Genomic DNA, 72089 nt, shown 5'->3' with positions numbered 1-72089 from the left:
AAAAGAGAACTGGGCGCTAATTAGCTGAAGCATCGTTGGATGTGACGCCAGTGGAGAGAAAGGAAAAATGTATTTTTCTTCTTTTAACGGCCATATTTGTCATATGAATATGTGAGCGGAGGGCGTGGCCTATGCGAAGGAGCGCGGGGGCTGGGAGGTCTGGTGTTGGCTTAGCAGTTAGGATGCCGGTTTGGGATCCTAGGATCCTGGGTTCGAATCCCGGTCGATCGCTGAATGAACACCAGGGGGGTTGACTCAGACTGTCATCCTTCCGAGGTCGGCAAATTGAGTACCAGCTTGCTGGGATGAATTATCCCGGTGTGTACCCCGGTTTAGAATAGGTACACCGTATCCCTGCGCATCGTAAGAGGCGACTAAGGGTTGGCGCCAGGAAGGGCATCCGGCCATAAAAACATTGCCTCAAACAGGGAACCATGATTGTCATGGGGCCCGCAAGGATAACCCCTGCTCAGGTGGGGAAAATGGCCTTAAAACGCTCATTCATATTTCATTCATAACGGCCATATTTGTCATATGAATATGTGAGCGGAGGGCGTGGCCTATGCGAAGGAGCGCGGGGGCTGGGAGGCCGGATGAGAGATGAGAGAGATGAGGATGAGGCCAAGTGACGTGGCTTGCTGTGCTGTTCATTAAAACTGGTCATCTCCTAAGTTGAGACTTGGATTCATCTTATTACATGGTGGCAGCGAAAGGCGAACCTACAAACCCGATTGGAACCCCATCTAGGGATTCGTAGCTAAGCTCACAATGGCGGACGCACCCATGATGCCGCGCATGTATTGGACCAGCGCCAACCTCGGTGAAGCCTTCGAGCTATTCAGAAAGCGTACCCAGCTGTACTTTTCTGTGAAGGATGTAGCAGGTGACAAACAAGTCAACCACATTCCCCTGCTATCAGGTGAGGAAGGCCTGCGACGCTACAGTTCGTAGGGCCTTGAGAACGCCGACGGCACAAGGCCTAACACTGACGCCAGCGATTGTTTGGCAGCATTTTGAAGCTGAGCTGAAACCCCAGGCAAATTACTGTGTGGCTCGTTTCTGCTTACAGCGATTTAAGCAGGACGAAGATGAAACTATGGACAATTTCATCTCCAGATGTCGCCAGCAAGCGAGCAAATGCAAGTTCAAGACCCCCGAGGCGGACGAGCGCATAATAGAACAGCTCATTGCGGGGACGTGGTATCAGGAGCTACAGAAAGAGCTCCTCGCGAAGAATGACTCTCTCACGCTGGACCAAGCCCTGGAAATAAGTCGGGCACATGAGGCCTCTGTCACTCACATGCAGCAGTTTACCCAGACCCAACAGGCAACCAATTTTGTCCACACCATTGGGTAACACCCAAAAGAGTGCCGTTTCTGTGGAAGACAGCATCCACCCCAGCCCCGACACCGATGCCCAGCATGAGGCTCAACCTGTGAGGCATGCGGAAAGCAAAACCACTGGAAGGCCGTCTGTCTCTCAAGAGCGAGGCAAGAACAAGGCCGGCAGACAACCCGCCCAGACACCAGATGGCACAAATCCTTCGCCCGAAAGCCCATCCACACCCTGGGGAGAGATGAAGACCCCGACGGGGACTGCGACATGTTGAGCTTCACCACCATCAAAATCCACAGCCAGGCCATGGATTCCCAGCGAGAGATTTTCACAGACTTGGCCATTTCACTACCTGACCGAGCTGGTGTTCACTCCCTGAGAGTCAAGGTCGATACTGGGGCAGAGGGCAATACCTTGCCCCTTCCGATATACAGACAAATGTATCCCCAAAATGTTGACTCCTCTGGGCTGCCGCTACCTGGTCGTATTCAGGAGAAACCCCAGACAATACTAACGGCCTACAATGGCTCGCAAATTCGGCAATTTGGCACCCTAGTCGTCCCCTGCAAGAAAAGTAATACCCAGTGGGTCGATGCAGAGTTCTTCGTAGTCAAGGCCGCTGGCCCCGCAATCCTCGGCCTGCCCACCTGTAGGGACCTTGAACTCCTCACCCTGCACTGCTCGGTGAAGGAGAACTGCACAGGTGACAAGCCAGTTAACACGTTGGGCGACCTGCTGAGCACGTATCTGGACCAATTTGACAACATTGGAAACTTCCCAGGCCAGTATCACATCGTGGTAGACCCCAATGTGCCCCCTGTAATACACACACCACGTCGATGCCCCATCCAGATGATAGACGAAGTAAGGTCAGAACTGGACATAATGCTGAGACAGGGCATCATACGGAAGGTCGACGAGCCTACAGACTGGGTCAGTAGCCTCACCTACGTGCGGAAAGCAAACGGCAAACTTAGGCTCTGCCTGGACCCGAAGGACTTGAACCGTGCCATCAAGAGGTGCCACCACCGTACTCCCACTCTTGAAGACCTGACGCACAAGTTTGCAGGCTCAATGGTTTTCTCCAAGCTGGATGCCAAAAATGAGTACTGGTCAATCAAGCTCGATCCCCCCTCCCAGTTGCTCACGACCTTCAACTCGCCATATGGCCTTTAATGCTTCCAGCGAATGCCGTTTGGACTGGTGACGTCCCAGGACGTGTTCCAAGCCAAGATGGACCAACTTCTTGAGCAACGCCCAGGTGTCATCGGCATTGCTGATGATGTTGCCGTTTTTTTTTTGTTGTTGTTTTTTTTTGTATACTGAATCGAGGCTCGTGAAAGAGCTAACATTTACTTCACAAACAAATCGACCAGACAAACAAAATACACACAAAGAGGGAGCGGAAGACAAGCTGGGGAGAAAAGGGGAAGCACACAAACACAACATCCGAGAGCAGGGAGATGTGTGGAAGGGAGAGGGCCCGGGGTGAGGAGGCATGGGAAGGGGGGGGGGGAGGGGGGGAGGGAGAAGTATAAAGCACAAGGACACCAAGGACTTCCAGGACAGAAGTTGGTATTTCAAAAAGTGGAATTGGGGTGAAATTAGCGGGGGTAGAAAAGATCAAGGTTTTGGATGGGGGAAGATAAGAGATGGTGGTGAACAGCTGTTTTAAAGACTTGGAGGGTGGAGTGGGATTGAAGAGAGTGAGGGAGTTTGTTCCAGAGGCGGGAGAAAAGAGGAATGAAGGAGTGAAGGTGAGCAGAGAGTCTTGATTTTGGCAGTTTAACCAAAAGAGGGTTGCAGGCAGATCTTGTGCGACCTGTAGGAATATTTGCGGGACAGAGCCCAGAGAGAGCTGGGGGGGAAAGGCCAGAGAGGAGTCGGTAGAAAACGGAAAGACCACCAACCTGCCTGCGGTGGGTGAGTGAGAGGCCCTTGGAGTTAGCTTCATCGCGGGAGATTCCAATGATTCTGAATGCTTTGGTTTCAACAGCGCGAAGGCGAGCTAGGTGTGAGGCAGGAGCACCAGCCCAGAGGGGAGAGCAGTATTCCATTGAGCTGCGGATGAAAGCCTTGTATGTGGTGAGGAGCTCAGGTGTGCCAAGGAAGGACTTCGCACGACGGAGGATGCCCAGTCGGCGACTGGCTTTGGAGGCCAGATTTGAAATGTGGTTTTTCCAGGAAAGATCATGGCAGATAGGGAGACCCAAAAGCTTGAGTGACAGAACTTCTTGGAGAGGATTATTCAGAAAGTGGATGGGAGGGTTGTCCAGTCGGTCTTTTCGGAGAGACATCGTAAGAGTGTGTGATTTGTCAGGATTGAAAGACATGTTCCACTTGTTTGCCCAGTCTGTGATTTTGTCAAGGTCTGCAGAGAGTGAGGAGGCTGCAGACTGCCGATCTGAGGGATGAAGAATGGAGCGACAGAGAGTAGAGTCGTCAGCAAAGAGATAGAGAGGATTTTCAAGAGAGTCAGAGAGATCATTGATGAAGACCAGAAAAAGCACAGGGCCCAGAACACTGCCTTGGGGAACTCCAGCCTGAACAGGAAGAGGAGATGAGAGAAACCCATTCAGGGCCATACGTTGACTACGACTAGAGAGGAATTCCGCCAGCCATGCATGGAGATTTCCATGGATACCAAAAGAGGAGAGTTTGGTGAGCAGAGCGGGGTGCCAGACCGTATCGAAGGCACGTGATATGTCAAGGGAGACTGCTCTAATTTCCTGTTTGGCATTGAGGACCTCCATCCATTGTTGAGAAAGCAGAAGCAGCATGTCCAGAGTGGAGTGTCCAGGTCTGAAACCAAATTGATGATCACAGATCAAGCCATTGGAGAAGAGGAAAGATTTCATATCTGAAGCAATGATGGATTCCATGACTTTGCTGATAATTGGGAGAAGGCTGATTGGTCTGTGTTGCTGGGATCTGTTTTTGCACCTTTTTTGTGCAAAGCGGTGATGTTGGCAGATTTCCAAGCAGATGGAAGACGACCTTGAGCAAAAGAGAGGGTGAAGAGAACAGAGAGAGGGAGTGAAAGAGCGGAAGAACATGATTTTAGGACCCGTGGGCTGATGCCGTCAGGTCCAGTTGCAGAATCAGAGTCGAGGGTTGACAGAAACTTTTCCACCTTGTCAGGAGGAAAGGACACAGAGTCCAGGAGCAGCTGGGTACGACTGGGTACGGTGGGTACAGAGAGGGATGAGTTTGGGACACAAGATTTAGAGGCAAACACAGAGTTGAGGCATTCAGCTTTTTCATGTGCGGAGTCAGCCGTGTGGCCATTTAAGGTGAGGGAGGGGATGGAGGGGGAACAAACACCAGAAACAGATTTTACCAGACGCCACCAGGATTTGGAAGAGGGAGACAGATAAGAGAGTTCGGTCCTGAGGACGGAGAGATATTGTTTCCTGGCTCTCCTGAGGGTGGACACACACTTGTTTCGGGCTTTGTGAAAGGAAATGAGATTTCCTTCCATTGGATTTGCTTTCCAGGAGACGAAAGCAAGTTGTTTCTGGGCAATATCCTCACCACAAGATTCTGTGTACCATGGACGGGAGGAAGGGTATGACAACTGAAGACGAGAAGGGATAAATCTGTGCATGAGAGAGAGCAATTTACTTTGGAAGAATTCCCAGGATGAGTTGATGTCAGAGGCAGTAGAGTCAGATGTCAGAGGCAGTTTATGGCAAACGGAGCAAGAACATGACTGAAACCTTCACCACCTCTTGAAAACAGCTGCCAGATTCGGCCTGCAGTTCAACAGCGACAAGTGCAGCATCAAAAAGCCACAGATTCATTTTTTGGTCTCATCTTTGACCAACAAGGTGCCCACCCAGACCCAGGAAAAGTGGACGCAATCCAGAGCTTACCGGACCTGAAAAACCTCTGTGAACTTCGCAAGGCACTTGGTATCATTACGTACATGGGCCCCTTTATACCAAAGCTGTCTGACCTATCAGCCCCCCATTCGGGAACTGGTGAAATCAGAGCAACTAGAATGGACAGCCAGCCACAGCCAGGCTTTCCAAAAGGTCAAGGACGCCATCTGCCAGGAGACCTGCCTAACCTACTTTGACCCACACAAATCCACAATACTACAGGTCGATGCCTCCACAAAAGGCCTTGGGGCTTGCCTAATGCAAGATAACAAGCCCATCGCCTTCGCGTTAAAGAGCCTTTCCGAGGTGGAGCAACGGTATGCCAACATTGAGCGTGAGATGCTAGCCGTCGTGTTCGGGTGCGAACGCTTCCACACTTACCTATACGGTCGGCCCTTCGTTGTCGAGAGTGACCACAAGCCCCTGGAAATGATCAGCTGGAAAAACCTCACTGCTGCCCCACCCCGACTGCAACAGATGCTACTGCGGCTTCAGGGGTATGACACACGCATCAAGTACAAAGCTGGCAAAGACATGCTCCTAGCCAATGGACTGTCTCGCCTGCTGGCACCAACGCAAGCGCCAACTATCCAGCTTGACGTGAAAGTGGAGCACCTCCAATTCAGCCATCAGAAAACGCAACAAGTGCAGCAAGCCACAGATGCAGATGCCCTCCTAACCACGCTCAGGAGAGTCATCATGACTGGATGGCCGGAAAGGCGCCAGGATCTGCCCAGTGAACTGAGGCCATACTGGAATTATCGCGATGAGCTGAGTGTTGAAGATGGTGTCATGTGGAAGGGGGGCCGGCTCCTTATCCCTGCCAGTTTACAACATGAAACCCTCAGGAAGCTACATGAGGGCCACCTCGGTATCCTCAAAACCCAGCTCAGGGCACGCAATTGCGTGTTCTGGCCCAAGGTGAACGAGGACATTGAAAACTGGATTGGCTCCTGCCTCATCTGCCAGACCCATCAGCGTCGGCAGTCCCAGGAACCAATGATCCCACACGAGATCCCGACCAGGCCATGGCAAACACTGGCTGCAGACTTATTCCACCTGGATGGACATGACTACCTCCTGCTCACGGTTGTGTACTCCAGGTTTCCCATTGTTCGAAAACTTCCAACAGGGGCAACCGGCAACGACGTAATTGGTATTCTGCGGCTGGTATTTTCAGAGCAGGGCATTCCAGAGATTCTCATGAGCGACAATGGAGGCCATTTTAGCATCCGCGTTTAAAAAAAATTTGCTGAGGACTGGAGCTTCAACCTACGTACTTCAAGCCCACACTACCCGCAATCAAACGGCTTCATAGAACGCCAAGTGCAAACCATAAAGAACACTCTACACAAAACAAAGCTCTCTGGTGCTGACCCACACATGGCCCTCCTCATTTTGAGGACCACGCCCATCGACGGCCACCTCGCATCACCTGCTGAGCTACTGAATCAGAGGAAAATTAAATCCAACCTGCCTAACAAGGTGCCAAACATAGCACCGAATCGGGACGTAACCCTAGAGGCACTTGAACGTCGGCAAGCATCCCAAAAAGAATACTTTGACTGCCGGGCTGGCCCCGATCTTGGGCCACTTCAACCGGGCCAACGAGTTCGGGTTCTCGAGGAGGCTGGGCGGTCCCACACTTGGGAACCAGCAATTGTGTCCACCACCCGCTCGGAGCCAAGGTCATACGAAGTCGTCACGGAAACAGGAAACATCCTGAGGCGGATTCGCCACCACATCCGACACGCTCAACAGACCCAGCCAAGGCGGCCGGAACCCGAGATGTTCCAGAATTCCCTCGACGATACCGAAGTTGACCGTGCCATTGCCAAGGGGCAACTGGGTGCTGACGAGGAGCCATCATCATCTCCACATACCCAAGCGCCTACCACACCACCAGCATCCCAAGCTCGCTCTGGTCGCACGGCCAGACGGCCTGTCAGGCTGGATATTTGATTCCTAGTGGTCTAGCTAATGTAAATATGTGGGTGGATAGCCATCCTGAACTGCATTGCAATTCACCCGGTAATACTGTGATTATCTTTTTTGTTTTGTTTCTCTCTCTCCTTATGTTTCCAGCCCATTTAATGCTCTGTATGAACTTGTCAATTTTTTTTTATTTTTGGAGAAAGGGGGATGTCATATGAATATGTGAGCTGAGGGGGTGGCCTATGCGAAGGAGGGCGGGGGCTGCGAGTCCGGATGTGAGATAAAAGGCCGAGTGACGTGCTGTGCTGTTCATTTAACTGGTCATCTCCTAAGTTGAGACTTGGATTCATCTTATTACAATATTAACCCGCCTTTTCTTATGGGGTCGGCCGGGAGAAGATTAGCCCGAGTTTTCACGAACCGACTGGCCAGGCCTGATATTCGACTATTTAGGGCAGGAATCTGGAATTTGGCAGTGGTGCCAGTGATGGCTCACCTCCTCTTTGTGTGAAAGACACAATAGGCTCTTCAATGCCCACCAACGAATGCTGGCAGACCCAGTTTGACGTAATTCCGAGGGGCGGCACACACATTGATGAATCACCGACCTGTGAAATACTGGGATGACAGTTTATAGCTGGGTCGTATTCAACCCAGACTAGACAGCTTAGAGGTGAGTGTGTGTACCGCTCGGCCATCCTGACATCCCCAACACTTGGAATTAGGAAGAAGGCATCCAGAGTGGACTGAGAATGGCTCTAATGATTGATGTACTCAAACCCAAACTCCGATATCAAGCTGACATAGGATGTGCAGACATAGAATGGTGGCAACACTCAAAGGTGGCAACATAGAAACTGCAGACATAGAATGGTGGCAACATAGAATGTGCAGACATAAAATGGTGGCAACATAGAAGGTGCAGACATAGAATGGTGGCAACATAGGATGTGCAGACATAGAATGGTGGCAACATAGAAAGTGCAGACATAGAATGGTGGCAACATAGGATGTGCAGACAGAGAATGGTGGCAACACTCAAAGGTGGCAACACAGAAAGTGCAGACATAGAATGGTGACAACACTCAGAGGTGGCAACATAGAATTTGCAGACATAGAATGGTGGCAACTTAGAATGTGCAGACATAAAATGGTGGCAACATAGAAGGTGCAGACATAAAATGGTGGCAACATAGAATGTACAGACATAAAATGGTGGCAACATAGAATGTACAGACATAAAATGGTGGCAACATAGAAAGTGCAGACAAAGAATGGTGGCAACATAGAAGGTGCAGACATAAAATGGTGGCAACATAGAATGTACAGACATAAAATGGTGGCAACATAGAATGTACAGACATAAAATGGTGGCAACATAGAATGTCCAGACAAAGAATGGTGGCAACATAGAATGTGCAGACATAGAATGGTGACAACACTCAAAGGTGGCAACATTGAAAGTGCAGACATAGAATGGTGGCAACACTCAGAGGTGGCAACATAGAATGTGCAGACATAGAATGTGCAGACATAAAATGGTGGCAACATAGAATGTGCAGACATAAAATGGTGGCAACATAGAAAGTGCAGACATATAATGGTGGCAACACTCAGAGGTGGCAATATAGAAAGTGCAGACATAGAATGGTGGCAACACTCAGAGGAGGCAACATAGGATGTGCAGACATAGAATGGTGGCAACACTCAAAGGTGGCAACATAGAATGTGTAGACATAAAATGGTGGCAACACTCAGAAGTGGCAACATAGAATGTGCAGACATGGAATGGTGACAACACTCCGAGGTGGCAACATAGAATGTGAAGACATAGAATGGTGACAACACTCAGAAGTGGCAACATATAATGTGCGTCTGCACATTATTGCGTGTTAGAATGGTGACAGAATTAGAGGTGGCAACATAGAATGTGCAGACATAGAATGTTGGCAATACTCAGAGGTGGCAACATAGAATGTGCAGACATAGAATGGTGGCAACACTCAGAGGTGGCAACATAGAAAGTGCAGACATAGAATGGTGGCAACACTCAGAGGTGGCAACATAGAATGTGCAGACTTAGAATGGTGGCAACACTCAGAGGTGGCAACCTGGATTTACACAACAACAACAACAACAACATGCATTTTAAAGGCCATTTTCCCTGCTAGAGCTGGGGTCAGCCTTGCGGTCCCCATGACAATCCTCTCCATTTTGCCCTATTTTCTGCATCTCTCCTTGTTAACCCCCTTGCCCGCATTTCTTCTTCCACCATCTTTAGCCAAGTCTTTCTTGGTCTTCCCCGTCCTCTACTTCCTTCTACATTCATTTCCATCACTCTTCTCAACCAGTGGTGGCAACATGGAATGTGCAGACAAAAATGGTGGCAACACTCAGAGGTGGCAACATAGAATGTGCAGCTGTGGGGAAATCAGCTGCACTTATTGCATCCGATGGGAATGGCTTTGCAGTATGGTTCGGGAACGATTCGCGTCCGATTCTCCCACTCATCTCCATTGGAAGATCTCCCACTAATCTCTGTCCAGTAATTTCGGGTACCAGCATTGGTAGCCCGAAGGCAGAAGGACAATTCACTTGTCTCCCAGCAGGTTCGAAAGTAATGTCAATTCCCAGTAGGGGGCGCCACCTTCTATACCACGTTTTCACACCACACTAATCTTCCCTGCCATGCACACCTAACAATTCCTCCACTCATTCCACATTTTCCCCATGTTCACACATCAATCAAATGAGACTTCCCAGCATTAGCTTCACAAGATAAATTAAAAAAGAAAGCAAATTGGCCTTCTTGGATCTGGAAGTTTATCGGAAACCTGATGGTTACCGAAAGACATCGGTAAACATAAAAACAACCCACACCAAGAGATTACTGGATTTTATCTCATGCATCCCAATCACCCACAAACGCAGTGCAGCACAAACCTTGGCATTCAGGCATGGATTGTGTCATCTTCCAAAGCTGATGCAATGAAATAAACAGGAAAGAGCAATCAGATTGCAAACCCTCGCCAGGATGTATTTTCAGTGGTTTTAAGGCTTTTGTGTTAAAACAAATATGGCGGCCGAACCACGTGACCGATGACGTCATCATTCTTTTTTCTCCACTAATTTATTCCTAGATTAAGCTCAAGAAATTTCATCTTGATCGGATGACGTTTTGTGCTTGTCAAATTATGACATCATAATGGAGGCACCTATGACATCATTAACATATTTTATTCCCCATGGAGAGCTTTTTACAATGAGCCATGTCTCAATTTTTTCTATTCAGCGCTTTCCGAGATATAGAGGTGCAATGTTTTTTGGTTTTTCCAAGATGGCGGCCGAATCACGTGACCCATGACGTCATCATTATTTTTTTCTTCACCAATTTATGCCGACATGGCGCTCAATAAATTTCATCTTGATAGGACGAAGTTTTCTACTTGTCGAATTATGACGTCATAATGGAGGCACCTATGACATCATCATTAACATATTTTATTCCCCATGTAGAGTTCTTTACAATGAGTCATGTCTCAATTTTTTCTATTCAGCGCTTTTGGAGATATGGAGGTGCAAAATTTGTCGATTTTTCCAAGATGGCGGCCGAACCACGTGACCGATGACGTCATAATTATCACAGAAAAATTATACAGGTGGAGTTGCACCTATGGCGAAAATTTCCTGTCAATCGGACCAACGGTTAATGAGAAAATCATATTTACTCTGTGCGAACAAACAAAGAAACAAACAAACGGACTCAAATGCAATGCCCTCTCCCCAGGCGGGGGTAATGATTAGTTAGAATGTTAGAGGAGTCCCGCTTAATATCAGGTATAGTAAAAGGAAACTCCTCAACCTAAAATAACCAAAGATGGCAAAACTGAAGGTGCCAGACCTGCCTGGACACTGTGTGCTCATGTACGAGCTGAGACATTCAGGAAGGAATGTTAAGATAGCATGCAGCTAGCTCACAGAATGTAAAACAGACGGCCATAGTGCACCGTTGCCTGCAATATGGGCACCAATTTGATTTGGATGGGACCGGTGTCCAAGACACGACATCCAACAAATGGCGCAGATTGATTCTGGAGGCGTGGGACGTCAAGAGCCAGGAGAGTAGTACATTCCAATTGTGGGGACAGTGGATAGACAAACACAAAACACTAATTTCATACAAATGGCAAAAACTGGATGATGCAAACTTCTGAACAAAGTGAGAAAAAAAAAATGCTTGATCCCCCACAAAACACTCACACAAGCAGGGCCGGATTAATCTTTTGTGGGCCTGGCGCTAAACAAATTTGTGGGCTCCCATGTGCAAAATAATCATTGCAAAAGACAGGAGATCGACACAGAAATAGTCTTTAACACGGCACACAACTGTATATAAGTTTTCTTTACAATATTTACAAGTGTAAGTTGCAGATGGAGGTGGCTGCCACGAGGGTACCAGCATTGGTAGCCGTAAGGCAGAAGGAAAATTCACAAATGTATATCATTGTATCTGGATAAAATCACAAACTACTCAAACAAGTGGAACATGTCTTTCAATCCTGACAAATCTCACACTCTTACTATGTCTCTCTGAAAAGACTGACTGGAGAACCCTCCCATCTACTTTCTGAACAATCCTCTCAAGGAAGTTCTGTCGCTCAAGCTTTTGGGTCTCACTATCTGCCATGATCTTTCCTGGGAAAACCACATTTCCAAGCTGGCCTCCAAAGCCAGTCGCCGACTGGGCATCCTCCGTCGTGCGAAGGCCTTCCTTGGCACACCTGAGCTCCTCACCACATATAAGGCTTTCATCCGCAGCTCAATGGAATCCTGCTCTCCCCTCTGGGCTGGTGCTCCTGCCTCACACCTAGCTCGTCTTCACGCTGTTGAAACCAAAGCTTTCAGAATCATTGGAATCTCCCGCGATGAAGCCAACTCCGAGGCACTTTCACTCTCTCACCGCAGGCAGGTTGGTGGTCTTTCTGTCGTCTACCGACTCCTCTCCGGCCTTGCACCCCCAGCTCTCTCTGTGCTCTGTCCCCCAAATATTCCTACAGGTCGCACAAGATCTGCCAGCAACCCTCTTCTGGTTAAACTGCCAAAATCAAGACTATCTGCTCACCAATCGGATGTCTCTGTGCCGTGGGCTTGTTCGAGACAACTATCGGGTCTACACAACAATAACATCAAAAACAACAACAACAGCAGGTTCTTCACTATCGTCAGCCCTAAGCTTTGCATGACGCTGCCGCTTTAACTGAAGGTTAGTTGTAGACCTTAAGGACATCGCAGATTCAATGTATTGCCCACTAAGTTATTCCGTTGTGCTGACACAAACTCAGATAGTAACTTCCAAAGTGTCACAGCTGTGCTTTCGTCTATTGTTTCAGACTTCAGACCGTTTCACACTTGTTTTGGTTGCTCTTGCATGGATACTATTCCAAAATGTTGTCATGAATGTAGTCTCCAACTGATCCATGGTTTCAACGAATGAGTTTGCTTCTGCCTGTGTGTCACTCTTCTGGAGTGTGGCTCCACCAATGGCCTTAGGCAAAGATTTGTAGCGTTTGTAACTGAACGACAAACTGCGAAGTGCATCAGCTCTAGCTGACTACCTTGTGTCACAAGACGCTTCGGGAGAAGTTTTCTCTTACTGTCCTCAGACGTCTCCTAATTTTGTAAATCTCGCAAGAGGCCCCAACGATATGTTGATCCTGACAAAACACGTACAATTCTTGGGCAAATCCAAAAATTGTAATTGCATCAGTGTCATGCACGGATGTACGGCTGCGTTCTCGTTGACTGCAATTACCCGAGCTTGCACACCAGAGTAAGTGCCAGACATGTTACTGGCGTTGTCGTATGTTTGACCTCTGCAGTCCTTTCGATTGATGTTTAGTTCGTCACTTAAGGTTGGATTGATAACCTTAAACAGGTGAAGACCTGTATGCGATGTAACTGGAACAAACTTCAAGAAGCGTTCTATGGGTGCACAGTAAATGTCAGCTGATCAGTATCGCTTATATCTGGTGTGAAATCGACACTGAATGAAAAGTACTTGGCCAATTTGAGCTCATCCACAATGTCCTGCTTTACCATGTCAGCCATGAGTTTGATGAACTTTTCACAGATTGTTGATGATAGTCAATACGATGTCCTGCCATGACCAGCATTCCCATACTTGTCGATGTGGCGAACCAGGAAGGGTCATACTCTGCTAAGAACTCTAAGCAACCAAGGTAATTGCCATCATGTAAACTGCCAAAGGTTTCACTACTCCCTGAGTGTCAGGCCTCGTGCAGTCAGAAATTTTATTGCCGAAACAACACGGTTTAACAATTCCGTCCAGTAATTTTGTTCTTTGATATGTTCTTCTGCTATGTGGTTATCTAGAGTTTGAGTTCTTGATAAACATCCTGGTCAGTCTGTTTCTGGTCAGGTCAGTCTTTTGGGACTGCCACTGGTAACATGTAACCCAGTGCTACCTGCCGCATGGTCGGCGACTGAACCGACACCCCTCAGTGGCTTTACTAGTGGGGATGGTGACTGTGACACCCTGCCACGACCAAAAACAACACCTGGCAAAGGGCGGATGAGCTCCAGTAGAGAGCCAACGGCCATCCAGTAAGAAGATGGTGTCTCCTAAAAAACACCCATCTAGGTTGGACCGGTTCAAGTCATAGCAAATACTTTAAAAATGGTATGTGCTGCTTCCTTGCATTAAAAGGATAGAGCACGGACAATCCCTATCGGTTGGCATCCATGGAGAGGAGGACATTCCTCTTGAGGAAATGCCCCGCTGAGTACAGTGAGAAAAGTGTCGCCATTGTTATGACGTTGCTGGTACCCAAAGTATCCCAGGAAGTGACGGCATTTCCCCCAAGCTCAGTGGCTGTGTTAAGTGTTCGTCTTGTCAGTATGTTCTTGTGCGAGTGTGTGAGTGTGTCAGCTCTATGCTGAGCCTTAGCCCATGTATTAAAAACAAACAACCTGTTGTATGTATTGTATATATTGTGAGAGCATGTCGGTGCTCAGTCGATCGTTCATGGTCACCAAGTATGCCAATCTGATCCCACCAATCACATTCCCTACCGGATAGTGTAGTTGTTCTATTTGGAGAAAACGACTTGCACATGAAGCAGAAAACGCAGCTAGTGGGTAGTGAATAAATCAGCAAGGGCCTTTCAATGGGTTTCACTATGCGGAGACACTTGTTTGAGGCTTGATCACAGAGGTTCATAAAATCAAAACGTTTCAATATTAATGCATACCCTCCAACATTTATTATTATTGTTATTCCAGACATTTAGATTAAAGTCAGCCCCTTCTCGAAATATTGTTCACTTTAAACCAACTGAATGTGCATGTAAAACAACAATGCATTAAAAAGTTTATTACTTTGTTCTGTCCGAAAGATGTCTTGATGACATTGCATATTTCCCATCACGACTTCAGGAGAAATTGGGGCCCACGTCCATTCAGTATTGCTGGGTGTAGTCCACAGGGCAGCATCACAAGAAGGTACTGCTGTACTTCCCTGGAGGCTATCTACATGTTGTTCTGTGTTCGGCCAAAGGATTTCATCAGAAACAGCACATTCAGCGTCAGAGCCACCGGTGTAGCCTGGAGCCACCGGAGTATCAATTACATGCTCATCAACGGGAGTCGAAGGGGCAGTTACTTCACCTGTACTTCAAGTCGAAGTATAAACACTGTAACTGAAGTAGCTTCTGATACGAGGCAGTTTTGCTCCATTTTCCTTCATATCTGCTTTAGGCCTGTGCTTCTGATCGCCGCTATTAATAGTGTGACGACGTCATGCACCAGGAAATGGTAGTAAGTGCACACAAGTACAACACGGGCCCTGCACACAACTAGGCCCTGCACACAAGCACAACACTCAACGGAACCTCCACCAATAACGCAGCCCACACGTCAAAGCCGGACCAAAAGACTTCACCATGTCTGTGCCGGGAAACATAAAAACAACAACAAACACACATTTACTCACCCTCATATATATATATATATATATATATATATATATATATATATATATATATATATATATACAGTGAAACCTTGACTTACGAGTTTAATTCGTTCTGTGACCGAGCTCGTAACTCAATTTGCTCGTTTCTCAAATTAAATTTCCCCATTAAAATGAATTGAAATGCTATTAATCCGTTCCAGCCCGCCAAAAACCACACCAATTTTTTTTTAAATATACAATATATATAAAAATATCTCGCGCTTTATATTTCACCTGTATGCAGCATACAAGTTGGCAGGATGGCCTGGACTGGAGGTACGCACACGTGACTCTAAACTGTCCAGCCTGGGTTTGAATCCCGACCCAGCTATAACCTGTCATGGGTGAATCACAGGCAGGGTGATTCATCAATGTGTGTACCGCTAAACTGGGCGCCCCGTTTGCGTCCCATTAGTTGTTGGATGTTAAGGATCTCACCGTGTCTTCCACAAAGAGAAGGCGAGCTATCGCCGGCACTCTGAACAAGTTGTGGCCTGGCATGCTCTTCTCCTCTGCCGTTATATACGTCCTCCTCAGCATCTTTTTCCAGAAGAGCCCTGTCTCGTCACAGTTGAAGATTTGCTGGGGGATGTATCGTTCGGCTTCTATCAGTTCGGCAAAAGTTATAATAAAATCTTTATTTTGATTTTATAATTTTTGTTATAAGTTATACACGCAATCGTCACAGTTGAAGCTGCCGCTTTGAAATAATCGTAACGCCCTTGGCTGGCGTTATAGCCTTTATCGACTCCTTCTGCTTCAAAATCGTACATATCGTAGAGGTACTACGATCGTACTGCCTCGCCAAGTCGACAACACGCACACCTCGCTCATGTTTTTCGACGATTGCGTGTTTTATATTCAAGCACATCATCCTCTTCTTCTTCTCAGTACTGCCCTTGGCACTCAATTTCTTAGGACCCATGGTTAAAACTAAGAAATTTTCCAAAATAACCAAAATGCGAAAACAAAGCAGCAGCTATATACGGCAGAGATGCTTGCACGGCAAGATAACCACGTGACCTGAACCCACCTGGTGGCGGGTGGCGTAGCTCCAAAATAACCAAAATGCGAAAACAAAGCAGCAGCGATATATGGCAGAGATGCTTGCACGGCAAGATAACCACGTGACCGGAACCCACCTGGTGGCGGGTGGCGTAAGCTCGTAACTCAGATCTCGGCTCGCATCTCAAAGCAATAAACCGCCTGAGCGACGGCTCGTATCTCGGAAAACTCGTAAGTTGGTGCACTCGTAAGTCAAGGTTTCACTGTATGTATATATATATATATATATATATATATATATATATATATATATATATATATATATATATATATATATATGTATATATATATATGTATATATATATATTATAAATATATATATATATATATATATATATATATATATATATATATATATATATATATATATATATATATATATTGTTACGGTCCGCGGATTAGATGTTATTTACCGAGCGGAGGCACCGCGGCCGAACAGTTTTTTTCCCGATTCACCCAGACGTTGGCCGTATCGCGCCACAGCTATTCAATGTGGGAAAACTCTAAAGCGACCGAATGCAAAGAGGAAGAAGAAGAAGACGTACAGAAGAGTAACGGGATTTATTATTTACACACACACAAGCAAAAAGAGCAGTCACGGTTATTTACAGGGGACATGAAAAAGCAGGTGACACAGTGAAAATTACTAGCTTATACGGACTTAATTGCCTACCCAGGACAGAACAAACAAAACAAACTCACGTACGCAAATGGGGAACTTGCAGGCAGGAATGGCTGGAAAGGAGAGGAAGGTCCGGAGCTGGCAGCACGATCGGCGCGTTCGGCAGCTGCCGTCCCTTCGTGGCCCTGCTCAAAACCGCCGTCCAGGCCCCAAACGGCTGTCGAGTGTTGCTGCTGCTGTGGACGCTGCCGCTGGCGAGCAAGGTGACGAATGGCAGGCTTTGTGCTTCCCTGGATGATCTCTGCTTTTGGACCTCACAACTCAGCTCTTGTCATAGCTCATCTCTCTTCTCAGCTCATCTCCTTGGACCTTTTTGCGACTCTCCTTGGGGAACGTCCCGCGGCGGGTTATATAGGCCCCGCCCCTCAATCTTCGCGAACCTCGTTGATGTTTCTCTCCACACCCTCTCCAAGTCCAACCCCTTGTTCGTGGTTGGTTGAGTGGGGCTGACTCACTCCTCCCCTCTATGACGAGGTGGGGACCCGCCTTTCTTCCCCAACCCTGCCTCGTGGTCAATGGCGGCTTTGGAGGGGATGTAATTGCCAAATTGAGGCTTGGCCATTACTAAAGGGGAAATGGAGGTTTTTGGGAATGAGAATGAAGGGAATCTATCTCTTTCACTTGGTGCAATGGAGTGTCATGTTAATGGAAGACAAGGCCTTACCCTAAAACACATAATAAAGATATAAGCTACTGAACAAGGGCCTTATAGTGTCCTGCAATGTGGTGTTTCATGGAATTAACTACCGGGACACCCTTTTTACCTTTACACAACTCTGGAGGCAGGAGGGGCCATATCCAACCAATGTTACACAACAATTTACCACAATACAATACACACAATCAAAAAAATGCAATCCTCATATCCGCAACACTGCACCCTCCTCCTCTTAGGCACGTCCCGGGCCTATAACTTTAATTTAGTATGACACGTAGGTGTAGTTCCCTCTACTTTTACCCTGACCCTTAGTGCGACAGTTTTAAAACATAGATAAATATGTCCCGCTGCTCCATTGCACCCTGCCTAACAGACTCACGCCCACAGTTAACCGAATTACGGAATGGTCTTCAAACTACACACTGACGGTGGGGAGCATTATTTACAATTGACGCTACTTTTATTTACAAAACTAACCCAGGACCTGTGATTGTTCTTTCTGGGGGGGGGGGGGGAGACAGTCTGCTCTGCATCGATGCATCATGAAAGCACCCATAACGCACCAATACACCCTCAAGCACCAATCGGTGCAGTCACCACAGTTCATCAATGTTCAATGAATAAAAATAAAATCAACAACCCCTAACCCTGCAGGTGGTCTCTTGCTCTTCGGCTCCCTCTGCTGGCTATTATTATTTCTTCCAGATGTTGTCATTTCCTTTCATTTTCTTACTGGCGGCCTATTTGAGCATAAAATGAAATGCACCCAACATGTCCATTTTTATTTATTTATGGCCCACAGGGGCCGACTAGTGTGGTTCACCTGTGGGGCATCGGTGCCCTGTGGCCAAGGTCCGCCAGCAAGATTTCGGGCCTTCATGGCCGGTTCCAGCAGAGGGGCCATGCCCCAACCCATGGGGTCCATAAGTGGTGCTCGGCCACAGACATGTGGTCCATAATGTGGTGCATCGATGCAGACAGCTGGTTCTGGGAGTTCCGGGCGCACAATGGCGGACTCACGCACGCTTCCCTCGGTGCCCAATGGCGCACAGGTCCTCATGTGGGAGACAAAAAGGGGGGACAAGACAGATGAGCGAGGGGTAAGGTCACAAGGGTACACATCAATAAGGCAATGCAAGGTGAAGTGCGTACGGAGAGCGAAGTGAGAAAAGCTCGTCCCTACCGTACGTCACCCCCCCTGTCACCTACACTACCCTTGCCCTTACCCCATATTTACAAAATCTACACATTTACAAATTCGTCGCTACTGTCACGTCTTCCCCATATTTCCCCAATACCAAATTCGTCTCCACAATCCCTCTACTTCAAAATTTGCCATCACCAATTCATCATCAATCCTCATAAGGAGGAAGAGATGGAACATCAAGCACAATGTCACACCCACGTCATGATGCGTCTCACAATTCCAAACATTTGCATCAATAAAAATAATAAAAACCACCTGGCATGGTGTGGAGTACCTGTCACCTCAGGTGAGTGGATGCAGATGGTGCAAGGAGATTTTCATCCTAACTACTTTCTAAATGACATGAACACACTTTACACTACCCGGGGTCTTTCCCTGCCAATCCATTGGCCAACTTACACTATGGGTTCTAAAAACCAATTCCCATTGACCAAACTGTGGTGCTTCTCAATTTGGGGTCTCACTCCCCCGATTCATCTCCTGGTGCCCTTGCACAATTTCTGGGCTGAGACGTGTAGCTCTCCCAGCAGGTCTACCCACCTGCACACCTCCACCACTGCAGTTGCCACCCGAGCTTACCTAGCTCCTCACCCTAACCTAACTAACTGGGGAAGGCCCCTCCTGGCTCTGTCACCCCTTGGTGCCCTCTGGCACTGGGCTACCCGGGTCCGTCCTCCGGATCCTCGGGCCCCATCCACAACTACCGGCTCCCAGACCCCACCTGCGGCCTCACCTGGCCGACATCCTCACAGTGGTGGAGTGCCCAAACCAACTACACACACTAACAGGCTACACGCCCAGCCATTTCCACGTCACTAATGCACCCATCCAAATACCATTCTTCCACCACACACCACAGATGCCAATATCCAACCACAATTTACCTGTACCCTCTACCTAACACTTACCTTACACTACCCTCCCCGGGTATTCGTGATGGGGGTCCATCCTTCCCCCAATCACACCTTCGCACCATCCACTCCACTCCATAGTTTCCACCATACTCACTCCACGACCATCCATTCCAATACTCCATATATTCCATACCATTTATTCCATACACCTGTTCTCCATTCACCTGTAGTTGCACACCTGTGCAATCATACCTGGTGCCACCTGCACCCTCCTTCCTTCCTGGACCATTTGGTCAACACAACACCCATCACCTTCACTCACTCATACACTGCTCCACACACCTGTTCAGTTGCACACCTGTGCAATCACACCTGTTCCTTACACACTTTTCACAATACACTTCTGAATACACTTCCAACACTCACACGGCATCATCTAAACTACCTGTTGCCCTGCTAACTTAGTGCTGCCCGTCTTCCCTTTAAACTAAGCACATACCACGTCATTATCATCCACACTAACCTACCTACGTCCCCACTACCAGTATCATTGTAACTACCTAACCTTAATGTTACCTAATGTCATCTTCGCTAGATCCCTACACACGATATATCCTAACCCTCCCAGGCTAGTTTTCACTGCCAACCCCATAAAACTAGTGCTCCTTTGCCCCCCTCTGTGAGGGATGGTGGATTGGGCATCCCTTCACATGGGGCATTTCCTATCAATTTGGCTCATCCAAATTCCAAGCAATCAAAAATTTTCCAATTACTGTACTGCCAATTCTACCCACTATTCTAAATTTCGTATCAAATCACTATCACTATCACCATCATCACAGTCCACTCACTAGTGCCTCTCGGTGCGCCAATTCACTTCCACAGCCCGGCTTCGTAAAGCCGAGCAATGAATGCGGGTTGTTTGGTGCCGGCGGTTGAGTGCGTCCGACACTCGGTGCAGGGACAGGGGCCTACCCGGGCCGAGATCCCACGCACCACCTCGGCACGGAGCCATCCCATGGCCCGATCTCGACCTGCCGGCACGTCTCAACAAAAAGGGGTCGCCATGATGACCCTTCCTATGGGGCTGCCCGTTCCGCCTAGCGGAGCACGGACGCGGCCGTTCCAAGCGCGGCCCAGCGTGGATCACGTACGGCGGTCCTTTCGAAACCACCGTGGTTCGGATCCCCGCTGGTCCTCGCGGCACGCGAAGCTGCCCGACGCGCACCGAGGGCCCGATTCGGCTAAATGTCGTTCTAACCGCTAATCCGGTTACCGTCGATGCCTCACCTGCATGCTTACACCCCGCAGCCCGTTCCTTGCTCATACATCCAGCTGTTCCCATGCTCCTCGTCATTGCACCTTCTCTTACACACCCAGGTACACTCATTCCGCTCACAGACTTGGTCACACACCTGACCACCGAACACCGTTGCACACACTCGTCGTTCGCACACCTCACCAACACACCTCTTCACGCCCCCTCCTCGGTCACCTCTTCTGTGACAACCACAGGTGTGCTCTCACTCGCACACCCAACCACGTGCCTCACTACCAACTCAAGTGTGCATTCCCACACACGCTCTACCATTCCAGGTGTGCATCCTTCCATTCCAGGTGTACATCCTCTCTCACCTGTCACAACCAACTCACGCTCCGTGTCACTCTCACTACTTTCACCACCACTCTTGACAGCGCACTCACCCTTACTCTCGACAGCGCACTCTTTCCTCATGCACCTGTCCATTACACACCTTTCTCGCGCACACTCTCCCGTTACATCCTCTGTAACACTCACCACAGGTGTGCATTCTTCCTTACTCTTGACAGCGCACTCTTTCCCCATGCACCCGTCCGTTACACACCTTTCTCACGCACACTCTCCCGTTACGTCCTCTGTAACACTCACCACAGGCGTGCATTCTCCCTTACTCTTGAGAGCGCACTCTTTCCCCATGCACCCATCCGTTACACACCTTTCTCGCGCATCCTCTTGCGCACACTCTCTCGTTACTTCCTCCGTAACACTCCCCACTCCGCGCTTCCATGTGCCCCCTCGCACACGCGCAACAACCAACTCACTCTCGACAGCACACTCACTCCTTGGCGCGCACTTTTTCCTCACACACCCCATGGTTGGACATTCTCGCACACCTCTTTTTTCGCACACCAGACCTGTCGCACACTTCACCAACGGCCTCTCACGAACACCCGGATCCAAATCAACCGCCAAGCCGACTGAAGCTCCCCTCACATCATATACATTTCCTCGTATATCGCCACTCACCTTGGCACCTCGTCTCCGCACCTCCTTCGCCACCTGCAAACTCTTTATTTGGTTAGCGAGCACAACATCACGATTTGAGCACCGACCTTGTACATATTCCATCACTTCCTCCTTTATCTCCCTCTTAGTTTCTGTCCATCCCTTCTTAATTTCACTCACCTCCTCTTCCACTTCCTCTAATTTTTGCTTCACCTCTTTTATTTCCTGGTGCGTTTCCTCAATTTCGTCCTCTAAGGCTACCGCGACCGTCTCTATGTGCGTCCTTACCTGCCGGTCCTTCGTCTCCATTATCTCTGTCACCTCGTCCAACCTCATTGTCAGTCCCTCACGTACCATCTGACATTGCCTCTGTGTCGCTATCAAGTCATTTTTAATGTCGTTTTGTGTCGCCTTTAACCCTCCTAGTACCGCAGTGTTCCTTTGAACCTGCTCCACTAACTCCGTCTGTCCCACCGTCAGCTGTTCCACCTCCTCCGTCAGGTCCTCTATTCCCCCTTGTAACCTCGCCGTTCCATTTCTCACCTCTTTCTCTATACGCTTTTCACCTCGCTTTACCTCCTCGCGTACCCCCGAGACCTCCTCACTTACACCTCGTCGTATCTCCTCTTTCATCTCCTCCCTCTCTTTTGTAGATGCCACCCTCATCTGTCCCAATTCATCCCTCTGAGCATCCAGTTTGGTTTCTACCCCGATTTTCACCTCCTCTATCTGCTCTCCCATTTCTTTAATTTCTCGGGCGGATTGCTCCCCTATTTCCCGCAATTTGCCTTCCATCCTATTTTCTAACCCCATTAACCCATTTTTCACCCCCTTTATCTGATTCTCCTGGGCAGCCATTCTATTTTCCACCCCCGTTAACCCATGTTTCACCCCTTCTATCCCATTGTCTAACCCCTCAAATTTCTTGTCTAATCCCTCAAATTTCTTGTCTAATCCCTCACCGGTACCCCTCGCTTCGTCCCTCATTACCCCCAATTGCTCTCTCTGAGCCCTCGCTTCGTCCCTCATTGCCCCCATACTGTTTTTCAAACCTCCAATTTGTTCTCCCATTTGGCCCTCCAATCGCTCACTATTCTTGTCCATAAGGGCCTTCATTTGTATCATAAAAAGGTTTAAATCCACCGGTGGCGCTGCTACGGTCGCGGGCGCGGCAAAATTTGGTTCCGCTACACCCACGTGCGCGAGGATGCCATTTTGCGTGCCTGAAACCTCCTCAACCACCTCCTCCATATACATTTCCCCGAGGTCCTGGGTCGATTCTACCCCGTCTATCTCTCCCACCGGCATCCCGTCGCCTTGACCAGCCATGGCGCGATTTCAAAATTCGGGTTTTTGTAAAACAAAAGCAATTTCGGTACTTTGTAATTTTGAGCGCGTTAAACGCTTCAGGTCCGAATCCGACACTCCTGACACCAATTGTTACGGTCCGCGGATTAGATGTTATTTACCGAGCGGAGGCACCGCGGCCGAACAGTTTTTTTCCCGACTCACCCGATTCACCCAGACGTTGGCCGTATCGCGCCACAGCTATTCAATGTGGGAAAACTCTAAAGCGACCGAATGCAAAGAGGAAGAAGAAGAAGATGTACAGAAGAGTAACGGGATTTATTAGTTACATACACACAAGCAAAAAGAGCAGTCACGGTTATTTACAGGGGACATGAAAAAGCAGGTGACACAGTGAAAATTACTAGCTTATACGGACTTAATTGCCTACCCAGGACAGAACAAACAAAACAAACTCACGTACGCAAATGGGGAACTTGCAGGCAGGAATGGCTGGAAAGGAGAGGAAGGTCCGGAGCTGGCAGCACGATCGGCGCGTTCGGCAGCCGCCGTCCCTTTGCGGCCCTGCTCAAAACCGCCGTCCAGGCCCCAAACGGCTGTCGAGTGTTGCTGCTGCTGTGGACGCTGCCGCTGGCGAGCAAGGTGACGAATGGCAGGCTTTGTGCTTCCCTGGATGATCTCTGCTTTTGGACCTCACAACTCAGCTCTTGTCATAGCTCATCTCTCTTCTCAGCTCATCTCCTTGGACCTTTATGCGACTCTCCTTGGGGAACGTCCCGCGGCGGGTTATATAGGCCCCGCCCCTCAATCTTCGCGAACCTCCTTGATGTTTCTCTCCACACCCTCTCCAAGTCCAACCCCTTGTTCGTGGTTGGTTGAGTGGGGCTGACTCACTCCTCCCCTCTATGACGAGGTGGGGACCCGCCTTTCTTCCCCAACCCTGCCTCGTGGTCAATGGCGGCTTTGGAGGGGATGTAATTGCCAAATTGAGGCTTGGCCATTACTAAAGGGGAAATAGAGGTTTTTGGGAATGGGAATGAAGGGAATCTATCTCTTTCACTTGGTGCAATGGAGTGTCATGTTAATGGAAGACAAGGCCTTACCCTAAAACACATAATAAAGATAAAGCTACTGAACAAGGGTCTTATAGTGTCCTGCAATGTGGTGTTTCATGGAATTAACTACCGGGACGCCCTTTTTACCTTCACACAACTCTGGAGGCAGGAGGGGCCATATCCAACCAATGTTACACAACAATTTACCACAATACAATACACACAATCAAAAAAATGCAATCCTCATATCCACAACAATATATATATATATATGGTATCTGTAATCTGGTTCTCCAACCTAATGAGTGGACAACATGACGTCATCACCATGCATGTCCGCATTGCCTGCAAAGCTCCAGGGGAACCATCTAGCAGTGCGTCATTACGGATTATAAATTCAGATACTGTCACAAGTGCATGCAAAACTCACAGTTACCGACCTGGTTTCGCCCTTGTTGGGGCTTCATCTGGGCAACGCAGTGAGGCTTCCATACACTTGTAACTCTGTGACCCTTTCGGTTTTTATATCAGTCACTATGTGACCTTCATATCATCAGTGGAGAACCGCCAGCAAGGTGTCCCATACAGCTGCTGCTGCATCTTGCTGGAAGCGATAAGCACCGCCTGAGCTCCTCACCACATACAAGGCTTTCATCCGCAGCTCAATGGAATACTGTTTTCCCCTATGGGCCGGTGCTCCTGCCTCACACCTAGCTCGGCTTCACGCTGTTGAAACCAAAGCTTTCAGAATTATTGGAATCTCCCGCGATGAAGCTATCTCTGAGGGCCTTTCACTCACTCACCGCAGGCAGGTAGGTGGTCTTTCTGTCTTCTACCGACTCCTCTCCGGCCTTGCACCCCCAGCTCTCTCTGTGCTCTGTCCCCCAAATATTCCTACAGGTCGCACAAGATCTGCCAGCAACCCTCTGATGGTTAAACTGCCGAAATCTCGGCTCTCTGCTCACCTTCACTCTTTCATTCCTCTTTTCTCCCGCCTCTGGAACAAACTCCCTCACTCCCTTCAATCCCACTCCCATAAATTTCCCATAAATCGTACACTTTCAAAAATCCAATCTCACCCCTCCCCTCCAAATCTTCCCCATAACCCCTCCCCTCCAAATCTTCCCCATCACCCCTCCCCTCCAAATCTTCCCCATCACCCATCCCTTTCAAATCTCCCCCCTTGCCCCCTCCCTCCTAAACTACTCCCTCACCCCTCCCCGCCAAGACGCCCCCTCGCCCCTCCCCTCCTAGACTCCTGCCTCACCCCTCCCCTCCAAATCTCCCCCATATCCCATCCCTTTCAAATCCCTCCCCTTGTCCCTTCCCTCCCAAACTCCCCCCTCACCCCTCCCCTTCAAATCTCCCCACCCTCATTGCTTCTCAATTTCCCCCCGCTCACTCCCCCTCTTCAAAGCGTCCTCCCCGCTTCTTCCCCCTTCAAACTCTCACCTCCATCTCCCCCAACCTTCTGCCTCGCTCTTCCCCCTCCTCAAATAACACCTCATTGTGGCTCACCCAATCACCATCAAACCTTTTGTCCGCCCCATCCTTCCCTTTCTCCGAGCTATTCTGAAATCTCTGACACACCTTCAACAGCTCTCCCTACCTCTTCCACCTCTTCCACATCTTACCCTACCCCTCCTCCCCCCTGTTCTGTATCTGATGCGCCCCCTTCCTCTTCATTAACGGTATGGACCTCAAACATCCGGGGCCTTCGTTCAAACTTAACTGATCTCTCCATACAGGTTGCTTCTGTCAAACCAGACGTGATCTGCTTAACAGAAACTTTCCTCCTTTATGATGTCTCTGATTCCATAGTATCTCTCCCGGGCTACTCCCTCCTCCGGTATGATAGACCTGAGCCTCGTCCTGGAGGCGGGGTTGCTATCTTTATCAAAAACTCTCTTCCTCACTCGCCCTGCACTGCACTCTCTCCACCTCACCCCCAGGAATACCTCTGGCTACGGCTTCCCCTTCGCTCCCACCTCTTGTTCATATGTGTGTTGTACCGTCCACCAAACAGTGATGACTCCATCTACATCTCGCTGTCTGATGATATGGACCAACTTCTATCTACTCATCCCAACTCTCTCTTCCTCATATGTGGTGATTTCAACTGTCATCATGCCAGTTGGCTGGGTGTGGGTACCTCTCTCACCAGCCATGGCTCCTCAGCAAAGGACTTCTGCGACTCACTGGGACTGACACAATCTGTCAATTTCCCGACCCGGATCTCAGTCAACGGAAAATCTTCTCTTCTGGACTTGGTTATGACTAACTTCCCTGAAAATGTCTGCTGCTCTTCTTCTGCTCCGATCGGATCATCTGATCATGTCCTTGTTAAAGTGGACATCTCTCTGACCATCCTCAGGGAGCCTGCTCAGCGTCGACGAGTCTGGCATTTCACTCAGGCCAACTGGCACGGTCTTCAAGCAGCCATCAATCATCTGGACTGGTCTCCCATCTCTACCACCTCTGACATCAACTCATCCTGGGAATTCTTCCAAAGTAAATTGCTCTCTCTCATGCACAGATTTATCCCATCTCGTCTTCAGTTGTCATACCCTTCCTCCCGTCCATGGTACACGGAATCTTGTGGTGAGGCTGTTGCCCAGAAACAACTTGCCTTCGTCTCCTGGAAAGCAAATCCAACGGAAGGAAATCTCATTTCCTTTCACAAAGCCCGAAACAAGTGTGTGTCCACCCTCAGGAGAGCCAGGAAACAATATCTCTCCGTTCTCAAGACCGAACTCTCTTATCTGTCCCCCTCTTCCAAATCCTGGTGGCGTCTGGTCAAATCCGTTTCTGGTGTTTGTTCCCCCTCCATCCCCTCCCTTACCTCAAACGGCTACACAGCTGACTCCGCACGTGAAAAAGCTGAATGCCTCAACTCTGTGTTTGCCTCTAAATCTTGTGTCCCAAACCCATCCCTCTCTGTACCCACCATACCCAGTCGTACCCTGCTGCTCCTGGACTCCGTGTCCTTTCCTCCTGACAAGGTGGAAAAGTTTCTGTCAACCCTCGACTCTGATTCTGCAACTGGACCCGACGGCATCAGCCCACGGGTCCTAAAATCCTGCTCTGCTGCTCTATCTCACCCTCTCTCTGTTCTCTTCACCCTCTCTTTTGCTCAAGGTCAACTGCCATCTGCTTGGAAATCAGCCAACATCACCGCTTTGCACAAAAAAGGTGCAAAAACAGATCCTAGCAACTACAGACCAATCAGCCTTCTCCCAATTATCAGCAAAGTCATGGAATCCATCATTGCTTCTGATATGAAATCTTTCCTCTTCTCCAATGGCTTGATCTCTGATCATCAATTTGGTTTCAGACCAGGTCACTCTACTCTGGACATGCTGCTTCTGCTGTCTCAACAATGGATGGAGGTCCTCAATGCCAAACAGGAAATTAGAGCTGTCTCCCTCGACATATCACGTGCCTTCGACACGGTCTGGCACCCCGCTCTGCTCACCAAACTCTCCTCCTTTGGTATCCATGGAAATCTCCACGCATGGCTGGCGGACTTCCTCTCTAGTCGTCGTCAACGTGTGGCCCTGAATGGGTTTCTCTCATCTCCTCTTCCTGTTCAGGCTGGAGTTCCCCAAGGCAGTGTTCTGGGCCCCGTGCTTTTTCTGGTCTTCATCAATGATCTCTCTGACTCTCTCGAAAATCCTCTCTATCTCTTTGCTGATGACTCCACTCTCTGCCGCTCCATTCCTCTTCCCTCAGATCGGCAGTCTGCTGCCTCCTCACTCTCTGAAGACCTGGACAAAATCACAGACTGGTCAAACAAGTGGAACATGTCTTTCAATCCTGACAAATCTCACACTCTTACTATGTCTCTCCGAAAAGATCGACTGGACAACCCTCCCATCTACTTTCTCAACAATCCTCTCCAAGAAGTTCTGTCGCTCAAGATTTTGGGTCTCACTATCTGCCATGATCTTTCTTGGGAAAACCACATTTCCAAGCTGGCCTCCAAAGCCAGTCGCCGACTGGGCATCCTCCGTCGTGCGAAGTCCTTCCTCGGCACACCTGAGCTCCTCACCACATACAAGGCTTTCATCCGCAGCTCAATGGAATACTGTTCTCCCCTATGGGCCGGTGCTCCTGCCTCACACCTAGCTCGGCTTCACGCTGTTGAAACCAAAGCTTTCAGAATTATTGGAATCTCCCGCGATGAAGCTATCTGTGAGGGCCTTTCACTCACTCACCGCAGGCAGGTAGGTGGTCTTTCTGTCTTCTACCGACTCCTCTCCGGCCTTGCACCCCCAGCTCTCTCTGTGCTCTGTCCCCCAAATATTCCTACAGGTCGCACAAGATCTGCCAGCAACCCTCTGATGGTTAAACTGCCGAAATCTCGGCTCTCCGCTCACCTTCACTCTTTCATTCCTCTTTTCTCCCGCCTCTGGAACAAACTCCCTCACTCCCTTCAATCCCACTCCTCCCTCCAGGTCTTTAAAACAGCTGTTCACCACCATCTCTTATCTTCCCCCATCCAAAACCTTGATCTTTTCTACCCCCGCTAATTCACCCCAGATCCACCTTGTTTGAAATTCCAACTTCTTTCCTGGAAGTCCTGGCAGTGTCCATATGTTTTATACCTCTCCCACTGCCCCCTTCCCACGCCCCCCCCCCCCCCAAAGCCCTCGCCCTCTCTCAGATCTCTCGATGTCTCCATGTCTCTCGGTCCCTGCTCTCAAATGTTGTGTTTGTGTCCTTCCCCCTCTCTCCCCATCTTGTCTACCGCTCCCTATGTTATATGTTTTATGTGTCGGTTTGTCTTTCTGTGTGATTAATGTTCGCTCTTTCACGAGCCTCGATATTGTATACAAAAAAAAAAAAAAAAAAAAAAAAAAAAAAAAAAAAAAAAAACTCCTCCCTCCAGGTCTTTAAAACAGCTGTTCACCACCATCTCTTATCTTCCCCCATCCAAAACCTTGATCTTTTCTACCCCCGCTAATTCACCCCAGATCCACCTTGTTTGAAATTCCAACTTCTTTCCTGGAAGTCCTGGCAGTGTCCATATGTTTTATACCTCTCCCACCGCCCCCTTCCCATGCCCCCCCCCCCAAAGCCCTCGCCCTCTCTCAGATCTCTCGATGTCTCCATGTCTCTCGGTCCCTGCTCTCAAATGTTGTGTTTGTGTCCTTCCCCCTCTCTCCCCATCTTGTCTACCGCTCCCGATGTTATATGTTTTATGTGTCGGTTTGTCTTTCTGTGTGATTAATGTTCGCTCTTTCACGAGCCTCGATCTTGTATACAACAAAAAAAAAAAAAAAAAAAAAAAAAAAAACCGTAACGTTATCTCCGGTATCCACTCATCATATGGAGTCGACCTGGTTGCGGTTGGGAGTTACTAATAATGGTATCTGTAATCTGGTTCTCCAGCTCATTAGGTTGGTCATGGTTGGTCATTAGGTCATGATGATCTGAGGAGAATTGGCAGTGTGTGCCCTGGTCGAGCCTGAGGAGAGTGCTTTCTGGAGCACACACTGAGGGGAGCTTTTCAGAGGAGAACAGATCTTTGCTTGCCTGCTGCCTGTTCATCTGTTCAGCGTCCTGCCCACCTCCTCACCACCTCCGCATCGCCTGCTGCTCATGGTTGCTCAGTGCCACCCGCTCCTTCGACATCTCCACCACTACAGAGAGATAAGCCACCCAGTTTTCATTCCCCTTCCCCGTCTGTGATCGAATCTTGAGTGAGGCACCTTAGATTTCCCTCTCCACCATCTCAGATCACCCCCATCCAAACCATGATGTTTACTACCCCCGTTAACCCACCCAAAAGCCCACCTCATTCCAAACATCAAATTTTTCATTCCTCAGAGTTTACCTCTGTATCTATCTTCTCCACCCCATGTGTCCTTTCCTACACCTCATTCCTCATACTCATTGTTTGTCCAAATCTCCCTAGGTTTTGTACTTCAACCCTGCTGTTTGTGTTTCCCCCCCTCTGTCTACTCTTCATTTTGTTCTGTTGCATCTTGATCCATTCAGTGTTTTATCCTCTCCACGGGCCTTGACTGTGCATGTAAACAAAAGATTGGATGGATCTGTGCACAAGAGAGATCAGGTTTCTTTGGAAGAAGTCCCAGACTGAGTTAATATCAGGGGCGGCAAATTTAGGAAATCCGTCCTGAAGTGAGATGGTGGCTTTCAGTCTCTGCCAGTCTGCCTGAGTGAAAAGTCAGACTCGCTGCACTGAGGCAGCTCTCTGAGAATAGCCAGAGAGATGTTGACACTCACAAACATATGATCAGATGAAGAAACTGGAACAGAGGCAGAGCAAGGAGACATTAGCTGGAAAGTTAGTCATCACCAAGTGCAGAAGGGAGGATTTGCTATTGGGAGAAATCTGGGTGAGAAAGTTCACAGATTGAGTCAGTCCCATGGTGTTGCAGTCCTTTGCTGAAGTGCCATGGCTAGTGACGTACCAATACCCAGCCAATTGGCATAGTGATAATTGAAATCACCACAAATGACAAAGGGAGAGTTGAGGGTTAAAAGTTGGTCCATCTCGTCTGAGAGATACAGTATATAAATGGAGTTATCACTGTTTGGAGGATGGTACAACACAGACAAACAAAAGGTTGGAGCAGAGCAGAGGGGAAGTCAGCCAGATGTTCCCCTGGGGTTTGGGAGGTGTAAGAGCAGTATACGGAGAGAGAGAGCAAAAATGGAGGTCTTTATGTAGTATGTGACTCCACTGCCAGGATGGGGTTCAGGACAGTTAAACCGGAGGAGACAACACTTAGGGAGAGACACTACAAGGAGTCAAAGACGTCCTGTGGGAAGAAGGATTCTGTTAAACAGATGATGTGTGGTTTGCCGGCAGCAGCCTGGATTGAGGGATCTGTGAGGCTGGAGTGGAGACCTCTGGTGTTTGAGGTCCACACAGTCAGCACCAGGAGAGGAGGAGCTACTGGAAAGGTGCAAGAATGTAGAAAGGAGCGAGAAGAAGGGGTGGGGTGGGGGAAAGCTGGGAGGATGTGGGGGGAACTGGGAGAGTGTGGGACAGGGTGGGGTGGGGTGGGGCCAGAAGCTGGGAGAGTGCAGGGTGGGGGGAGAAGCTATGAAGGGGTGGGACGAGGGGAAAGCTGAGATGAGGTGGGGACAGTGGGAAAGCATAGAGGGGTGAGGGTTCTAACATGGAGGGGGTTGCCGTCATTAATGGACATGAAGGGGAATTGATTGCAGTGTTCACACGCCTCTGAAAAATTGGCTTCTCAAGAAGTTACATCGGTGAGGAACTGTCAAACTAGATATATGGACACAGGACTGCATGGGAGTGGTGGTAAATACGTTTTCCATTGAAGGAACGGAGGAAAGTGGAGTTGTAGGTGCAAGCGGAGGGTGGATGAACTAAACGTTTCACAGTGAAAAGGTTTTGGGAACTAAGCCTTGTGAAAAAGAAGAGGAAGAGATTGTGAAGAAGAAGGAGAAGCCTGTATGGTAAAGAGAGTGAGCCATTTTAAAATGAATTTTAAAAGCGTTATTTAGAGCTTTTAAAGGAAGAAACTTTTATCCAGTCAAGGTTCAATTTGGAGATATCGAAAAGGAGAAGGGATAAAGAAGGAATGAGGACCGGCGAAACATCAGGATGACAGTTTATAGCTGGACAGAGATTTAAACACAGGCAAGACAGCTGAGAGGTGAGTGTGCATACCTCTAGGTTATCCGGCCGGACCGACGTGAAGCTGTGTGGAAAGATTGCGAGAGTTGGTGGAATTTGTTGTTACTTTCGGATACAGAACCATCAAATAATTAGGAGTAATTTGTAGAGGGAGGGACCTTCGCGAATGTTCTTGCTCTGACGTCATATAAATTGTGAAGCAGAGTGAAAAGGGATGAAATGGGAGAAGAAAAGTCAGTCATCAGTTGCTTTCCTGTGTAATCTGCCATTCCAGCGTTCATCGTCTATTGCTTGTGCTTTATCTTTTGAATAAACGGAAGTTTGGACGACGCCGGCCTACCAAATATGCATCGATTTATCAAAGGACTTTGGGATTTGTGACACGTGGTTGTTCTATTCTGCGTTTGTTTGCCGTTTCAATTTGATGTATTTGCAAAGCTTGTTCAACAAGCGTTACGCCTAGGTCCCCCATCGATGAAGTGATGTGAGTTGACAAAGTGGAAGACGCAAGGCGGCCATCTTGGATTTTGACGTGGCGACCCAATTTTCAACAGCGTTCTTCCTAACTCCTCAGTCACATTTGCTCTACGGCTAGGATACGGCGGCCGTACCCCCCCTAAATTGACAGAAACGTGCGGCGGCCGCAGAGTTTCTGAGGTGGCCTCAGGGTGGCCCTAGGGCGTATGGCTATCTTTTACAGGCCGTAGGGGTCGCCGTGGAATTATAGCGCGGAGTTATAACTTTTTTCATTTCTAGGTCGGCCGTAGCAATTCGACAAGCCGTAGCCATGACAACTGTAAGTGCTGTTATACATATGAAAAAGAACTGGTATATATACCCACTCGTTACCGTCCGTCTGGCCGCACGTTCGCCTTAGGGCCCCCCAGCGGTCGCCTTGCGGGCACCTTGAGGCCACCTTGCGTCTGCCTTGAAAATTATATGGCCGCCGCAGGGACGCCCTAAGGTCACCGTGCGACATCAAATCAAAGACCGTACGGCACCCCCACGTTTTCGGTCTCCACAATTTCTAAATACCCCGTGCGGCTACACGAAAAATAAAAACATATGTGACTGCTACATTGTGTGACCGTGGAAATACTGCGGCCGCCCTATAATTGCTAGTGGCCGTACATTTTTTAGACCCTACGGCCGCCGAGCCAAATGTGACTGAAGCATTATGCGTAGATACACCCACACACCAGATTAGAAGTTAGTAGTTCGTTAATTTTTTTCAAGATATTTCGCTCACAAGGTTCAGACATATATATGGTGGCGGCCATCTTGGATTTTGACGTGGCGACCCAATTTTCAATAGCGTTCTTCCTTATGCATAGATACACCCACACACCAGATTAGAAGTTGGTAGTTCGTTTATTTTTCAAGATATTCCGCTCACAAGGTTCAGACATACATGGCGGCGGCCAACTTGGATTTTGGCGTGGGTTGCACCCACACACCAAATTAGAATTCGGTCCTTCGCTTACGCACGCTACGTACGCACGCACGGACGGACGCACACACGGACGGAGGTTTTGTGACATAAACCATAGTCCCCCTTTCACTCTGCGGTGCGACGGGGGACAAAAACTTTTTATGATGCAAAACCGATAACCATTTTGAGGCAACTTGGGTAATTGGGAAGGGGGTTGCAATGAGAGTGAGGGAGCTAAAAATCATGAGTGATTTGCCTTATTCGTTTTGAAAATGGGATTTGTGGAATTTTGTGCAGATGCATATTTTACTTTGTGGAATTCACGTGTCTTCTTCATGAGATTATACCATGCATTCGGCTCATCCGGTGTATTTTTTGACTACATCTTACCCTGCACAAACTGAAACGGTAGTTACATTTAAAATGCAGGAGAATTGCATTCATTGTTGCTGGCAGCTGATTGGACAGTTCCTCGCGAAGCGCAGAATGAAAGCAATTGCCGAGTTCAACACTCAGAGCGTTATTCATTGTTCTGAAGCAGCTGGAAATTGTGTGAGTGATTCATTCTTCAGCCATTCTAATGATGCCAGTCGTAAGGCGGGTGTAGGAGAAGGTGACCTAATAATATGGAAGGTTCTAGCCCAGCTGGCACTTCTGAATGGTTGTTGTTTTTTAGTCTCATGCATCAGTCATGGGGAGAGCAGCAGACCCAGAGAGAGCTTGTTTTGGAGGAAACTGGTTTGTGGAGAACAAGAGTCAGGGCTGCGGTTTGGTGTGTTTGGATGGGGGTCGGTTCGGTCATCCAGGGTCCAGAGCTGCATCCAGCTTGCAACTTCTGCCATGGGGCGGCTCGAATAACAAAACAGATCGTCACCTCGCTCGTCATGACCAGGAACGAGACTGCTGCTGCATTTCACCAGAGTTTCACCTAAGCCAAATCTGACCCACCTCCATCGTCAACACAGCCAAAGTGCACCGACTTAGAACTCCACTGTCTGGCAGTTTGATCTCAACAAGAACGTTTGAATATCTTGGTGTTGACCAATCATGGGCAGCCTCTATATACTGATTCGGTTATCACATGGCTTCATTTCAACCAATCACAGTTTTTGAGCTGAGCTGTGGTGGTAATGTCACACCGTGGGCCTTTTGTGGTTTCTCATGCACTGTACCCACTGTCAATAATGAAATAGCACTGAAGTGTAAAACGACAGACAAAAGTGAGTCTTTTAATTTAAGTTATTCGCTGGTTTACTGAGCTGCAGAACGATTGAAAAAAGAAAGACGTCAACAGATGGCAAAGGAAAACAATTTCAGAGATTAATAGGAATGGAATGGTGGCGCCAGACAAGTTTAATCTGCTTCAACATTTATTTCAATTTTGAATTTTTCAAAGTTGGTCTTCAATGTTTATTTCAATTTTGATGCGTTTATTTTTGGCACCCATGGCAGCATTTTCCAGGAACGTAACCACTGCTTACTGTATACATACACCGATAAAGGTACCGATGTTACCGGGAAACGTGGAGTCACTTCGATGATGGGAATATTTTATATCCCAGATTGCATTCTTCATCTTCGTTTTAAGTTTTAGGTCGTTGTCCGAGCTGCGAGGCTCTATATACACCACGCGCCCAGAAATAACAGCGGTGAACAAAGGAGTCACCCTGCTCCACGGTATAATAATAATAATAATAATAATAATACATTTATTTTGTATAGCGCTTTTCAAGAAACCCAAAGACGCTTTGACATGGTACATAAAACAAAGACAAAAAAGACAAAAATGCATAATTAAATAACCAAACAGAAAGGAAGGAGAAGGAGAAGAGACGGTCAGGGGTTGAATGCGGTGTTGAACAGGTGGGTCTTGAGTGATGATTTGAATGTGGTGAGTGAGGAGGAGTCTCTGATGGTTTGAGGTAGTGAGTTCCAGAGTGTGGGAGCAGCGATGGAGAAGGCCCTGTCCCCCCAGGATCTGAGTTTGGTCCGGATGGGGGGGGGGGCAGGAGGTTGGCGGTTGGCAGCAGCAGAGCAGAGGGTGCGGGTGGGAGTGTGTCTGGGGATGGTATGGATGGTGTTACATGGGTGAGGAGCTGTGTTCCTTTCCGCCAGACGTAGTGTTTTGGATTCAGGCCAAACAGTTCAATTTTCGTCTCATCAGACCACAGAATCTTTTGCCTCATGCTCTTGGAGTCTTTCTGCAAACTCCAGGTGTGCTGCATGTGCCTTATTCTCAGGAGTGGCTTCCTTCTGGCCACTCTCCCATAAAGCCTAGATTTGTGAAGTGCTGCAGAAACTGTTGTCCTTCCGGCAGGTTCTCCCACCCCAGCCAAGGACCTTTGTAATTCTGTCAGTGGTCATTGGGTTATTGGTCACCTCCCTGACTAAGGTCCTTCTTACCCGATTGCTCAGTTTGGTCAGACGGCCAACTCTAGGAAGAGTCTGGGTAGTGCCATATTCTTTCCATTTCCTAATAATGGAGCTCACTGTGCTCTTGGGAACTTTCAATACTCGAGAAATTGTTTTATACCTTTCCCCAGATCAAGTCTCCTCACAATTATATCTCCGAGTTCTACAGACAGTTCCTTGGACTTCATGGTAAAGTTGCTGCTCGGATGTGCACTGTCAATTGTGGGATCTTACATAGAAAGGTGTGTTCCTTTCTAAATCATGTCCATTCAATTGAATTGGGCACAAGTAAGCTCCAATGAAGTTGTACAGACATCTCAAGGATGATCAAAGGAAATTGGATCCACCTGAGCTCCATTTGGAGCGTCATAGCAAAGGGGGTGAATACTTATTGACTCACGACATTCCAGCTTTTCATTTTTAAATATTTTGTAAAAGTTTCCCAAAAAAAAAAATTCCCACTTTGACATTATGGAGTTTTATGTGGAGATCAGTGATGAAAACTCTCAATTTAATCCATTTTGAATTTAGGCTGTCGCATATGTATGTAGATTCCCCAATTTTAAATTTAGGCTGTAACATGTGTCCGTTAATATTGGTGGGATATATATTGTTGCGGACCTCTGCGCCAGCCTTTTCCCCTTACCAAGGGGGGATTAGTCCCCTTGTCTTTGACTGACCGACCGGACCCGGGACCTATGACGTCCTTCCCGGACAGCGCGAAATAGGGTTTTAGGACTAAGAATTCACTATTACCTAATTACTCGCGCTGCCCAGAAACGAGGAAATAAGCCCCGCCCGAATCACAGGTGTTGGTGGATACGCCGAGCGGTAGCGAACCCGTGACCCGAGCCGTTATCAATGACTAGACCCCGATCCAAGCGGTTCTCACTTGTGCCACGCTTACCCAATGATGGAAATCACAAACGGTCGAATTGGGAAGAAAGGAAGAACAAGATTTATTCACACTATGTACAATGATCAGAAGAAGAAGACACAGTGCAGCCTTAATCACAGTCTTAACTTATTCCCTGGACAAACGGGCCCGTTCACACTCAGACACACTCACACGGGGTTTGCAGACGAACAGGTCAGCACGTACAGGGATGGCATCCAGGCAGCTCTCTCCGGTCCCCAGCTCGCATCACGAAGTAGTTGAATAGTAGACGGCAGGAGCTCTCAGCGTGTCGTTGGCGCGCACGTGATAATTACGGGGCGAACGGTAGGGCTGGGCTCTGGCGGTTAATCACTCGCGTGGCTGCGTACATAATAGTTCAATACAATGCGACTCCTTCCAGTCCTCTGGATACAGTCTTGTTCACGCGAGTCCTCTCCCTTCTCCTTACTCCTGTGCACTCGAGTCCTTTGACAAATCCTCCTCATAAGTCCTCCTCAAGGGCTTTGTGCGAAAGCTTATATAGCCCTACCCAGCGAACTTTCTGGAACTTACCAGACGTTCTTCACCACGCCCTATCACGCCATGCCCTTCAGAGCCCTTGGTTGGCTGGTGGCCCTGACCGTCATCGCCTCTGACGTGCTGCTTGACGCCGCCCCTCCTCGACCCCCGCGCTCCTTCCTCTTCCGAGGCCAACCTCGTGTTACTGGACTAGTTCGAGCGAACAAAGGGCAGCAAATGCTGCTGGCAGCCAAAGCGTAACACACGGAGGGATCAGCCAAAATGGGGCGCGGGATCGAGTTTGCCCATAGATGTAATTGGAGGGTGGCGCAAAAATGAAAGGGACCGAAGCTCATTTCTTTACACAATGCAGATATTACGAGGGAAATGGCCTACTCTTACACATACGATGACATAACTAATACTCTAAGTGGGCCTAAGCTTGTGGACTAACTATGGGGGGCAAACCTTTAACCTTTAATGATGTCATAAGTACAAATCTCAAAACCGTATCAATATATATATATATATATATATATATATATATATATATATATATATATATATATATATATATATATATATATATATATATAGTATATATATAGTATATATATATATATAGTATATATATAGTATATATATATATATAGTATATATATAGTATATATATATATATATATATATATATATATATATATATATACATATACGTACACACAAATGAATAAATGTTTGGTAGAACAAAATTTAAAAACAACAGAAAGAAGAACAGACATAGTTGAAAGTTTTCGTATTGCAGCTCGTCAGGACACAAGCAAGAATACCGGAAATGCACACGTGAAAGAAAACAATTTATTTGCTTAAACAAATGTGTTTTGGCTCTTAGGCCTGTTATTGACACGAACATCATACACATCATGGCAGTGAGGAACAGAGCAAACCCGAAACCTCCCGTTATAATGGAATCCGGTCAGAACAAATGCAGTGTCTGCACAAACGTTTTGTTTGCAAAGAACGGGAGCTTGTGTGTGAATGAATGTGGCTTCAAGAATACGTAAATGTGCTTCGGTACGTGCACGTGTCACACACAATCTGGAACCGTTCAGTGATAGTCCTGGGCAAATTCAGGATGGTTGAGGAGGTGCTGACCGATGGAGCAATCACTTTTTTGAGCACGGGTTCTTGTTGGGTTCTTGCATGTGTGGGGATCGTTGTACACGACCAATCTCCAAGTTGTTCCGGATTGCCAATGGGATATTCTGCTTGATCCGGTCCTCTAGTCTGAGGGATGTGCGACCTACCCAGCATCACACCAGCACTGAAATTCATAAATAACATTGTTCCGTTTTGTGATAGGTAGCACATCGTTCTGGATTGAAGGAAGTGTAATGTCTTTGTTATAAAGACGAGTGAGATACCCATGCTATGCAAGGGTGGGAGGCCAGAAGCAAACAGACAATACAGAAACAGCGAATGCTCAAGCATGAAACCAATAAATTCCACATTCCTGTAGCACCTTCAGTCGCACGTCAGACATGGACAGCAAGTTCGTGAAGGACTTCCATTAAAAACGTACCCGTTCGCAAATAAACAGGTACGTGTGTTCCATACCCAGTCAATGGCGAATCTGCATAAGGCGATCTGCGAATTCACGTTGAGAAAGTAGAAACCGTCACGGCATTTCGTCATTCACTTGAACTCGATATCTCTTTTTTCATTCCAAACAGCATAACTCCAATCACAAATGAAATAACATTAATATAAAAAATAAACTTTTAACAACATTCGTGACATAAACAAATATTTAAATACTGATGTGAAGTTCCGTACGGTTGGGTGAATACAATTACGAATTCAAAATCGTAATTGTATTCACTCAATTCCAATCATCGATTGATACTTTAACAAAACGATTAACACGATTAACGTTTAACGATTTAACATTATGATTGAATGACGGTTGTATTGGGATATTATCAAACCCGCGCATTGCCGTCATCTGTCCACTTCCGGATTCGCTGCAGGCTCGTAATTCTCATCAAAATCTAAACAGTATTTGTGGAATTTCAACAAAAGCCACATCACTGTTCATATCGGTAAATATTATTCCATCGTGTTTGGAAAAACTGGAAAGTTGGAAAACTTGGAAAAACAATATAGCCTATTTTACTCCAGGTGGTCCTAGGATTACCCACCCAAAATATTGTTGCGATCGGTTCAGCCGTTTTTGCGGTACCTTCGAACGGACAGACAGACGGACATTTGATGAATTATAGTAAGATGTGGACATGCAGAGAGCATCAAGCCCCATCTTTATTCCAGGCAATGGCAACACAGGCCTCATTCAGCTGTACAAGGCACTACACTCCTCCCCCCTTAAGTCACATAGTCTTTCAAATATGCTGGTCGCACAATGCGTCGAGAAGAAACACGCGGGCATTGAGCAGTGGACACGACCGGTGGCGGTGAGGCATTGGAAACAGATGACGGCTCCCCACCAGACACCAAACTAGGCTCAACCAAAACCAGAGGAACATCCACACTACTCTCACTGCCATGAACATCCGGCTCCACAGATGAATGGGCAGCTGGCCGAAACATGGTCACGGGCACCTCAATGGATGAGCACACATCGCACGACGGAACGGAATTGGTTGTGTGTGAATGACCGGACCCGCAAGCTAACAATTGATTCACATGACGTTTCCAGATACGTCCGGCCAAAGTACAAACAAGGTAGTTAGCTGTACCGAAAACTCAGACCACAACAGCCGGCACCCATTTCTGTCGGTGTACATAGTCCCGTGCCAAAACTGGCTGGTCCACCATGAATGAACGAACATTGGTCGCCGTAACAACTCCAGGTGCACCAAGTCGAAGCAACTCCAGGTGCAACCGCAACTGTCAGCCATACATGAGGAATGCAGGCGTTTCCTGTGTAGTAGAATGCACTGAATCACTATAGGCCTGCAAAATCACATCAACCCTACTCTGCACAGATCGAACCGCTTGGCCTCTATGCAAGGCATGTTTCAACGCTTTGACAAATGACTCAGCCTGGCCATTTGTAGCTGAGTGGTAAGGCGCCGACCTCAGGTGTTTGATACCATTAGCACGCATGAACACAGCAAACACCTCAGATACAAACTGCAAACCATTATCGGAAACTAAAATCTCTGTAACCGCCTTGTTCGCAAAAACACTCCGCAGATGCTCCACCGTGTTGTCCGACGAGGTGAACTGCATTATAGCTACTTCTGGCCACTTTGAGGATGTGTCGATCACCACCAGAAACATGCGGCCCATGACTGGTTTGCAAAATCTACATGAACGCACTGCCACATTCTATCAGCAGGCGGCCATAACAACGACAAACATGAGGGATTATCAGCATCAATTTGACATGTATCACATGCTTTTTACCATCCGCTCGATGTCCGCATCAAGCCCGGGAAAAACTCTGTTTTGACCATACCCAAATGACCCTCATGCAACTCATTGAGACAGAGCTGACGTCAAACAGCAGGAATTGCCACCCTCATGCCCTAAAATACACAACCTTGAGCTAAAGACAGCTCAGACGCCCGTGATACATATGGAGAATATTCTGACGTCGAGGTTAACTCGCGCCAAGAACCTGACAAAACAACGTGCACAACACGTGACAGCACAGGATCACGACGAATTGCAGCAGCCACTTCCGCAGCGATTACCAGACCAGATGCAATCTGTTCCAACATGAACTCCTCGACCTCATCTGCAGGTGCGGCACCGGCCTTTGTAGACGGCCATCGAAACAAGCCATCACAGTTAGCGTGTCGTTCGAAAGCACGAAATTTGATTTCATAGTCGTACACACTGAGGACAAGACACCATCTCTGTAGCCGAGGAGCGGTAGTGACTGGAATGCCTTTTTGAGGATTAAACAAGAACTGAAGCGGCTGATGATCAGTTTGCAGGAGAAAATGCCGACCTATCAAGTACTGACGAAATTTCAACATGCCCCACACCAAACCCAGCGCTTCACGCTCAATCTGAGCATAGTTATGCTCTGCGGCTGTCAGAGCACGTGATGCAAAACACACCGGACGCTCAGCACCGTCACTCATTACCTGAGACAAGATGGCACCGATGCCGTACGACGAGCTGTCACATACCAGAATGAGAGGACGTGAAGGTCCGTAATGTCCGAGTACCGTGTCTGCAGTAAGACAAGCTTTGACTCGTTCAAATTACTGCTTGTTCCGTCGAACTCCACCTCCAACGGACATCTCGACGCAGCATGCGAGTCCGCGGAGCAAGATCAGTGCTTAGTTTGCTGACATACCTCTGGTAATACTGAGCAAGCCCAATGAAGGAACGAAGTTGAACTTTGTCCCTTGGGCTGGGCATGTCGGCTATGGCGTCGACTTTCTGAGGGGCTTTTGACAGCCCCTCTGGGGTGATGATATTCCCCAGGTACTCCACTCGCTTCTGAAAGAATAAGCATTTGTCCTTGTTCAAGCGAAGGCCATGAGCAACTAACTTAGACATCACCTTGTCAATGTTCTCAATATGTAGTTCGGCCATGGTGCCCGCAATGAGGATGTCATCCAAATAGCATTGTGCAGGTAAGCCGGTACAAAGACGATCCATCGCCTTCTGCCACATTGCCAGAGCTGAAGCGATCCCGAAACAAAGACGGATATACTGGTACATACCCTGACACGTATTGATGGTAAGGAGGTGACGATCCTCTGGTGCGATCTTGAGATGAAAGTACGTATCGCGCAAGTCCAACTTCGTGAGGTACCGACTCCCCACCAACTTTGAATAGATCTTGTCAATGGATGGCAGTGGATACTGCTCCACCCAGAGGTTGGGGTTAACAGTCACTTTAAAATCACCACACGGGCGAATACCTCCATTCCGCTTAAGCACTGTGACCACGGGCGTCGCCCACTCAGTGTTCCACCGGTTCAATGACCCCAATATTTTCCAATCGATTGAGCTCCTCTTTAACCCGATCACGAAGGGCATATGGCACCGGTCGAGGCTTACATAATCGCGGACTGACACCCTCCTTCAGGTGCAGGTGACCTTGAGCACCTTTGAGCTTCCCAAGTTCAGGCCCGAGTAGAACTTAGTGTTTTTCCAAGATCCCCCCCAAGCATGAAGGAGACGGAATTGAGTTATGGACACTGTAAATGTTTGCCCAATCCAGACGAATGGTGTGCAACCAATCACGTTCAAGTAGAGATGGTCCAGAACTATCAACGATATGCAGGGGCAACACCGCTTGCTGTCCCGATAATGAACCAATACATCCATCAAGCCCAATGGCTTTATCATCTCCCCTATGTAAGTACGAAGGGTAGTGTGTATCGAGGCTTACACCGGACAACCCAACTGACGCCAGATCCGTTTACTCACGAGACCGACTGATGCCCCGGTATCCACTGTGAAGTCGACTGACCTGCCATTCACACTGACAGCCACCACAAAGGTGTGATTTTGCAGCTGACATCATCAGAGAAACGTCCTGTTGATCAAACTCACTGCCAGCACCGACCACAGCAACCGATGATGGTGCCCGGCCCTGACAGACCCTCCGCACATGGCCTGGCTTACCACGCCGGTAACACACCACATTCCGAAATGGACAGCTCCCATGAGAATGAGAAACACCACATCCCTGACAAGGCTGCTGTAGTAGTTGTCCCTGTAACGCACTGCTTGCATGTACCTGGGAAGAAGAAGTTCCCTGAACCGCCGCCCAGTTGGAGAATTGCGAGCACGTGACCCTCCCGCAGAAGAATTGCAAACACGTGACCCTCCAGCAGCTATGGCATTAACAGCCAAGTCCTCCCCAACAATGGCGCGAACATCCTTTCTACCTTGTTCCACAACAGCCGCAGTTTCAACCGCTTTAGCAAATGTAATCTCTTCAAACATTATCCGTAAAATTGACGCGACCATCTTCTCATCTCGCAACCCCGTAATAAAACGATCCTTCAATCTTCGTGATCACTCATCGTCACCAAAACGACAATGTGCCGCCAGATGTTTGAGCCTGGTCACGAAATCAGCCACAAAATCAGTCAGTGCGCTTATTTGGCTCAATTTAATATTCCTGACTGCAAAACTCAAAACTGGTGATGAGCAGGACAGAGACAATGTGTGTGCGTGACAGGCGACACTTGTTGCTAACAGGTTGTGCAGCAATTGCTGGTGTTACGTGCTCCTCCACAAACCCCGGTCACGGTGTACCTCCGAGCCCCGAGAGGAGTCACGGCAGAAAGATGTGTTATTCTGTATGTCAAAGATCAATGGTGAAACCACACTAATTGTTACCAACAAACAAGTATTGTATTAAGATCACACAAGAATAACAGTACAACAACAATAGTAATCAATTGTACAACCAATATATATTTCCTATGATGGTACCAAGATGGAACAACAGTGAGGTGTATCAACAACAACAATAGTAATCAATTGTACAACCAATATATATTTCCTATGATGGTACCATCAGGTTCGTACAATATAACTCACTGTGCTCCAAGTGAGTAAAAAAAAGAACATTCCCCAATGTCTCTATTCCGGCATCAAGCCAAAGTCGATCCGCTCCAGTGATCATCAGAACGATGTCCAATCGAGACCAAAATCCCGTTCGGATGACAGTCACAGCCCCGCTGCCAAAGCTCTGCAAAGGTGCCCTCAAGGCGACTGGGAAATCACACCCTCGGGTATGGACGTTCCACGGCTCCAAATCGGCGAACCGCAGATTTCCCACTCAAAAGCCACACCAGATTAACGTCTGAATGCGGTGAAAATGGTTGAAGCGAAGTGAAAAACCTTGAGCGATGCGCAAATCCTGCGCGAGGTAAAATTGGCCGACGGCCCATTCTCGTGGCGTAACGGCACTCTGATGATTCTCTCCGGAATCAACTGCAAAACCTGTCACGCAGGTTTATCTGTCACAGCGATGACAACTCTGTCGCAGGAATCCCTTTCCCGGGAAACCCAAAGTTCACTCGTGACCCTCGTTCGCCAATCGTTCGCTCCAGACCTCGAAGCAGCTCAGCTTCTTGTCCGACTCACTCTTTCCGCCTTCTCTTCCTCCTCCTCCTCTTCTTCCTCTTCGTCCGGTTCCGGTTTCATTTGAAACATTAACTTTTTTACCTTTTGAAAATAGTAATCTCTATTTCCCCCAAACGACAACAATAATAGTACATGGAATCAAAAATGTTTACAGTGGATGAAAACCACAACAACGGAAGTGACGAATCCGTAACACTGGGGTGGGACTCAATCTGTGTATATTAGCAGCTTAGTTTGGTCACAAATAAATGATCAGCAGTATGTTGTCCTGATGAGCCCATAATAAGGGCAAAATCTAGATCGACATCTTTGCCTTCGTCTATTTGTGACCATAGAGCTTTAATCTCAGTCTGCAAAGACTTGAGTACCACGTGGATGCCTCCTAGTTTGGAGGTGATGTGTTGGTATAATTTATGCACATGACATCAGCACCATATCATAGGGTCATGCACTTCTTTGACTCTATATATTATATTGTTGTGGTTTTGAGAACCCACACTCTTGTAGATATCACATCATTAAAGGTTAAAGGCAGCACCCCATAAATAGGCCACAAGCAACACGTAGGTCACCATAGGACTTCAGTTATTTCATTAGTATGTGTATAGATAAGGCCATGTTTTCAATAGTTGAATCTGCGTTGTGTCAATCAAATAAGGAGTAGGCCCCATTCCGTCCATTTTGACAGCCTCCCTCTCCAAGCGACGCCATTAAGCGCGCCCTCCTGTCTGTACCCCACGGCCCTCCCAATTTGGTACACTCCTCGGCCAGCAGCAGCAGCCTTCGCTGCCCGTGAGCTTGCTCAACACCGCCATAAGCCACGAGGTGAGGCCCGGAAAAAGGGGGCGGAGCACCAGGAAGAAGGTGTGGCCACGTCACCCAGCCGTCAAGGGCGGGGCCGGTAAGCCTTAACCAGCCAACCAGGGCTGAAGTGACATCGCCGACAGGCGTGGCTTTGGGGCTCGCGGAGCGATCGCTTGCTTGAGATATAAAAGCGAGCACACAAAGCCCTTTTACAGGACTGCAAGGAAGAGCGCTGATTAACAGGACTTACCAGAGGACTTATGCAGCGGCGCTCATTAAAGAGGACTTGTGGGTACATGCGCTTGGCAACAGGACTGATGAGAAGAGCTCGCCTTGAGAGGACTCGTTGAAAGATTGTTGTTGCCAGGACGTATAGGGAGAGCGCACATTACAAAGAACTCGTGGGTGCATGCGCTTGATCAGAGAGGGCTCGTTGGCATTGGGAGCTCAAAGCAGGACCTTGGAGAGGGGGCGTTTGGCGCGAGTGTGCAACTATTACGTAAGCCACCAGGACACCAGCCTCCCCCCCGTGATATAATTGTCCGTTCGCGTTACACTAAAGAGCTGCCTGCCGGGTTTCGTCCGCTGGACCGGAACCGGATTGGAGCCTGGACGCGCTGGTGACCATCAACCTGTTCCACCCTACCATCTACAATCCCCGTGTGAGTGTGTATGTGAGACGGGCCCGTTTGTCCAGGGAATAAGACAAGACTGTTTAAGGCTGCCCTGTGTGCTTCTTCTTCCTCTTTTTATCTTGTACATTTCTTTCGTTTCCTCTTCTTTCTGTAAATTGTTAATAAATTGCTTTGTTCTTCCTATTTTCTTGGTTTCCTCTCCATCCGATCGCATCAGTCTTTTCTCCAATTGGGTAAGCGTGGCACGATCGCAACCGCTATAATCGGGTCTAGTCACCTGTTAACAGCTCGGATCACGGATTGCTATCCGCTCGGCATATCCCATCATATCCGTGGTTCGAGCGGGAGTTATTCCCTCGTTTCCGGTCGGCGTTAGTAATTAGGTAGTAGTGAACCCCTAGGCCAAACAAACCCTACCTAACGCCGCGCCGGGAAGGACGTTGTAACTTCCAGGACTCGCGTCGGCCAGATAAAAGGACAAGGGGATTAGCCCCCCCTTGATAAGGGGAGAGCCGACGTCCGAGATCCGCAACAATTGGTGTCGGGGAGTGGGATTTGGACCCGAACCAAATTTTTTATCCGTTGGGCCAAATTTGGTCAAAATTACGAGCGGCCGAAATTTTTATTAAAACATCTAAATTTTGAATCGTGCCATGGATAGCCAAGGCGATCGGATGCCGGTGGGGGTAGGTGAGGAAGGGTTAGAGTCAACCCAGGACCCCCGAGAAGAAGTGTGACAATTGGGAGGAATGGAGGAGGAAAGTGAAGAGGGTGTGGCAGTGGGGGTTGCAGGTGAACAAAATGGTGGCGCCTCGCACATGGCGGCGAGTGCCGAGCCCACGGGGCCAGGGGAATTCCAATTATTTATGGCGCAAATGATGGGGTATATGGAAAAGATGGCTGACAAATCCAGCAGGGAAATGAATAAATTGGTGAACCAAATGGGAGGATTGAGAGACGGGTTGAGTAATATAGAAAACCAAATGGGGGGATTGACAAACGATGTGGGAAACCAAATTGGGGGATTGAGAGATGGGTTAAGTAATTTGGAAAATAGAATGGGGGAGCAATTGGGAAGTTAAAATTGGGGGATTAGAAAGCAAATTAGGGGGCCAGTTGAAGGACGTGAATGGCCAAGCCCGAGAAATAAACGAGGGGTTAGCGAGGGAGGAAGCCAGGTATGAAATAAAAGCATTGGGGAAGGACATAGACTGCAGGTCAAGCGGGAAAGGCACAAGGGTATGCGACGGGGTAGTGCGGCTTGAGGAGCACGGGTTAAGCGAGCTGGAGCAAAGCACAGCCGGGTGGACCGGGATAGAAATCGCGACACGGGGCATGGGAAAGCCAACGACCGCAGAATTAGAAAATTGTATTTTATTAGCGCCAGCGGTCGTCGAGCTGAATGAGGAAAAAGAAAATGAAATAATCATAGTTGAAATCGGGATTAAGAAGATGGCGGACTTAGAAGAGCACTCGCGGGAGGAAGAAATGGAATATGCCCAAAGTCCGTGTTCACATCATGATGCCGTACTTGCTAATCCCAATAAAGATTTGCAGGTGCGTGTGGAGAAAAGGATCCCGAAGGTAAGCCGGGCTGTATATGGCGCGAAAAGGTTTGGCGCGAAAAGATTTTTCACGCGCTTGGGATCCCGGCGGCATCCGGGCGCTCGTGGAAGGTCCGTGGTGCGCTGTATGAAAGGAAATGGTGCGCGTGTGCGAACGGCGTCGGAGCGTGAGTATGAAACCAAGAGCAAGGGAGAATGCACAATGGAGTGTATGTGAGAGTGAGTGTGATACAGAGAGTGAGATGGATGGAGAGAGTGTGTGAGGATGCACACCGGAGATGGATGAGGAGCGTGTGCGGGGATGCACACCGGAGCAGGCGAGTGGGTATGTGCCAGAGTGCAACCCCATGAGTGGTACGGAGTATGTCCCGGAGGAGAGTGTGCAAGAAGGTGCATGAGAGGAGTGCGTAATGGAGTGTGTGGAAGGGATGAGTGCGCATGAGTGGTGTGCACCTGAGTGTGGAACGAGAGAGTATGCATGGAGAGAGCGTGCGGTGGCAGAGTTAACGGAGTGTATGGGATGTACGAGAGGCATTGGAGCGCCGGGATGTGTGAGTAAGAAAAGGAACGCGTGGTGTGAGCATGCGATCCGAGCATCGACGCTGACCGGGGCAGCGCTTAGGCCGACGGATAGCCGACGCGAGCTCTCGGGGCGTGGTGTTCTTTGTGTGCTGCGGGGGCCAGCGGGGATCGTTGCCGCGGCGCTCTTGCAAGGAGCGCCGTGTACGATTTGGGCCGGGCTCCGCCCTGTATGGTCGGTGCCGCGCCGTAGCGGCGCCCGGCACGATTCTGGGGGAGGTCGGCCAGCTCGGACCTTCACTCCCTGGCGGGGGCGGTGCTCCGACCGGGGGAGGTTGGGTCATCGGGCCGGAGACCGAAAGGCTCCGCGCCGAGATGGAACTTGGAACCTCGGCCCGAGTATGCCTCCTCCCCAGAATCGAAAATGCCGGAGGGACCCAACCTACAGGAGACTGACCATCCGCACGCATTGCCGGCTTTTCAAAGCCGAGTAGTGAAAATGCATTCCCGCACGAGAGGCTCAAGTATAATGGACAGCGAGCAGTAGTGATGGATGGTAGTTTTACCAGTCACATCACTCCTCCTTGGGGCAGAGGAGCTATAGATCTATGGGGTTTGGCGGTGCGAACTAGCCAGGGAGGGTTAGGATAATCGTTAGGAATCTAGAGAAATGACTTTAGGAGACTTGAGAATAAAGTAGTGACATTGCACCAGTAGTGGGGACATAGGGAGCTTAGGTGGGTGTTAATGACGTGGGTGTGCTTAGTATAAGGGATGACGGGGAGCACCAGTATTAGAAGGGAGTAGATAGTTAAATGATGCTGTGTGTATGAGCTTGAGGTTTAGGTGGAAATGAGGCATTGCGTATGGAAGTTCTTGGTAGTGCTGGTGAAATGAGGCAATGCTCGAGAGGGATGTGTGTGTGTGTGAAAGTGTATGAGTGGAGTATTGAGGATGTGTGTCATTGGGTTAAGTGCATTGACTTGCATGGTGTGCAAGTGGAGAATGGTTGTGTGGAATAAATGGTGTGGAGTGAGTAGTGTGGAATGAGTAGTGTGGAGTGCATGGTGTGAAGGAGTGAATGGGGGAAGGATGGACCCCTTCACGAGTACCCGGGGAGGGTAGTTTAAAGTTAGGTGGAGGGAGTAGTTAAATTTGGTTGGATATTGACATCTGTGGTGCAGATAGTAGCAGAGTATTGCTTGGATGGGTGCGTAAGTTAGTGGAATGGCTGGGCGTGTGAGCCTGTTAGTACGTGTGGTTATTGAGCACTCCGCCACTGGTCGTCTGTCGGCCAGGTGAGGCCGCAGGTAGGCTCTGGGAGCCAGTTAGTGTTCAGTTCAGTAGTGTTCAGCGGGGCCCGAGGATCCGAAAGAGAGGACCCGGGTAGCCCAATGCCAGAGGGGGCATAGAGGGGGTAAGTGCCAGGGAGGGCCTTCCTCAGGTTAGGGCAGAGAGGAGCTAGGCAAGCTCGGGTGGCGACGTTCATTGGCGGAGGTGCGCAGGTAAGTAGGACCTGCTAGGAGAGCCACACGATCCAGCCCCGAAATTGTGCGAGGGCACAGTAGAGAAAAATCGGGGGAGTGAGACCCCAAATTGGGAGGCACCACAGGGATGGTCAATGGGAATTGGTTTTTAGAACCGCATAGTGTAAAGTGGCCAATGGATTGGCAGGGCGAGACCCCGGGTAGTGTAAACAGAGTTAATGTCAATGAGAGTATAGTTAGGAGAAAATCTCTTCGCACCATCCGCATCCACTCACCGAGGTGATAAGACTCCACACCAGATTTTTGCAAGTATTTGGAATGTAAGACGCATCTTGACGTGGGTGAGACAATTGAGACATTGTGTTGATTCCATCCCTTCCTTCTTGGGAGGGATTGGTGACGAATTTGGTTTAGGGGAGATATGGGAGACAAGACGGGTAGAGACGGATTGGTAAATTTGTAAATTGTGTAAATACGGCGAAGGGCAAGGGTAGAGTAGGTGACATGGAGGGTGACGTACGAGTAGGGACGAGCTTTCTCAGCTTGCTCTCCCGCGCCCATCATGTCGCATTGCCTTGTGATTACGTGTACCCTTGCCCCTCGCTAACCTCTGCTTTGTCTCCCTCCCCACTCATGGACCATGGTCTTTTGTCCGAGGGGAGTGTGCAGGTGTCCTGAATCTTGCTGCCTGCACCCTTGCTGCCTGCATGCACTGATGCACCATATGGACCACACGTTCTGTGGCCTGGCACCTATGGACCACACGTTCTGTGGCCTGGCACCTTTGGACCACACGTTCTGTGGCCTGGCACCTCTGCTGGGACAAAGCATTGCTGCTAGCAGTATCTGGCTTGCGGACCACTCTTACAAGTGGCATGAATGCCCAGCAGTTGGACCACCTGAGTTGGCCCTGCTGGCCATACATAAAAAAGCGGACGCGGTTTGTGCCCTTTTTATTAATGAATTAAAGAACATCAAGCAAGAAGACAGCCAAGATACATCGGCCCAGCACAGAAGCAACAGAAGACATCATTTATTATTTTTAAATGTTTGTTTTTGTGCATTTTTCATGCTGGTGCTTTTCATGCATGTTTTTTGATTATGGTGCATTTATTGGGTGCATATAGGTGTATGGTGTATCGGTGCAGTGCAGTGCAAATGGTATTTCCTCTTCTCAAAAGTTCTGTTTTTTTCCCACAAAAGACAGGTCCTGGGTTGTAGTGTAAATAATTAGTAGTGTCTTGTAAATAATGCTCCCCACCGGCTTAAATGTTTGGCTTGAAAACCATTCCGTGATTCGGTTAATTGTGGGCGTGAGTCAGTTAGGTAGGACACAATGCAGCAGGGGGGACATATCTAGTGTTAAAACTGTCGCACTCAGGGTAGTAGGTTAAAAGTAGAGGGTAACCACACCTAAGTGTCACATGTAGAGGTAAAAGATAGTCCTGATGTTTCGGCTCGGGTCGAGCCTGGCAAAAGGAGGGGTGCAGTGTTGCGGTTTTGAGAACTCACACTCTTGTAAATATCACATCATTAAAGGTTAAAGGTAGCACCCCGTAAATAGGCCACAAGCAACACGTAGGTCACCATAGGACTTCAGTTATTTTATTAGTATGTGTATAAATAAGGCCATGTTTCCAATAGTTGAATCTGCGTTGTGTCAATCAAATAAGGAGTAGGCCCCATTCCGTCCATTTTGACAGCCTCCCTCTCCAAGCGACGCCATTAAGCGCGCCCTCCTGTCTGTACCCCACGGCCCTCGCAATTTGGTACGCTCCTCGGCCAGCAGCAGCAGCCTTCGCTGCCCGTGAGCTTGCTCAACACCGCCATAAGCCACGAGGCGAGGCCCGGAAAAGGTGGGCGGAGCGCCAGGAAGAAGGTGTGGCCACGTCACCCAGCCGTCAAGGGCGGGGCCGGTAAGCCTTAACCAGCCAACCAGGGCTGAAGTGACATCGCCGACAGGCGTGGCTTTGGGGCTCGCGGAGCGATCGCTTGCTTGAGATATAAAAGCGAGCGCACAAAGCCCTTTTACAGGACTGCAAGGAAGCGCGCTGATTAACAGGACTTACCAGATGACTTATGCAGCGGCGCTCATTAAAGAGGACTTGTGGGTACATGCGCTTGGCAACAGGACTGATGAGAAGAGCTCGCCTTGAGAGGACTCGTTGAAAGATTGGTGTTGCCAGGACGTATTGGGAGAGCGCACATTACAACGAACTCGTGGGTGCATGCGCTTGATCAGAGAGGGCTCGTTGGCATTGGGAGCTCAAAGCAGGATGTTGGAGAGGGGGCGTTTGGCACGATTATGCAACTATTATGTACGCCGCCAGGACACCAGCCTTCCCCCCGTGATATAATTGTCCGTTCGCGTTACACTGAAGAGCTGCCTGCCTGGTTTCGTCCGCTGGACCGGAGCCTGGACCGGAACCGGATTGGAGCCTGGACGCGCTGGTGACCATCAACCTGTTCCACCCTACCATCTACAATCCCCGTGTGAGTGTGTATGTGAGACGGGCCCATTTGTCCAGGGAATAAGACAAGACTGTTTAAGACTGCTCTGTGTGCTTCTTCTTCCTCTTTCTATCTTGTACATTTCTTTCGTTTCCTCTTCTTTCTGTAAATTGTTAATAAATTGCTTTGCTCTTCCTATTTTCTTGGTTTCCTCCATCCGATCGCATCAGTCTTTTCTCCAATTGGGTAAGCGTGGCACGATCGCAACCACTATAATCGGGTCGAGTCACCTGTTAACAACTCGGATCGCGGATTGCTATCCGCTCGGCATATCCCATCATATCCGTGGTTCGAGCGGGAGTTATTCCCTCGTTTCCGGTCGGCGTTAGTAATTAGGTAGTAGTGAACCCCTAGGCCTAACAAACCCTACCTAACGCCGTGCCGGGAAGGACGTTGTAACTTCCAGGACTCACGTCGGCCGCATAAAAGGACAAGGGGATTAACCCCCCCCCCCTTGATAAGGGTAGAGCTGACGTCCGAGATCCGTAACAATATATATATATATATATATATATATATATATATATTGTTGCGGATTTGAGAATCCTGTTTGTAAATATCACCCTGTGTAAATGTAATGATCCTTGTAAATACCTCCGTTAATTGTAAAGGTCAAAGGTCGTCCCCTTAGTTAGTCCATCGCATGCACGTAGAAAATCATATACCCTTCTAAATAGTTATTTCCTTATTATGTGTTCCAGTTTAAGGCTCTGTTGCCCATTAATTGACACTGCATTGCACCGAATCGAATAAGATAGATCCCCTTGTTCAAATTCCCCCAAAACCTCCATTTCCAACTGCGTCATTGCCAATCGCATTGCCAACTACATTTGCCGCCATTACGGCGAGGTCATCTCGGAGAAGAAGGTGGGAGGAGTCAGCCAAGCGCCAGGAACAAGGCGTGGCTTTGCCAACGCCTCATCAAGGGGGCGGGATCGGTGAACCCTCGCGACCAATCCAGGCCGAGGCGAGCTCACCGATGGGTGTTTCTAAAAGGCCGGCGGCTTGATCGCCACGTGCCTTATAAAAGGAAGTTGGGAGGGTCTGCTTAAGAGATGAGTGAGGAGTCCACCGCAGAGGAGTCCACCGCAGCTGAGTTGAGTTGAGAAGGAGTTGAGCTTTAACGGCAGTTCGACCCGCGGCTGCGAAGCAACGCCGCCGTACGAACGAGATTGAGGAGGGTCGGCGGCTGCTGACCTCGAGCCTTGCCGTTGACACGAGCCGGACCCGCACCCTTCCAGCCCTGTGGTCCCACCTCCTCATCCGTCCAGCCATCCACCTCCTGCCATTCCTGTCATCATCCCCGTGTAAGTCTGACTGTCATCTGTTTGTCTGTGTTGTCCCTGGGTATAAGTAAGACTGTATGGATAAGTAGAATTGCACTGCGTCTTCTTCTTCTTCTTCTGTAAATTATTTTCGTTTCTTTCCTTCTCCTTGGTTTCTTTGGTTTTGTACAATAGTTAGTAATAAATTCCTGTTCTTTCTTACTCTGCCTTCTTTTCTTCACATCCGTTCATTTTAGAGGTTTCCATCATTGAACACCTGTGGCACGATTTGGCCAACGTTCAGGATCGGGTTTAGTACTGCTAATGGTTCGAGCCACGGGCTGCTAATCCGCTCGGCAAAATAACATCTTGTCCGCAGTCTCGAACGGGGTTGCTCACCTGCCTCGTGGAGGGAGCTGGGCAGCTTCAGGAGCGGAGACGGCCAGTGCAAATAGAAGGGGGATTAACCCCCTCCCCCGCTAAGGGGGAGCGCCGTACTCCGTTTCCGTAACAATATATATATATATATACATACATACTGGTGGGGTATGCTTACACATTGTGTAAGCAATAACAAACCGTGCTTCATACGTCGGTACATAAATAAAGATTTAAGAATCTTTATGATTATAGGCAAGCATCACTGACCTGCTGCTCGATATCAATTTAGGTTTATTTATTTATTTTACGGATGTGTTTATTGTTTTTACGTAAATTTTCATTCAAAATTTGATTTCACAGTTTGCACTTATATAAAATGCAATTTTCAAAAGCAAGATATTGATTGAGGTTTTTACGGCGTTGCCCATCGGGCAGAGCCGTCTATAACAATGTTTGTCCGTCTGCTTGTATGTATGTATGTCCCCTCAAACGTGTACCAATCAGAGCTGAGGATCTGATCATATGACAGGGTGATGTGATTATGTCTGATGTCATTACAGCGGTGCTGCGGCTGACTCTCCACGCACCACCATTTTGATTCCAATGTCGTTCTTGCCGAACATATCGTCAAACCTGTTATGTATGACAATCGCCATGCTCTACCTTTACGTTTTTCATTCAGTGTGAAACACAAACAAACCGATTGTTGAAATGACCATCAAATATCGAAAGCATCGGCGTTACGTCTCTTACAACAAAACGGTACATATAGGCCTTCGGACAAATTAAGCCCAGGTTTATTAATACAGTGTATTGTTTCGGTGGTATTGTTTTCGTAATAATAATAATATTATAGGAAATATAGCCATAACACTTTAATCCCAATGTCGTGAATGGAAAGTTGATGGATTGAAGCGGTGCAACCGTATGTGTGCATGCACATGTAATTCACATATGTGAAGTAAATAAACATACGTGGCAAATTAGTGGCAATGAAAAGTGGGTGCGTAGGAATCTAAAGCGGGTTTTATTTTATTTATTTACCGGTACTTTTACAAAACATGGTGAAAACCTATATTTGAGAGATGAAGAATTTAATATGAAATGATGTAATAATGCACTCTTGCTTTGAAGAACAGGAAGAAGGCGGGAGGGGAGGACAGATAGTTTGGGGGGTCGGGAGGGGAGGGGACTTGTGTACCGGAAGGGGGGGGGGTGGGGGGAATCAAGGACCTGGGATGGAGGGGGTTGATGACTTTGAGCAGGGAGTGGGCTTGAAGACTTGCAATTATGGGGAGGGGCTTGAAGACTTGCAATTATGGGGAGGGGCTTGAAGACTTGCAATTATGGGGAGGGGCTTGAAGACTTGCAATTATGGGGAGGGGCTTGAAGACTTGCAATTATGGGGAGGGGCTTGAAGACTTGCAATTATGGGGAGGGGCTTGAAGACTTGCAATTATGGGGAGGTGCTTGAAGACTTGCAATTATGGGGAGGGGATTGAAGACTTGCAATTATGGGGAGGGGATTGAAGACTTGCAATTATGGGGAGGGGATTGAAGACTTGCAATTATGGGGAGGGGCTTGAAGACTTGCAATTATGGGGAGGGGCTTGAAGACTTTCAGTTATGGGGAGGGGCTTGAAGACTTCCAGTTATGGGGAGGGGCTTGAAGACTTTCAGTTATGGGGAGGGGCTTGAAGACTTTCAGTTATGGGGAGGGGCTTGCAAACTTGCAATTATGGGGAGGGGCTTGAAGACTTTCAGTTATGGGAAGGGACTTGTAAGACTTTCAGTTATGGGAAGGGGCTTGAAGACTTTCAGTTATGGGAAGGGGATTGAAGACTTTCAGTTATGGGGAGGGGCTTGAAGACTTTCAGTTATGGGGAGGGGCTTGAAGACTTTCAGTTATGGAGAGGGGCTTGAAGACTTGCTGTTTGGGGGTAAGGGGTGAAGACTTGGGATTGGGGGGGGGGGGGGAAGGCAGGGAGTTGATTGTGTTAAGCAACATATCTAAGAAGCACATAGCTCAGCAAAATTAAATTCGCACGGTATTTAACTGTTCTTTGTATAATATTGTTGGTCACATCTTATATTACATGGAATTTCCACGGGTACCTGCTAGCTAATGCAGAGCTCAATCAGAACTACACAGCTCAATGGTGAACTCCTCCCCTTTTATGAGCTGGGACATCAGTATCACATCCACCTCTCCTAGATTCCGTGGAATCTAATGTTCTCAACATTCTTGGAATCTCCTGCAATCAAGTTAAACATCTCAGGCAGGTCGGTGGTCTCTGTTTGTTTTTCTTTACCTCCTCATTTCTAGCTCCGTATGCTCTCCCAGCCCTCCAACTCTCCCCTAGAATTCCAGAGTGTAAATGTTCTTCCATTAACCCACTCCTGGTGAAATTTCCAAAATCTAAGCTGGCTACACACTTCAACTCCATTATCCCTTGCTTTTTTTTGTTTTTTTGTTGTACACAGAATTGAGGCTCGTGTAAGAGATAATACATTAAACATGAAAACATGTACGGACATATAAAACTTACAATAAAGGGACCGGGAGACAAGGGGGGGGGGGGGGCGGGAGAGAGGGAAGCACACAAACACACCAACAGTAGAGAACATGGACGTCGGTAGATCTGTGAAACGGGAGGGCTGTGGGGGCAGAGGGGGCGGGGGGGAGCAGAGGGGACAGGGGGAACAGAGGGGGAGGAGGGGGGAGAAGGGGAGGAGGAGGAGAGGGAGGAAAGGGGAAGAGGGCGAGGAGAGGGGACGGGGGAGCAGAGGGCGAGGGGGGTAGAGGGGGAAGGGGCAGAGGGAAGAAAGGGGAAGGGGTGAGGAGAGGAGGAGGGGGAGGGGGAAAGGAGAGGGGGAGGAGTACACGGTATAAAGCAAATGAACACTTCTCCCATATGTTGAACAGCATTCTGGAGTCATCAAACTTAGAGGTGATGCTGATCAGTTTATTTAAGGAGAAGAAACAGTGATCAGCATCACCTGTCAGTTTAATTACTCCAAACCAAATTGATTACTAAAATTCACCCTACAAAGTAAGACAGACTACATTAAGAATGATTAACACAGCAGAGATGGAAAATTATTATTGCCTCCGCCACCGAAGATAGATGGAGGTTATGTTTTCACCCGTGTCTGTTTATCTGTTTGTCTGGAAAAAACTTGGTGAATGAGTTGATTTGGCCAGATTCAGCCTACCAGTGGGATACAAAACATAAACTGTTCGGTCTAGTGGAGGTATGTTCTCTACCGAGTGCCGTTCCAGTTCATTCTTGTTATTTTGCTATTTCTCTTTTAACAGGTCACTGGTAGTGTACTCACCCCTGAGTTCTTCCATTGTTCAAGTCAGTCGTGCAAGTTCAGTGCTACGCCAGGAAAGGCTTAGGGTTCGAGCATGCTCTGGTCGCATCACGGAGCAATCGAATTCCTTTTTATGGATTTTATGGGACCCTTCATGGTCTCTATAATTATTCTGCCTGTGTCATGAGGGGTGATCGTGATGGAATATCATATTAGTTTTTTTATGCCTCCGCCTCCGGAAGTCACCGGAGGCAAAATGTTTTCTGGTTGTCCGAACGTCCGTCCGTCCGTACGGGCTAAACCTCGTTTTTCTCAGCAACCACATGTCCGATTGAGACGAAACTTTCAGGGTAGGAGTGACACCCATGCAGAATAGATTTATGATAATTGCGATGTCATAGGTCACGTGGTATGGCAGCCACCTTGGATTAAACGCAAATAATTAAAAGATTATTTCTCGGAAACCGCTGAATGGAAAAATTTTAAACTTGCCACATTGTCAAGTACTCCCAATGGGGAACAAAAGCATAATGATGACGTTAGAGGTGAAGTGATAAACTAGACAAAAACGTTTTAATCGAATTCCTTATCCGAAAAATCTGAAATTGCATGCACATGATCTATGACCCATTTGTATTGAAATATTAAATTCATGACATCATAGGTCACATGGTTTAAGAGCCTGGTGTTGGCTTAGCGGTTAGGGTGCCGGCTTGGGATCCTAGGTTCGAATCCCGGTTGATCGCTGAATTAACACCAGGAGGGTTGACTCGGCCTGTCATCCTTCCAAGGTCAGCAAATTGAATACCAGTTCACTGGTAATTCCCTATGTGTCGCAAGAGGCGACTAACAGGGTTGGCGGCAGGAAGGGCACCCGGCCATAAAACATTGCTTCAAAAAGGGGACCATGGTGCCCAAAAAAGGCCAACCCCTGCTCTGCGGGGAAAAATGGCCTCTAAAGGTGGTTCATAATGCACATGGTTTGGCAGCCATATTGGATTTAACCTAAAACCTTTAAAAAAACTTCTCCCAAAACACCAAATCGATTGACTCGAAACTTTACGTGTCATTGACTAGGCATGGTGATTAAAAGATGATCACAAAAACGTCATTGGTCACATGGTGTGGCAGCCATATTGGATTGAAGGAAAATATTAAATAATTATATCTCTGAAACCGCTTACCCTAGTGAAGTGAAATTTTACAAATATCATCGAATTAGTAAAATTGACGAAATTTTACAGCACTGTTGCCTATAGTTTGAAAATGATGATGTCGTAGGTCACGTGATTTGGCAGCCATATTGGATAGAAAAACGAACCTTATCCGATCGACACGAAACTTCACAAATGTGATCTCCTACCCATACATATGCATGGTGTACGTTTTTTAAAGGTCATATGTCATGTGGTATGGCAGCCATATTAGCTTGAAAGCCAATATTTAAAAAATTCCCTTCTCTGAAACTGCTTCACCGATCGATGTGAAACCTGTCATGGCTGGTGAAAATGTGACACTTGAAAACAGCTGAAGGGATTTAAATCAAACGTGTTTATTTTTAAGACAGTGAACGAGGGCATCTACCCGTTGTGGGACTATGCGGAGGCATATTGGCGACACAGTCGCATTGTTCTAGTTATTATTATTATGATTAATGATCAGGTTGCTGAGCCAGTTTGGCAGGAAACACATTCTTAGTGATTGTTATTGTTCTGCCACATTTTGTGACAATGCTTTTCTTGGGGACTACGACAAGAGTAAACCTAAAAGCTTCACAAGGTTGTTACGAGTCATGAGATAGAGTACAAATCTTCCAACGAAGCAGACCGATCCAAAGGCTTGGGGGATATTTTGCATTTACAATTATTTTACCAAAAAATACAAATATAATCTTCTTCAACATCAATTAACCTATCATAGTTGTCTGACTGTCCGGGATAGGCAATTTTGTAGGACAAGTGAAAGCCTCAACAAATCTGTCTGAAGAACAAGTCAATTTTCCACCCGGAAGTTTAACAAACTTGACATATCTTAACCTGAGTGTCGTTCTTTTTCGTGTAAAGCCACAATGATTAGGTAGCAGCAATGAAGAGGATCTTTTTCGGCTTGACCAATCCCACGTGCTGGTGAAAACTTCAAAGAAACATAATGGTATCGCCCCACATGCTCGCAGTACCAATAGATGGGCAGGTGCAATGGATGACAGGACAGGTAAAAATGTAAACCCTATCAGTCACATGGATAGGCAAGAATTTTTTTTTTTTAATGTTGAACCCTGCATCCAAAGCAACTGAGGAAATAATGCCTAATTCGACAAGTAAACAGCTTCTTTTTTTTTTTTTTGGAAGTTTATAGTTATGTCGGTTTCAAAAATTTGAAGGTGTCTCATGGTTCCTTCATTCAACTTTAAGTGATATTGCTTGGAAACCTGGATTTACTCAACTCGTTACTCATTATTTGCAGTAATAGTACGATTAATACAGGAGACTCATCGAGATAAAGTCCAGGCTGATTCTTGTCTTGGCCGTGTTGCCCATTCAGGAGGAGGGAGCAGGAGTCCCACACCTTTTGTGTATAGGAAGGCCTCACATCCGGAGGGCTCCTCTTATTGCTCGCTCGCCCTGATCCTTCCTAATCCGCAGCAGCCACGCCCGGCCACAGCTCCGAGCGGCCATCTGGTAGGGCGAGCCAGGATACCCAGGCTTCAACACAGCAGACAGATGTCTTAACACCCTCGGGGCAAATATACCACTGCTTTCTCATTCGGGGGCCCTTGAAATCCGTTAGCTGTATTTCTGTATCCTTGGGGTCCTGTCTATATGATTAACTTTTACAGAAGTGGTGCGAACCTCCTAACTTCTGACCAAAACATCCTCTGAGTATGAGAAGGAAAGTTAAAAGGAAAACAAAGAAGAAAGTAGGGGTGAAACTGATGGAGGGGAGGGGGAGCGAGGGGTGGGAGGAGGTTGGGATGGGGAGGGAGTGGGTAGGTAGGACAATGACTTCACCTTCATCAAAGGTAAAGAGGATAAAATGTAAAATATATAGATTAATTTTTCAACCAATGTCAACCGACGTTAGTCCAATAAGACGCGAGTATTCCATTTAAACACGCAACAGGCTTAATTTTTAAGATGCGTTTAAGATGTGAGGAAGTTCAAGTTATTGCACTGCACATACTTATCCAACTGTAACACACTAACACAGTGCACACACTGTAAAGGATAAGCACATACTTATCCAAAAAACGAAGTAAGTAATCATTCCTCTATCCTCCCTGATATGATACTTAATATGAGCTAAGACTCTTAGTTTATGTGATGGAATTGATGCTTAGGCGAAGCTCAAACATCTTCATTCACACTCATTGTGTGTGTGTGCGTGTGTGTACTTATACACATGATGTCAGCATCATGTCACATTCAGGGTCAAAATAATGTTTTTTGTCGTATATAATATACATACATGCATACATATACAAGCAAGCTCCTGATAAGTTCATGAAAAACTTCTCTATTTCCTTTGAAACTGGTTAAAAAAGATGAATGATATGCATTTGTGCGGCTAACTGCCTTTAATGTCTTATAATTAGCGCCATTTGAAAGCTGACGTGGACGAGAAGATTGTCCGCTATTCGTAATTATCTGCATTTTTCCAAATTACCCACAATTTTGAATGCGGAACATGTTCTCCACCGCGCCAATTTCATCAGCCTAATGAACGGCTAGCGCGGGGCTCTAATAATGCCAATTTTTTTCTGCGCAGAATATAAGAGAAAACGCTCCAGAAAATCATGATTTCACACCTGCAGGAGCCGAGATAGGCAAACTTGTCGCGCACGTGCCGCAGCGTTGCCTGGAGGACCGTCTTGGTGCAACCGTCATGGTCCGCGCCCTCCTGTAAAGCGGTTCAACACCACGGACCCTGCGGTGAGTCCGAAACGCTGCGATTTTACACAGACGTGCGTGCGGAGAGTCCTAAACGCTGGGATTTTACAGAGGCGGGTGTGCCGTGAAGTCAAGGTGCTATATGGGCTTTTTACCATCGTCGGTCCACACAGGACTCACGAACACAAGAGGAAAGACTTTCAAAAATGTATATATATATATATACATTTTGGTACTTGCGTCCGACTCAGCATCGCTCAGTACTTGCGTGTGACTAGTTTAGGGGTGAGGGGAGGGCTGTTCACCTCAATATTTCTCTGTAAAGCAGGTCGGATGATGGAAGTCCCATTAATTAATTAATTTAACAATACATCACCCATGGCAACGACACCATTGTTTGTTTTGCACTTCAAGTCGACAGCATAAAAGGTAGATATTACAATAATAAAAAACAAATTTTTAAAAGGGAAATAAAAATCCAATCTTGTGCCTAAATAATCATAAAGTGCATTGTATTGTCATATATGATCAGCAAAGCGTTTTTAATGCACTCAAAATCCCCAGTAATTTAGCCATTGGTGGCAGGTCGTTTTATTCGGTGAACGCTAAAAAGCACACAAATCGATAATCGATAATCGATAATACCGCTGCATGCGTGTCGGATGATTTTTTTTTTCCGGTTAATTTGTACGCAAGGTGGGTTTCTCAAATGGTGCGCCCTTTGCATCCCAGAACTTGTGCCGTTTATCCGATACACGTCGAGCGCGAGGAAACCTCTTCGACACCTCGCGGAAACGAGCGACTTGTTCGAAATGGACGAAAGCACAAATATCAGAATAATTGAAATAAATAAATAAAACTTATGGTCCCCTGGGAGATAGAAGAATGTTTTAAAATCAATTTCTTTTATGAATGCATCAGTTCGATTCTCTCGGCGAAATCGCAGTTCGAGGTCCTTTTTGGACGTCGATCCGGCTGCATTTTTGAAGCAGTTGTAATTAACTGCCTTTGTTCGAGCATCTCTTTTTCAGAGCTTTAGAGTGGGGGAAAAAAATTGCAATTGCGAATCAACTGTCACAGAAAAAGGCGGATTGGAACAGCAATTACACAGATGGCAGTAATTATTGCTATTCACACTGAGAATCCATATAACGCATTAAAACTGCAACAATTACGTCCGAGATTGAATGCTGTTATCGTTGGCATTTAGACACTACAGTGAATTTCATTACGATACAGTGGGGGAATATAAAGAAATCTGTCCATTGCTGACTGCAGACAAAAGTGATGCTCTCTCTCTATACTACATGAAATGTTGGTGCAGTAAACGAGGTCAACGAATATGCTCTGTTTTTGATATATGTGAAAGCATCCAGAAAAAAAAAAAAAAACGTCCAAGACATGCCAAGGATTTTTTTTCTCCTATGTGTGTATCCGTTTGATGTACATGATAAATATGTATATATTATATGACATATGTATATGATATATGTATGTGATATATGTATACGTATATGATATATATGTATATATATACATACGTATATATAATATATATATATATATATATATATATATTTTTTTTGTTCAAAGTAACTATAGAAATCTATAAATAAATAAAAATACCAACATCTCAAATATATTGATTCAAGGTCCTAAAACACCCGTGTACACTGTACATGTAATACTTCTATTTTAACTGGGACGCATGTGGAGGTTTGACATGTATTTACGGACCGGTTGTATTTTCACACTACAACCTTCATCTGAACACACGTTCGTGGCAACAAAAAAGAACAAACAAATAAACACCGTTTTCATCGCTTCTGTCCAGCTTTCATATCGTGGCCAACGAAGCGTTTCACACGAGAGGCGATCCTTTGATTTCTATGTAATAACGCGGGTTGTGGCGCTTAAAGCCATCATCGAGCGTGTCGCTGCTCGCTGTAATCAACCGGGGTTGGAGAGCACTATTTTGCTGATGTTTCGACCCTCGGCGAGCTGTGCTTTCGGCTCTGATCAGTTTGACCTCACAACAGAGGCCCGGGATGCATCGGGATGATGCGCAGGAATCCTCCCATTCTTACGATGCTCCCGCGCGCCGATCCCCCATGGATTTTGTAACTTGTTAAAGTCATTTGAGCCATAGATGTAAAAACACCATGTCTTTGTTTTTTATTAATTGTTTTTCAGACTCGCGATACATTTACCCTTTGATATAAAAATTATGATGCAGGCATTTTCTCATCTCATTTTTAACAAGTTTGTCCCGCAGGCCACGGGTTTACAGTTTTCCGCAAATGTTTTTGAGCTTTCATCAACGTATGCACGGCAATTTCGACATGATGATGCATTTAGCTCTCAAACTATCCAATGAAATTGTCAATAGTGCAAAACCTGTACCGCTTTGACACACAAACACACACACACATACACACACCTGTACTGCATTATACCTGCCGTTAAACAAGCTGCCTGCGGTCGAGACGTCACAATGCTTTGTTATTCTCAATAAGACAGGTCAATGATAATGGATTGGTATATACACAGCAAGAGTAAGAACATTATTTATCAAACCCATAATGTAGAGTCATTTGAAAGATTGACAAGTGTATAAAAATTAAAATTCTGGATCTTTCAAACATTTTCATTGGCATATTAATATACCCTTCTTCTTCTTCTTTCTTCTTCTTCTTCTTTTATAACAGAGCTTCAGATACTGAGTTGTTGGTCTATCCGTACTTCAAAAAAACAATCATGTCAAGTGCAGAAATGATTAAAAATAATTAAATATGTATTTAATATATTGTACACATAGTTTGCTTTTGCATGTGCAGCGCACAGTGCTTCCATGGTGAAGCCCAAAGTGCTGAATTTGTGCAAAAATTTAATTGAACGTGATGAACAATTTGCTGAATTTAAAAGCATCACAGACTCGATACACAACACGACATTTGATCATGAAATGTAATCAACGTGTGAGGATATTAAAACAATAGTTTACACGTGTTTTTGGCATCCACGTCGCCACGAGCTTCACTGTACCTGCAACGAGCCATTCCTCCTAAAGATCCGAAGAAAATTGCCACCATTTCCACTCGGTATACAATACAACGTCGTTAAACAAAACGATTTCAACAAAGGTTCTGTGAGCTTTATAACAACAATGACTTTATTCTGAGTTGTTGAAGAGGAGGAGGAGGTGGGTGGTGCGGTGGTGTGGGGGTAAGGGGTGAACCTACGGAACAGGTATATAATAACACATATATTATGTACATCTGCTGCAAATTGTTCCAAAATATACAAACACGAGTAGAAATTCGCAGTAACGTCGGTGTATCGAACTGAGCGTGCCTTAACAAGCTATACATTGTACACGTGGAGACCTCCAGCGTTAAACACAACGACGATAAAACGGAACAGCCGCATCGGGAAGCGGCCATGGCGGGAGTTTAGGAGCACGAGAGACGTCGCGTCACAGGTGAACACTATAATATTGCAGTCACCGACTTTAAAACTGCAGCCATCCACGACACAGCCCCGGGAAGTTCGCAGGACCATGGTGGGGGCGGTAGAGGATGACTACATGAAGATGGTGGCGATTCAGTCTCGATAGAAACTTCTTTTTTTTTTTGTCTTAATGAGCCAGGTGTGTCTTGCGCTCATAGTTTCATTTTTTATTAAGCTATTTATTTTAAAACGCGTTTCGCCCACGCTGCGCAGCTTTGGACCGACAACACGGGCTTCACTGAGTCCGGGGCTTGCTTTACATGATCGCAGGGTGCTGTATGGCTTCTTGGTGAGCCGGCGAATACCAGTGCGAATAAGCAGACATGTAGCTACCTGCCGGCATGCTCGCGCTCTTGTTCACACAGTTTACGTCCCAGGTAGTAATGGACGGGTGTGCCGATGGGCTGGGGGACAGACAGCTCGCGTTGACCAGCGGGTTGTTTTCCAGGCCTCCTCCGCCTTGCTTCATCAGCTTCTTGTATTTGGAGCGCTTGTTCTGGAACCAAATTTTCACCTGCGAGACAGCACGGGCCCGCAGGTTCAACAACATTGTGATACAACCACAGGTAATGTTTGTGACCATACCTGCAATGATGCAAAATTATCAAAAATATCTCTGGTGTACGCCACATACATTTATATGGACAAGTTAAGCTTGTACACCAAGCAACAGCAACTGCAAATTGACTTCGGATATAAAACGCATCGACCTGCCGCCATATCATTTTCTCACCAGGTGTACAATACCTTCCCACTGACTGGACCCTTGTGGGCCTCACTGTTCTATTTAATTATCATTTTCCGTGAAGACAATGCACTACTTGCAATTCCGCCGGAAGTCTTGAGCGTACCTGGTTAAAACGGGGTCCATTTACACATGACCTGAGCTGGGAAATAGGCCAACCTATCCACCCAAGCGGTAACTTGATCTGCTGGCAGCCTTTTGATTTGAACGAAACGACTAAATCGTGCGTCTGTCCGAGAGAACAATGCTCAGCTACACAGAGTAAACGCCGAAGTCCGCCGAACATGCTGTGATGCGTGTCTAATACACGGGTTGGCTGAACAGGTATGACGTATGCACGTACACGTGTGATTGTACCGCAGCACTCCAACCAAGGCCACGACTTATTATTTTACAAAGCTCTAATGCCGATAATGATTCGAAGAGTCATAACGCATTTGATATTAAATAGTTAACGCACGCACACGCATCCATACATATATACACACACACACAACACACACATAAGAACAAATATATATATATATGTATGCATACACACACACACCCACACACACACATATATATATATATATATATATATATATATATATATATATATATATATATATATATATATATATATATATATATATATATCTGTACAGTGTCTGTCTTGTGTTGCCTTGTGTTGTGTTGTATTGTCTTGTCACTGCACTACTTTCTCAAACTTTTGTGAAATCGTACCAAACTTCTGGTATGCACATATCTCTCCCGTCGGTATGTCCTAAGGGTATTTTTTTTTGAAAAATGTTCCAATTTTTTTTTGGGGGGGAATTTTTTCGGAAATCTTTTTTTTTCCAACTTTAATTGTTTATAAAATGTGATATCACGTATATTACAAATACATTTGTGCAAAATAATTGTTTGAATTATGATTGGTTTAAACCATGACAAAACGGCAACTCGGGTACAGTCATTTATCTATATATCGACACATCTGGGCAGTGTCTGTGTTGTCACTTAACGACTCCCTCAAACTTTTGTTTCCGTGGTTGCGAAGTGTTTTTAATAACGTGGTGGTGGTTTTGAATCATGTGGTGGTGAGGTATTTTGAATTATGCGATGGTGAGGTGTTTTGAATTACGTGGTGGTGAGGTATTTATATTTACCTGGTGGTGAGGTATTTATAATTACATGGTGGTGAGGTATTTATAATTACATGGTGGTGAGGTATTTATAATTACATGGTGGTGAGGTGTTTTTAAATGACGTGGTGGTGAGGTGTTTTTAAATCACATGGTGGTGAGGTGTTTTGAATTACGTGGTGGTGAGGTGTTTTGAATTACGTGGTGGTGAGGTGTTTTGAATTACGTGGTGGTGAGGTATTTATAATTACATGGTGGTGAGGTATTTATAATTACATGGTGGTGAGGTATTTATAATTACATGGTGGTGAGGTATTTATAATTACATGGTGGTGAGGTATTTATAATTACATGGTGGTGAGGTGTTTTTAATTATGTGGTGGTGAGGTGTTTTGAATTAGTTGGTGATGAGGTGTTTTGAATTACGTGGTGGTGAGGTGTTTTTAAATGACGTGGTGGTGAGGTGTTTTTAATTTTGTGGCTGTGAGGTGTTTTTATTACGTGTTTTATGGCTGTGAGGTGTTTTCAATTTCGTGGTGGTGAAGTGTTTTTATTACGTGGTGGTGAGGTGTAATCGTTCCAAACTTCCAGTCTGCACCCAACCCTCCCTTATGTATGTGCTGAGGGGTTCTTTCTTGAAAAAAAAAAACATTCAACCTAAATTGCCTATAAAAATGTAATATCACAAACACAACAAATACATTTGTGCAAAATAATTGTTTGTATTATGATTGGTGTAAATCATGACAACACAGCAACTCAGGTGCAGTCATTATCCTCAGCTAAAATAAGCCCGTTCCTCTGTAACGACGCGTGGTGAGGCGAGCGTAGCGAGCCGAGCCAGGCCAAGCTAGTATATATATGGTGGGGGCTAGTATATATATGGTTCTTATGTATACAGTATATACATAAGAACATATATATACATACATAAGAACATATATATACATACATACACACACACACACACACACACACAGAAGAACATATATATACATACATACACATGCACACACACACACACACAAGAACATATATATACATACATACACATGCACACACACACACACACACACAAGAACATATATATTTATTTATTATGTATATATATACACACACACATAAGAATATATATATATATATATATATATATATATATATATATATATATATATATATATATATATATATACATACACACACATAAGAACGTATGTACATACACACACACACACACACACACACACACACACACACACACACACACACACACACACACAACGTTTGAAATGATCCATGACTGGCACTGAAGGTTTTTCTCCATATTTCAGGATCTTAACTCGTGATCTATTTAACCCCTTTAATTTATTTTTTAAACTCATATTTTTAGACTTGTCCAGACATTTGCAATAAAGTATCCTCGTGTTTCATGTATTTGTATGTAGATAAAATAGGTATTTAAAATGTTGATGGTCTGCTTTCATTTACGTTTATACCTCCCTCGTAAGTATCGATTGTAGAAATTGATTTATTTCTTTTATTTATATGGGATTTTTTTTTTCCATGTATAATTTTTTTTTTCCATGTATAATTTTTTTTTTCCATGTATAATTTTTTTTTTCCATGTATAATTTTTTTTTTCTATGTATAATTTTTTTTTTCTATGTATAATTTTTTTTTAAAGGTGAGTCAGGACGTCTGCGATTTTTTGTTCCCTCCCTCATTGAATGTACAGAACTGGTGACCGTTCAAAGTGGGTTTTGTGCCCTTCGCTTGGGAGTCCCTACTACCCCCCACTCCCCAACCCCCTTCATCCCCACACCCTCCCCTCTCACCACCTACACTTTGCTAAACAATCGCGGGCCGGATAGAGGTATAACGCCGGCAGGTGCGCCCTTTGTCTTGTCGGGTTAACTCGAGCAAACACGAACGAGGGTGCTGGAACAAAGGCGGTCCCGGAGAGCTCACCTGTGTCTGGGTGAGTCCGAGGGACGCGGCGAGCTCGGCACGTTCAGGTAGCGCCAGGTACTGCGTCTGCTGGAAGCGCCGGTTGAGCGCCTGGAGCTGCAGGCTCGAGTAGATGGTTCGGGGTTTCCGGATCTTCTTGCCTTTCCCGTTGAAGCGCAGCTCCCCGTTGTGAATGACCGCCGTCTTCTCCGGGTCTCCTGCGGCGATTGGAGCACGCCATGTCCGCCGATCACACCGATACTCAATCGATATATATATATATAGGCCTACTGTATATATAATATATATATAATCCTCATACATATGACATCACCAGCACGGAAACACGTCACATGCATTGTACTGTGGCCATGACATCGCTTGTTCGAGGACAAACGTGCATACATCACGAGACACCAGGTTCAACACATTTGATCATCTGATTATGATGTAAGCACGTGTATTTCAGGGGACATTTTATTAAGGAATTCTTGAGTAGATTTAAGTGGATGTTTTTTTCCTGAATTCCAAAGAAATTAGCATTACACTTTTGGAAATGGTTGCAGCAAAACACACGCACCGTTTGTTCACATGGAAATGTATATATTTCTCGTTAACATCGTTAACCCGATAAAGGGCGCCAAATGCATGGTGGCAGACAGTATGTTCGCAGTCGGAAGGAACCCAGCCCGAGCACAAACCGACCTGTATCTTCCAGCCTGCCTTGGCTAAGGGCGGCGCTCGCCTGGTAAGCCGGCAGCGGGTTCAGGCCGTACGAGGCGACCGCGTTTCCCGGCGGGCCGCCCATGGGGTTGATGTACGGATAGGCCAGCGGGCGCGAGTAGGAGGACGCCGGGGCCGAGTACGCTGCCTCGGGCCCCGGCGCCGACAGGCACGGAGGAGGGTAGTGCGCGTGGTGGTGCGCCATCGCGGCGGACATCTGCGGGTGCGTCGGGTGTCCGCCCTGTCCGAACTCGAGAAAAGCCGACTTTCCGCAGTCGGGCGCGTCCAAGCCGTCGGCCATTGCTCTCATGGTCATGATCTAGCGCCGCGACTAGCCAAATACATGCCCCCGTGCGCCCAGATCGACATACATGCCCCCGCACCGGCGAGATGGTCGCCGCGAGCTCGCCCTGGAGGCGCCGGGGAACGAGGCAGGAGTCGGAGAGGAAGGGAGGGGTTTGCAATATTCGAGCTCGGATGAGAGCAGGGGTTGGGGGGGGGGTGATGGTGGGTGCTGGCGGGGGAGAGGAAGAGTAAAGAAAACGAGGAACAAAAATAAAATCTCGAATCGAGCGAGTGCTTTTACCAAGTGGACCGCCGGCTTGGAACGCGTTATAGTCAAATCGTGTAAAACTTCCTCGGCGCTCACGTCCTTGTGTTATGCATATGCATGACCTTGGCGTATTGCGGCGACACGCACGCTCGCCCTCTTATTGGCTGCCCGGATGCGTCATTCCGCATGGCTCCACCCCCAAATGAATATTAAGCGCGTCCCGCCCCGAAACCTAACGGTCGAGCGTTATTGAGGCTCAACACGTGGACATACATATACATTCATCATGTAACGTCGCACTTCCAACGCAATTCGAGGCGACGACGTAATTTTTTTAATCGTTGCATTTCCCTCCGCAACGGTTAAACCAAGCCGTGTGTACGTGGGTGTGCATGTGTGTGTCCGATGATGCTGGACCATGAATGTCGAGGCCTTTGCGCGTTTAAATCGCACTTATCGGGAAGTTAACGCCTCGTCATCGTTATAATTATCTTCCACTGATGTACTAACTAGCATAGCTATTTTAAAACCAAACCAAACACATTCCCATGCAATGACTTTTCTCGGATTACAAAGAACGCGCCAAAATGTCCAAAATTAATGATCCAGCCACGGATTCTAATTGGACATTTGGACTTGCGATGCTGTGCGGTGTTTAACATTTAAAATGTCGAAATGGCTCATGACGTCACAATTACACATATTGCAACAATGCCAACTTCATTTCACTGCACTTTCGTTAGGAATTCATGGACCTATCGATATTTTACTGTCTTATCTCACCGACTTGCTTCGTGCATCCCCGTATTAAATGGCAGGTTACGGATCCATGTACCGCCTGGTATCCTTTATCGCCCGTTTCTCATGTTTTAAGGAATGTGGGATTACACTAATTATTACAGTTATTTTCTGCCAATGACTGCCTGTTATTTTCGATCAGAACAAGGGAAAGTCATTGTCGGTGTAGGTGGTGGGGCAAAGAAAAGGACGGGTATTGGGGGAAGGCTGCATAAGAAGAGGGCTTAGAGTATGAGGAGTAATGTCTTATCGGGGGAAAATACGTGACGAATGTTCGCCCAAAGGAGGTGTGCCTGGAACAATAACACTTATGGCCCGACTGCGGACTAGCCTTGACTCATGGCAGGCATTGGTGTCGATACAATGCGAACGCAAAATGGTGTGTATATGTATATATGTATATATATATATATAGCTACAATACTGGGTACACTTTTACACAGATGAAATAAAATGCCCTCAATTTAAAAAAAATGAACTGAATTGAAAAGACACCTATGGTTTTATATTGGAGCAAATAGTCTTGAGGACCCACAAAAACCTGATTTTCACATTATATAATGCACTTAGATTTGTGATGGTTGAGTAAACAAGACAAAAATGGCATATTTTTAAAAATAAAATGTTACATTCTCACTATGTCAATTTTTATTTCATTGTCTTTAAATAAAAATATGCATTGACGATTAAAATTGTGATTAAATGGAATTTTTGTCTAGTATGTCTCCTGGTGTTGTTTTTTACATTTTCTAAAATTCCTTTAAATGTGCAATGCGTGGCAAAATAAGTGATTCGTGCATCATGCTTGGTGTCCACCAAATTCACAATATTTGTGATGTCAGTTTCATTTTCAAATCATGAAGAATTCGTGAAATGAACTAGGTGTGTAGGTTAAGAAATACCGAAAGAAGAATGCCCTTGATGCTTATTCAATCAATCAATCAGAAAGATTATTTTTTTCGCGATAATTTTCTCGGATTTCTTTTGTGTCCGCCCCGTTATGCACGAATCACATCCCAGCAAAAGTGAAAAGAAACCCGCATCGCTCGAAACTTGATTATGTGTAACGCAGGTCCCGTTTGTTGTGATAGCAAAGCAGTCGCTCGCTGGCAGATGACCACCCATTTATGGATGACGTCAGAACTTGTTTTCGTTTCCGTGTCCTCCGGTGCTGCGTTATGCACGAATCCAGCGTGTGAAGTGCACTCTCGTTTTCATTTTGGTATAAACGAAGCAAGTAGCAGGTCTGATGCTTCAAACTCTGATACTCCAATATATACAGAACAACATAATACAGCATACTTACTGTTTCCTGAAACTTTTTTTTTTTTCCACTGAGTGTACCCAGTATTGTAGCCATGCACATATATATATATATATATATATATATATATATATATATATATATATATATATATATCCATGCTGAGTGATGCAAGGATGCTTGAAGGGAATGACAACAAAATGGGATTCATGGTAATTAATTTCTGTCATCATAGTATTCTGTGACATTCTTTCACTAAAACACGTAAATAAGTTGTGACTTCCGGCCTCACTGCATATTGAAGGAGGTGATAAAGCACGGCGGACACAATCTCCAAAATGATCTCGGTTACTGCATGAGCCAGCATTAATTCAAGCTTTCTGTAGAGTGAACTGGATGGCTCACATCAATGATCACTCTATCATGAGGGTGATGAGGAATAAATATAAGATTCCATCTATTGAATGAATGAATGAATGATCGTTTTAAGGCCATTTTCCCCACTAGAGCGGGGGTTAGCCTTGCAGGCCCCATGACAATCATGGTTCCCTGTTTGAGGCAATGTTTTTATGGCGGGATGCCCTTCCTGACGCCAACCCTTGGTCGCCTCTTACGATGCGCAGGGATACGGTGTACCTATTCTAAGCCGGGGTACACACCGGGATCATTCATCCCAGCAAGCTGGTACTCAATTTGCCGACCTCGGAAGGATGACAGGCTGAGTCAACCCCCCTGGCGTTAATTCAGCAATCAACCAGGATTCGATACCCTGGATACAAGGATCCCAAGCCAGCACCCTA

At 46.9% G+C, this 72089-nt stretch overlaps 1 protein-coding gene across 1 annotated transcript; it reads right to left on the bottom strand.

Annotated features, from left to right (window-relative positions):
* Nucleotides 1–63605: 63605 nt before the first annotated feature.
* LOC137433587 (homeobox protein DLX-6-like) lies at nt 63606–69263 on the bottom strand. Its single transcript, XM_068125899.2, has 3 exons — nt 68657–69263; nt 67973–68169; nt 63606–64646 (listed from the first exon to the last, which is right to left on the bottom strand). Exons 1-3 carry the CDS (start codon nt 68988–68990, stop codon nt 64389–64391), a joined length of 789 nt encoding a protein of 262 aa, XP_067982000.2. The 5' UTR covers nt 68991–69263; the 3' UTR covers nt 63606–64388.
* Between the last annotated feature and the right edge of the window lie 2826 nt (nt 69264–72089).

The sequence above is a fragment of the Myxine glutinosa genome, chromosome 10 (genome assembly GCF_964187855.1).
Source record: "Myxine glutinosa chromosome 10, kmMyxGlut1.1, whole genome shotgun sequence".
NCBI lineage: Eukaryota > Metazoa > Chordata > Myxini > Myxiniformes > Myxinidae > Myxine > Myxine glutinosa.
The sequence above is the reverse complement of the archived record's forward strand: the minus strand, read 5'-3'. Positions and strand labels throughout refer to the sequence as shown.

What these genes read in the sequence shown, in the direction of transcription:
- LOC137433587 (XM_068125899.2), bottom strand. Translation starts at nt 68,990, where the DNA reads ATGACCATGAGAGCAATGGCCGACGGCTTGGACGCGCCCGACTGCGGA. An exon ending in AGGCAGGCTGGAAGATACAG is followed by an intron (nt 68,170 to 68,656) that starts GTCGGTTTGTGC and finishes CAATCGCCGCAG; the next exon opens with GAGACCCGGAGAAGACGGCG. An exon ending in TCGGACTCACCCAGACACAG is followed by an intron (nt 64,647 to 67,972) that starts GTGAGCTCTCCG and finishes GCTGTCTCGCAG; the next exon opens with GTGAAAATTTGGTTCCAGAA.